The following is a 54,268-nucleotide window of genomic DNA, read 5'->3' as shown; positions in this document are numbered from 1 at the left end:
CATCTGGTCCCATGGACTTGTGAGTGTCCAAGTGGCTCAGCAGGTCCCAAACTAATTCCTTGTGGATTTCCAGGGGCATTACACTGCTCCCTGTCCCCGTCACCCAGCTCAGGAGGCCACTCATCCTGAACTCCTGCCTTGCTGTTAAAAATTGAGGCAAAGAAGGTGTTCAGGACCTCAGCCTTTTCCTCATCGTCAATCACAGTGTTTCCCTCCAGGTCCAATAAGGAGTGCAGGTTCTTCTTGCCCTTCTTTTTAGTGTTAATATATTTGTAAAAATGCTTTTTATTATCTTTGACAGAGGTGGCCAGCTTCAGTTCCAGCTGGGCCTTTGCCTCTCTAATTTTTTTCCTACATAATCTAACAACATCCTTAAACATATCAGGAGAAGCCTCCCTCTCCTTCCAAAGGTGATACAGCCTCTTTTTTCCCCTTAGATCCTCCAGGAGCTGCTTGCTCATCCAGGCCGGTCGCCTTCCCCGAATGCTCATCTTTCGGCACATGGGAACTGCCAGTTCCTGTGCCTTCAAGAGCTCCTCTTTGAAGTAGGTCCAACCATGCTGGACCCATTGGTTCTTGAGGGCTGCTACCCATTTGCCTCTTTCAGCTAACTCACTTTTTTTCAAACTGATGAAGAACAAAGTCCAATACTTCTTCCTCTTTCACCACCCTTAATAAGAGCAATCTGTATTTCCTTGAAATAACTTAATTTGCTAAATACACTGAACAATATCCCCATCCCAGGCACAGCTTCTTCCCTTAACCAAATAACTGTTTTTTGGCAGCCTCCTCTAAAAATCTGCTCTCTTTCCCAAATGTCTTTCTCTATGTTTCCTGTACATGTGAGGAAGCACAGCAAGAGAGCCGCTCAGGACCGGCACTAGGACCAGCATGCTTGAGCTGAGGCAAGCTGAGAGGTGCTCTATTTTGGTTTCATTTTGCAGCTTTTCAGGGTGGCAGTGAGGCAGGGTAGTCTTCCCACATGCCTGGTCGAGAGGGTGACATCAGCCACGGCAAATTTAAACGAGGGAGAGCAAAGCCGCAAAACCGCCATTTGGCAAGAGAGTCTTCTGGTTGGATTGCAGGTAGCAGTACATGAGGGGTCAGCTGACAGAATGCAGAAGCCTCTGTGGTAGCTTGGGCAAAATAGTCAGGTGAAATACATGTATATTTAAAAACAAACAATAAAATCCCCCAAACTCAATTTCACCTGCCTGAAGTGATCCAGCCATGGTAACAACTCAACCAAAGGCTACTAGAAAAATGGTAGGTACCCAGACAGAGCCAGTGCCCAGGGTGCTAGCTGCAGAAAGTGCTGGCACTTGGAATGGAGGGTGAAGGAGACAACACCTGTGTAAGGTGTGACCAGGTGAATTATCTTCTCAATCTGGTGGCTGAGCTATCAAGACTCAGGACTATAAGGGAATGTGAAAGGGAGGTGGATATGTGGGAGCAGGCTTTACAGACATCCCCCAGTTGAGGGAGGCGACTCTGGAAACAGGACGGAATGGGTACAGGTCCCTGTTAGGAGAAGCATGGGGAATCCATCCCAGCACTCTTCACCTCTCCCCTTGCCCTTGCACAGTAAGTATGAGGCCCTGCAGGTTGAGGGCAACGTGGATGAGAAGGCAGAAAAGAAACCTTCTAAGGGGATGCCTAAAGCAAATTATTCCCCACCAATCATCAGGACTAGTGCCATAAAGAAAAAGAGGAGGGTAATTGCTGTTGGTGACTCTCTACTGAGGGGAACAGAGGCCTACCTGGGGCCTGGGTAAGGGATATCTCCAGGAGACTACCCAAGCCAAGCCAGCCCTCTGGCTATTACCCATTGCTGGTAATCCAAGCTGGAAGTGACGAGATTGATAAGAAGGGCACCAGGACAATCAAAAAGGAATTCAAGGCCCTCAGACAATTGATTGATGGAGCAGGAGCTCAAGTTCCCTCAGTGGCAGGGCTGTACACTGAAAGGAATAGGAGAGCCCATGCCATCAACAATTGGCTCAAAGGATGGTGACAGCAGTGGAATTTTGGGTTCTTTGATCAAGGAACAATTTTTACCACACCTGCCCTGCTGGACCTAGATGGGGTGAATCGATCTAGAAAGGGCAAGAGGGCTCTAGCACTAGACTTGGCAGGGCTCATTGGAAGGGCTTTAAACTAGGTCTGAAGGGGGTGGGTGATGAAACCAGTCTCTCCAGAGAGGAGAGAGAAGAACATAAACTAGAGTTGGTTGAGAAATCAGCAGCCCAGCTGAAGTGAATGTACACCAGTGCACGCAGTATGGGTAACAAACAAGAGGAACTGGAAGTCTTGGTTCACCAGGAAACCTATGATATAGTTGCCATTACAGAAACATGGTGGGACGATTCATACAATTAGAGTACTGCACTGGGTAGTTACAAGCTCTTTAGGCAAGACAGGTGAGGGAGAAGAAGAGGAGGGGTGGCCCTGCATATTAGGAAATCTCTTGATGTCACAGAACTTTAGGTAGAGGATGAAAGGATTGAGTGCCTGTGGGTTAAAATCAGAGGGAGGGCTAACAGAACTGACATCCTGGTTGGAGCCTGTTATAGACCACCCAACCAGGATGAAGAGGTTGATGAATTATTTAATAAGCAGCTGGAGGCTGTCTCAAGATCATCAGATCTTGTCCTTGTGGGTGACTTGAACCTGCCAGACATCTGCTGGGAACTTAATTCAGCAGAGAGGAGGCAGTCCAGAAGGTTCCTAGAGTGTATGCAGGACAGCTTCCTGATGCAGCTGTTAAGTGAGCCTACCAGGGGTCAGGCTCTGCTTGACCTGCTGTTCTCCAATAGAGAAGGGCTGGTGGGAGATGTGATGGTAGGAGTCTGTCTAGGGTGCAGCAACCATGAGATAATGGAGTTTTCAATATGCAGGGAAATCAGGAGGAGCACCAACAGAACCCTTACTTTGGACTTCAGCTTATTTAAGCAACTGATTCAGAGAGTATCCTGGGTAGCAGCTCTAAAGAACAAAGGGGTCCAGGATGGTTGGACCTACTTCAAACAGGAGCCCTTGAAGGCACAGGAACAGGCTGTGCCCATGTGCTGAAAGATGAGCCACAGGGGGAGGTGACCGGCCTGGATGAGCAGGCAGCTCTTGAAAGAATTAAGGGGAAAAAAAGAGGGTGTATCACCTTTGGAAAGGGGGGGAGGCAACTTGTGATGTGTTTAAGGATGTTGTTAGATCATGCAGGAGAAAAATTAAAGAGTCAAAAGCCCAGTTAGAACTTAAGATGGCCACTTCTGTGAAAGACAATACAAAGCATTTTTATTACTATATTAATGCTAAAAAGAGGGGCAAGAAGAACCCCCACTCTTTATTAGACTGGGAGGGGAATATTGTAACTAGATGAGGAAGTAGATGAGGAAAAGGCTGAGGTACTAAACACCTGCTCTGCCTCCATTTTCAACAGTAAGGCAGGAGGATCTCAGGATAACTGGCCTCCTGAACTGTAAATGGGGTCAGGGAGCAGTATAATCCCCCTGAAATCCATGAGGAAGTAATTAGGGACTTGCTGAGCCACTTGGATACTCACAAGTCCATGGGACCAGTTGGGATCCATCCTAGGGTGCTGAGAGAGCTGACAGATGAGCTGGCCAAGCCACTATCCATCATTTTTCAACACTCCTGGCACACTGGAGAGGTCCCAGATGATTGGAAACTGGCCAACATGATGCCCAACCACAAGAAGGGCTGGATGGAGGAACCTGCAAACTCCAGGCCTGTCAGCCTGACCGTAGTGCCAGGCAAGATTATGGAGCAGATTATCTTGGGGGCAATCACAGCACACCTGCAGGATGGCCAAGGGATCAGGCCCAGCCAGCATGGATTTAGGAAGGGCAGGTCCTGCCTGACCAACTTGATCTCCTATGATCAGGTGACCATCTGGTGGATGTGGGGAGGCCTGTGGATGTAGTCTACCTGGACTTCAGCAAGTCCCCCACAGCAAACTGCTGGCTAAGCTGTCATCTCATGGCTTGGACCGCAATACTCTGTGCTGGGTTAGGAACTGACTGGAGGGCCAAGCCCAGGGAGTGGTGGTGAATGGTTCCACATGCAGGTGGCAGCCAGTCACTAGTGGTGTCCCCCAGGGATCTGGATGAGGAGATTGAGTCCTCTATTAGTAAGTTTGCAAATGACACCAAGTTGGAGCAGGTGTTGATCTGTTAGAGGGTAGAAAGGCTCTGCAGAGGGACCTCGACAGGCTGAACAGATGGACAGATTCCAACAGGATGGCATTTAACAAGTCCAAATGCTGGGTGCTACCCATTGGCCACAACAATCCCATGCAGTGCTAGTGGCTGGAGAGCAGCCACGCAGAAAGGGTCCTGGGGGTACTGTTTGACAGCTGGCTGAACGTGGGCCAGCAGTGTGCCCAGGTGGCCAAGAAGGCCAATGGCATCCTGGCCTTTATCAGGAAGAGTGTGGCCAGCAGGAGCAGGGAAGTCATTGTGCCCCTGTACTCAGCACTGGTGTGGTGGGTTGAAATTTCCCATTCACATTAACTAAGCACGACTAACTCAGTTGGAAGCAAATGGAAGCTGTATTTACAAGCAAAAACTACACTCTACAATGGAATGCAATGAATATGTACAAAATATACAGTATTTACAATATTATACAGATATTTAGAATTAGTAAATAGCATGGAAACCTCCCTGTATCCCCTCTGGGTTTCCAGAGAAGCAGGGAAGCTCAAAATCTGCAGCTTAATTTTAAAGGCATAGCCTAAAACTGCCACAACTGATCACCTTGAGTACTGTGTCCAGTTCTGGGCCCCTCAATTTAAGAAGGATATTGAGACACTTGAACGTGTCCAGAGAAGGGCAACAAGGCTGGTGAGAGGTCTCAAGCACAAGCTTTATGAGAACTTCCTCATCTTAATTCCATGATTTTTGGAAACTGTTCCAATTTATTGCAACTTCATTGCATCGTTGACAGATTTTCTTGCTCTTTTAAAAGATTCTGAATTTCTACCTTTTTATATATATATATATATAGTATTTCATTTAGTCAGTATTAGCTAACTTCCCACAAGAGTGACTTGTAGTGACTTTTTAGTCAAAGTAGTGAGTTTCTTCCAGCAGGTAGCAGGACACTATCTAATTTAAGCATGTGTAGCTTAATACCATAGGTGCAATTGAGTGGAAGCTTGTTATATTGCTCTCCTCTGAAGTCAGGCCTCCTGAATTATTGCCAGCTCATGCTGAAAGTGTTTTCCAAACCAGGTAACATTTGCCAGGTGACTAAATTAAGAAACTATCAAGTAGACTAAGAAAGCAAATAAAAACAAACAGGGGAACCACAAACTTTCTTGGCTATCTGCATTTGGAACGATTCCCAAAGTCATCTCCATGTTTTCTTCAGCTAGGAACTGCCAGGACATGCCTACAAGCTGGTTGGAACTGGGAGCTGATTTTCTTAACCATCTGTATGCCCTGGCACTATCCCTTGAGATACAACCTGCCATTTACAGCAAAGCTCTTCTGACAAATTTCTCTGAACATTGGCATTTCAGCTGAATACAAACGCACTTCTGGAGACATGGAGGCATCCTGTATCCCACAGTCATGACAATTTTTAACAATGGTATTAATTTATGACTCCCTAGTTTGTGAACTGTCATCTCAGACAGCATTAGCTTGTGATTTACCTCTGCTTTGGAGAGCCCAGGCTGGCCACCTGGCCTGCTCTTCGTTAGTATCAACTTATCCATGGAGCAAACATCTCTCTTTTGAGAAATTTGTTAATTAAGAGCTGCCTTCATAAGATTCCAAGAACATAAATTTTGTACATTGCAGGCTTCAACAGTGATTTTAGGACCAGTTCAGTGCTAACAAGAAATACAGTTTATTGATAGCTTTAGACAGAAAGTAATTATGATAATTTGGAGATTGTCCTGATTACATCTTGCAGGATCCTAGTTTTGCTGACAACAAAAAGAGAAGTTTTAAGGGGCCTGTAAGAACTGAGAGGTGATAAAGTCAGGTGTTCTTCCTTAAAAGGATTAGAATCTCTTCTCAGTGTTATAAAGCAGAATTATGTGCAATGAAAATCTTTGTGTGTTCCTTGGAAGGAAATTCATGCATATGCAACCAGGCAGGGCAGGAATGACTTGTCTTCAGACAAGTATGGCTTATGGTACCTAAAGGAGAACAAGTTACTAATGTATACCTGACCATAGAATAGAATAGAATAGAATAGAATAGAATAGAATAGAATAGAATAGAATAGAATAGAATAGAATAGAATAGAATAGAATAGAATAGAATACACCAGACCACATTGGAAGAAACCTTCAAGATCATTGCGTCCAACCTATCATCCAACACCACCCAACCAACTAAACCATGCGACCAAGCACCCTGTCAAGTCTCCTCCTGAACACCTCCAATGACGGCACTTCCACCACCTCCTTGGGCAGCCCATTCCAATGGGCAATCACTCTCTCTGTGTAAAACTTCCTCCTGACCTCCAGCCTGAACCTCCCCTGGTGCAGCCTGAGACTGTGTCCTCTTGTTCTGGTGCTGGTTGCCTGGGAGAAGAGACCAGCCTCCACCTGTCTACAACCTCCCTTCAGGTAGTTGTAGAGAGCAATAAGGTCACCCTGAGTCTCCTCTTCTCCAGGCTAAGCAACCCCAGCTCCCTCAGCCTCTCCTCATGGGGCTTGTGTTCCAAACCCCTCACCAACTTTGTTGCCCTTCTCTGGACACGCTCCAGCAAGTCAACATCCTTCCTAAACTGAGGGGCCCAGAACTGGACACAGTACTCGAGGTGTGGCCTAACCAGTGCAGTGTACAGGGGCAGAATGACCTCTCTGCTCCTGCTGGCCACACTGTTCCTGATGCAGGCCAGGATGCCATTGGCCCTCCTGGCTTCCTGGGCACACTGCAGGCTCATGTTCAGCCTATCATCAACTAGCACCCCCAGGTCCCTCTCTGCCTGGCCGCTCTCCAGCCACTCTGACCCCAGCCTGTAGCTCTGCAAGGGGTTGTTGTGGCCAATGTGCAGAACCTGGCACTTGGATGTGTTAAATCTCATGCCATTGGATTCTGCCCATCTGTCCAGCCTGTCGAGGTCTCTCTACCCTCCATAAGAACACCCTGCAATATACTGTAGAAACCACAACCCTTCTGCATCTTTTCTCCTGCCATGGCAGCAAAACAAAAAAAAAGAAAAAAAAGGATGTTTTGAAGTTGTCAAAATTCATCAGGACAATTGATGGCAAAGCCAGCAATCTTAAATATTTTCCATGAAACCATGAAGAACTAAACATTTGCTCCCTCAAAACCCTTTCTTTACTTTCAGACCCTCTCCACCCATAAGTACACTAAGATTGTGCATAAGCAAGAATATTTTTATTGTATAAAAATAATCACAGTCAGGGATTTGCAGAAAAAAATAGCAGGAAAAATAGAGAAGCCCACTTTGACAGAAGCCCACCCATATCCAACTCCTTTTCTATGATTTCCAGATGGCACCCATATTATCACTTGCTATGGAACTTATGTTGATGGCGTCCTAAATGTGTCCATCAATCGTCTTGCTGTGCTTGATGCTGATGTGGGTTTGTCCTAGTTAGGATTCTTGATGCTGTAAAAAAGATCCTCTCTGAGGTTTTCCTAGGAACCTTTACTTTGGAACAAGTCAGTCTGTATATTAGTCGCTCTAGCAGGTTTCCATGAGCCCTCACCAAAAAGTATGAGGTCTGCACTGAAAGCATATATTTCTGGGTTGTCATGAATTTATGAAGGGGGTTGTTTGTTGCTTAGACATTCGTTACTCCTTGCCTATACAGATAAGTGAAACTATGTTCTTGCTGTTCTTCTTGTAATACTTCTCTATGCATTCAGGTGTTTTGGAATGCACATAGCAACACACTTTGATTTCTTTTATTGAAGAACAGATTTCTTTTGCACTGACCAGTATTTTTTAACAGATCAGGGCATTCAGAATAATTAACCCAAAGAAATCCTGCGACTCATTACAGTTACCCTCCTCATAACTAGAAGTGCAGAAATAACACTGCAGTTAGGGTGATGTGCATCACATCTCTAACTCTGAAAAAGTTGTTAGTGGCAGGTGCCACACTCTGTGAATAGAGCTTACATCTAAGTCCTACCAGTACATAAGCTGTCATGCAGATCTCAGTTCCTGAGCCCATATGGAGACAGTCCATAAGTAGAAGTGCACCACTGAATCATGCATGTCAGTCCTAGGAAGAAGTAGTTCATTGTTGTATTGCTAGGCTTCTTATAGTGTGGTGTTCTATAGTGTGGTGCTCTTTTCCCAGAAGACTGGAAGCTGGCCAACGTGATACCCATCCACAAGAAGGGCCAGAAGGAGGAACCAGGGAATGACAGGTCTGTCAGCCTGACCTCAGTGCCAGGCAAGATCATGGAACAGGTCATCTTGAGTGCAATCACACAGCACTTACAGGATGGCCAAGGGACCAGGCCTAGCCAGCATGGATTTAGGAAGGGCAGGTCCTGCCTGACCAACCTAATCTCCTTCTATGATCAGGTGAGCTGCCTGGTGGATGTAGGGAAGGCTGTGGATGTAGTCTACCTGGACTTCAGTAAGGCCTTTGACACCATCCCCCACAGCAAACTCCTGGCCAAGCTGTCAGCCCATGGCTTGGACAGCAGCACTCTGAGCTGGGTTAGGAACTGGCTGGAGGGCTGAGCCCAGACAGTGGTGGTGAATGGTGCCACATGCAGGTGGCAGCCAGTCACTAGTGGTGTCCCCCAGGGATCAGTGCTGGGCCCCATGCTCTTTAATATCTTTATTGATGATCTGGATGAGGGCACTGAGTCCATCATCAGTAAATTTGCAGAGGACTCCAAGCTGGGGGCAGGAGTTGATCTGCTGGAGGGTAGAGAGGCTTTGCAGAGGGACCTTGACAGGCTGGACAGATGGGCAGAGTCCAACGGCATGGAATTTAACATATCCAAGTGCCGAGTGCTGCACATTTGCCACAGCAACCCCATGCAATACTAGAGGCTGGGCTCAGAGTGGCTGGAGAGCAGCCAGGCAGAGAGGGACCTGGGGGTGCTGGTTGATGGTAGGCTGAACATGAGCCTGCAGTGTGCCCAGGCAGCCAAGAGGGCCAATGGCATCCTGGCCTGCATCAAGAACAGTGTGGCCAGCAGGAGCAGGGAGGTCATTCTGCCCCTGTACACTGCACTGGTTAGGCCACACCTCGAGTACTGTGTCCAGTTCTGGGCCCCTCAGTTTAAGAAGGATGTTGACTTGCTGGAGCGTGTCCAGAGAAGGGCAACAAAGTTGGTGAGGGGCTTGGAACACAAGCCCTATGAGGAGAGGCTGAGGGAGCTGGGGTTGCTTAGCCTGGAGAAGAGGAGGCTCATGGCAGACCTTATTGCTGTCTACAGCTACCTGAAGGGTGGTTGCAGACAGGAAGATGTTGGTCTCTTCTCCCAGGCAGCCAGCACCAGAACAAGAAGACACAGTCTCAAGCTGCACCAGGGGAGGTTCAGACTGGATGTTAGGAAGAAATTCTTCATAGAGAGAGTGATTGCCTATTGGAATGTGCTGCCTGGGGTGGTGGTGGAGTCACCATCATTGGAGGTGTTTAGGAGTAGACTTGATGGGGTTCTTGGTTGCATGGTTTAGTTGATTAGGTGGCGTTGGATGATAGGTTGGATGTGATGATCTTGAAGGTCTCTTCCAACCTGGTCTATTCTATTCTATTCTATTCTATTCTATTGTATTCTATTCTATTCTATTCTATTCTATTCTATTCTATTCTATTCTATTCTATTCTATTCTATTCTATTCTATTCTATTCTATTCTATTCTAATTTTTTATTGCAGCTGGAGTGTGGTGTAGACACATCTGTGTCAGCTAGGTGTAGAAATTTATTTGAACCTGATAGGGTCACACTATTCACTTGGGTTTAGAGCCATGAGAAAGTGTTCAATTCCAAAAGCAATGCAGCTACTTTCGTACTGTCTTGTACCCAAAGTAGTAGGACTTGCCTGAAACTAGTGTGTATGTCTCTGCAGCTCTCATATACAAGACCAGTAGAAAGTGGCAAGCAGACTATACACTTTCCAGCCACTCCTGGTGGCCTGCTTTGCTGCTCTGTACAGAGCTCAGGATATTCATTGGGGATTGCTTCTGTCTTCACCTGTTTTGCATTCACAAAGCCTACTTTAGTCTTTTTTCTTCTGCTGCTTCCTGCTAAGCTGTCTTGCTATTGCTGTTATCCTCCTCACTTTATAAGTAGTTCTCTCATGTTTTTACATGTTTTGCTATTTGAAGACACTGTTATGAAACTGAAGCATCTCTTCAGCTGTAGCTGAATCATCGTTGCTGTCTTTTACTGGTTGACTATTGGACAGGTGTCTATAGACCCCATTCATTTAGATGAGCCTCCGGTTACATGCTAGTGTCATGACTCTGTTTGGTAGCCAATAGGGCATGTACATTTGCCTATAAATGTTAGTTTTTCCTGAAATGTCTTTTTGTATCACACTCTGGAGAGTTTCATGGCATTTTATGTATCTGTAAGCAGAGTTCCATGAGCCAACAGCATGTTCACACAGCAAAATCTGACTTAATCATTTGATTAGACTCAGAATGAGTCCACACATGCCCAAGATTTTAAATAAGCCACCATTGTTATTTTGCATTAAAATTGCTACCTAGGCAGTAGATGTCATCCCTAAAGACCTCAAGGAACACATATTGCAGCAAGTTGTAACAAGAACCTTCAGCTTTTCTGTTTCAAAATCATTTTAAATACTGTATGATTGCTATATTTCCTGATCTAGAAAGAATTCTAGCAGTTCTTTCACTAAGGGGTTCTCCCTGAGTCAATGCTTGCCCTGCTTCCAGCAGCACCCAGACACTGCTGCTAGATTTTGTGATCTCTAGAATAGAATAGAATAGACCAGGTTGGAAGAGACCTTCAAGCTCATCACGTCCAACCCTTCAACCAATCCAACCCACCTAAACAACTAAACCATGGCACCAAGCACCCCATCAAGTCTCCTCCTGAAAACCTCCAATGACGGCGACTCCATCGCCTCCCCAGGCAGCCCATTCCAATGGGCAATCACTCTCTCTGTATAGAACTTCTTCCTAACATCCAACCTAAACCTCCCCTGGCACAGCCTGAGACTGTGTCCTCTTGTTCTGGTACTGGCTGCCTGGGAGAAGAGACCAGGCAGCAGATGCCTGTCTACAGCCTCCCTTCAGGTAGTTGTAGAGTTGTCACAGAAAGTTTTGAAGTGGACAACAGTGATTTTTGTTCTGACAAATAATTTGCTTGAACTGGGCCACCTGCTAATAATAATTTTAAGGATATTAAAATGTTAAGGATATAAAATGTTAAGGATATCAAAACATTAAGGATGTTAAAATGTTAAGGTTATAAAAATATATGTCTATTTTACCAGACACATTACCACTTTCTCCCATTAATCTCAATTTGTTTAGTTTGATTTTCATTACTATTGTGATCTACAGGACTTTTCAGGACCTGATTTTCTTTGGCCATCACATCCTTCAGATTAAGATGATCTCTTGTTGAGTATTTCTTTCAACAGCAAGATTTTTCTATGTAATAGGAAATCCTCTGACCATAGAGGTGTTGGGTGAGGAGAAAAATGTTAAGTCTTCTCTAGGAATACAGCTACCTGGGATTTACCATTTGGGAATGACCTGCTCAAAACTCCAATTTTATCTGTTAACAACTCCTCCCTCCAAGCTACCTGGGGTTTATCACTTGGGAATGACCTACTAAAAACCCAGTATTATCTGTACCCAAATGCTCCCTCCTTGACTGTGTCTTTATAGGAGTGCTGTGATAGGTAACAGTGGGTAAACTCTGGTTAGTCTCACAACTCGTATGGAATGTCATATAAGTAGCTGGATAAACATTCTCTTTCCACTGTTCCCCAATTTTACACTTGTGTTATCTCAGTCACAGATCATCTGGATGAAGATTTGTATTTCCCAGATCACCTAGATAAAAGGACTAGTAAAACCTTCACAATGTATACAATTCATGCTTGCTTAGCATCTCCAAAGGGATGAACTTGCTAAGCTCAGCAAAAAGTATAAGACAGCTGTACTGTAAAGCATAAAGCAAATGCTAATTTGTCTGTAAAAGTGCAGTAATTATTTAATGTAGATACTCCTTTTCTTCTATAGTGATGTTCTACCTGCATAAATTGTGGGACTATGTTGCATGCAGGCATCAGCTTCATCCCCAGGATTGCAAAATGTTTCTGTGGTATATAAGTGTGGAGTTTAGTGCAGCTTAGTTGATTTTAAAAGGAAAGATCACGAAGCATCTTCATCTCCAGCACAGTTCTCTGTACTAAAAACAATGTACAGAATTCTGCTTTTTTTAACATACAAATAATCAGACAAATTGACATTGTTTCCAATACCAAGCTCAGTCTCATCAGGTATTCCACAACTCTCTCTTCTCAAGATCATATGTGTATTTAGACTACTATGAGAACTGCCTGCCTTTTTTTCTCATCTGGGCTATCTCTCATCATCTGGACTACTCCAGATGCCACTGGATCAAAACAGTCCTTAGAAAGCCCATGATAGTTCCTGAGAAACTTCTGAGCAGCTGTCATTTTTCTTTTTCTCTCATTTTTATTGTTTTTTTAAGGCAGGAATATAATCAGTGTTTTGGGTAAGAAGTTTTGCCTTAATCTCTGCTGCCAGATCACATTAAGCAACCCGTAGATTTCTTGCAATTCTCTCAAATGAAAAATTAATTCCCCTCTCCCCCCATCATTTCAACTTGTTTAATCCATTTTATAATCATACCAAATTACCAGTTTTTCCACACTTGATCCTACTATATAGCAATTATGTCATTTGCTATATATTCATTAGAAATTCTCAGCTCAAGGACAAATTCCTCATACTTCATTTATTCTTGACTGTAATCCCCACACTGTGTCTTCCATGTCTGGAATCGTTGAAACACCACCACCACCACTGGACCCTCAACTACATGCTGCAGTTCCATTACTCAGCTTAATAAAAAGAAATACCTTAACAATACTAATGTTGTCACAGCTTGGAATGGGAAACCTCTACAGCCCAACAGACATGGCATCGCTCTTTCCAGCACAGCACCTGAAATGATTTTCTGTACAACCAGAGCTGCTTCAGCAGGATACTTGTACTAGATGACCTGCAGATGTACCTTCCAACCTGAAGCATTCTGTGAATCTGTACCCATCGTAACCTCTATTCACCCTCTCTATCTCCTAGCACTTATCTGTGCTCACTAGGCATTTGCCATATCACCAAAAGTTTTCCTTTCACTGCAGCACAACATGCCAGGACATGCATCATGGCAATAAACGTCCAATCTGTCACCTGAGAAAAAAATAGTTCCAGAGAGCATCTCAGCTACTGTACATTGCATAGCTCTGTGATCCTAAGTTTGTCTAACTCAGCTATGTGGTCCCAATTCTCTGCTGTCTTGTGTCTCCTGCAGCCATCTGCAGCTGTGCAAAGGGCAATGAAATACTACCAGGTCCTATCGACATGAAAGGCCTTCAGAGTTTTCCAAGGGGTGCTTTTTGGAAAACACCTCTTTATACCTCTCCAGGAGAGCCACCATAATTTTCAATTATTTCCAGACATTATGCTAAGGTGAATCTTTTACTCACTCACCTAGAAATAGATCTTGATTAGTCTTGACCTAGGACCATGTCCAGATGGCTTTTCAATATCTTCAAGGATGGAGACTCCACCACCTCCCTGGGCATCAGGGAAAAAGTGCTTCCTGATGTTCAGAAAGAGCCTCTTGTGTTTCAGTTTTTGCCTGTTGTCTTTAGTCCTGGGAACCACTAAGTGGAGCCTGACTCCACCTTCTTTACTCCATCAGGTACATACAGCCATTGATAAGAACTTTCTGACTCATCTCTTCTCCAAGCTAAACAGTATGAGTTTTCTCAGCCTTTCCAGAAAATATGCTCTTGTCCCTTAATCATCTTTGTGGTCCTTTATTTGACTCTGTGCACTATGTCCATGCATTGCTTATACTGGGGAGCTAAGCACAGGACTTAGCATTTCAGGTGTATCCTCACCCATGCTGAGTTCAGTAGTATGATAGCTTCCCTTGACTTGCTGGAAACACTTGCAGCCAAGGATACCATTTGCCTTCTTTGCAGCAAGGACACATTTTGTAGCTCATGTTCAACTTGGTGTCTATCAGGACTCTCCCAGGGCCTTTTCTGCAAAACTGCTTTCCAGCTGGGCAGCACTCAGGACATTCCTGTGCCTGGGGTTGCTCCTCCCAAGGTGCAGAACTTTGCCCTTTTTGAATTTCATGAGGTTCCTGTCAGCCCATTTCATCAGGCTGTTGCCGTCTTTCTGCATGGCATCATGACTCTTTGGTGTATCTCTTCCCCACTTTGTGGCATCAACAAACTTGCTGAGGGTACACATCCCCATCATCCAGGCCATTAATGAAGATATTGAACAGGACTGGACCCAGGATTGATCCCTGGGGTACACTGCTGGCTGCTGGGCTTCAAGGAGGCTTCGTGCCACTAATACTATGCTTTGCCTGGCTATTCAGCCAGTTTCAAATCTACCTCACTGTCTGCTCGTCCAGCCCACAATTCAGTAGCTTTCCTTTGAGAATCTTATGGGAGACAATCTTGAAAGTCTTACTGAAGTCCAGGTAGACAATACCCACTGCTCTCCCCTCCTCTACCAAGAGGATATGTGCCTTAACACACTTCAGATGTGAAAAGTTAGATGCTCCACTGTTTCATAGATTGAAGAGTTTTGCAAAGACAGCTTGTATGAGCATATCCCTTTGTAAACAAGAGAAATCTGCATTTAAATCTGAGAAGATTTAGGTGCTTTTGAAAGCCCAGATAGAAGTTGGTTATTTTTATCTTGTGTGAGGGAAAAAGCTGTAATCACATTCTTGTTTCTCTCAAGTGATTGCACATCAGCGCGGCTGACAAAACCATGCTGCTGCACCATTACACAAGTTGTAACATTTCTGCAAATAGGAGCAGAATAACAGCATGCTTCCAGAAGGATCTAAGATGGGTGGAAACTTATGCCAGTGCACTTAAAAGAAAAACAAGACTGTTCTGTAACAGCAAAATATTTTTAGTTGGAAAGGGTACAGTGAAAGAAGAAAGCATCTACTTTTTTAAAGAAAAAAATAAAAGGAAAAAGCTGTATATGGTAAGAAAAGTTTGATGGGTTTAATGGATGGGAAAAGACAAGAAAGCAGAACTAGAATATAAATGGCTATGACTGGCTCCACAAACTGCAACACCTACTAGCACGTGTGAAGGCCATGATGAATTCCCACAGAGGATTAAAAGAACAGCTCCACAGTCTAGTCCACAAACAGGTAAGAAAACCTGGGGCCCAGGGCAACCCCATTTTTTAGGAACTATATTACTGAAGAAAAACACATTAAATCCAAGTAAATGTCAGAGTAAAAAGTAATTTTTTCAGCAAAGAGGCTTTCCATAGATACAGTTTCACTAAGCTACAGCCTTGATTGTTGACATGTAACAGTTCAGTAAGTCTAGAGACATCTCAATATTTCAACAATTTGCTGCTGGCAGTGAGATGGTGACTTGGGATACAACATAATTTCTCCATTCTTTGGCTGAGTCTCCCATGAAACCAAACAACACAAAGTATTACAGCATTGTCACTATTGTCCTGATGGGGTGGTTCACATAAACTTAAGCTGAACCTCACAGTCTGTTACCCTCTGAACACATCATTTAATCCGTACCAAACTATGTAAATATCACACCTTTTGCTTCTGCTTTGCTTCTTAAAGTTTTTTGGAAGCCTCTTTCCCAGCTCTTCTTGTTCTCATTTTTTTCCATGTGCTAGTTGGCTCCCTTAAAGTCTCCAGTAAGCCCAGGATCTGCTTTCTTTTTCTTTAGCCATCACATATATATGTTTGGGGGTGGGAGGTTTTTTGGTTCATTTATATAGAAAACTTTATAATTCTGTAAAACTTCAGCATTATGCATACCTGAAGGATGACTGCTAGCCCACCCTGACCTCCAAGATCTGTAAGGAAAAAATTACAGCCAGAATTTTATGTAATATTCTACTTTGTAGTAAAAAATAAGGCTTTAGGTGCATCAGAATTGTTCACATTGTACAATCTGAAGCTGGTGATAATGGTATAATTAGAAAACTGGCAGTATGTAGTATGTTTAAAAAGACAAATAACACTCTTGAGTGTCAGTATAACTGCACATTAAATCCTGACTTTTAAGCAGGACTTGAATACAAAAGCAAATTCCTCAAATTATCCCTACTGTCCTACTGTATTATTTTCATTTTCTCATCTTGGTACCCTTACCAATTTCTTTATTTGCATTCCTCTATCCTCCTTTTCCTCCACAACTGCACCAAATCTTTATTGGTCTTGCACAAAAATCTGTCGGATCTGCAATTAATGATACTCTTAACTAAAGCCTTGAAATTCCTATTTAAACATACATTCAACTCTCAGGAAGCACAAAACATTATAAATTGGAGACTTAAAGTAAGTTTCAGCAGTTTTTCAAATCTGTCCTGTATTATGTCCTGTTGTGAAACTCCACCACATCAAAAATTGAGAGTAAGAAGTTATGGTGCACTTCAAAAACTATTGCAGCAGAAAGTTATCAGATGAACTCCTTCCTGTTAAGTATAAAGATCAGGTACATCATCTTCCTTTTTAGAGTATTTTTTTGTAACTTCTGATGTAACTTCATGAGTTTATAAAGTTCTCTGGTATTCAGTCAGCTGGATTGATTTTTGCACAACCATAAAAGGCAGTCTTGCTCTTTACTGATATCACAACATAATTCACATTAATTTCATACATCCTAAAATAAAAGTGGCATGCATGAGGTCAGAACATCATGTAGCTGGCTTGTATAATGGTCCACTGCACCCTGACATGTTTTACCTTATTCATTCCTCCTCCTGCCCCAGAGTCCTGTTTAATATCAATTATGGTTGAGAAGCAGGGAAGAGTGTCTGCTCAGAGAAGTTACTCTAAAGGACACAGTTCAGCAAAAGACTTGCATTGTGATTTGCCCTCTAATATGTGACTGAACAGGGCATTTGTATGACATTATAGAGAGGGACACATCTTCTAAATATCACCTAATCCTATGAGCAAGGGATATCTTAGTTGAAATACATCTAGAACATAGCAGTGTAACCTGGAATGACAGCTACCACATGAAAATCAAGTAATAGAAACCATTAAGTTTGCTAGCATTAAATCTTATTTTTAAAAAAGTTTAATTCTACTTTTAGAGAGGAGCTTCTCTCCCTGTCCAGTGCTCCATCTCCCACCCCAAATCAACTACCAAGCCTTGCTACTGTCAACTGTCTAAATAAAAAAATATAGAAATGAGGCTTATGATGAAGAAAAAAATATATTTGTAGCCTTAAAGGCTTTTATGACTGAGGTAGCACAGCCCTTGTATCATGTTTTGAAAACCTGTCACACATTTCTGAGTCACCAGCTGTGGAAAGTGTACTTTCACTACCGTTGGAGGCCTTAGATTATATAGTTCTTCCATTACTTCTCAACACCTCCAGAGGAATGGATCAGTGACTTGATCCAGGCTAAAACTCCTGGCAATACATAGACAAGCCTATTTTTAACCTGGATCAATTCTCTGATTCAGGTCACTGCTGCTTCACAAGCAGCACAGGTGAGGGTATGGTATGAGGAGAAATGCACTTGTATGGGGTAAGATGGGAAGCAGGAAACCTTTCAGCCAGCACTGCCATTGAAGCACCTACTTGAAATCACCAATGATTTCTTGGTACTCAGCTTGCCACAAGGCAGCTGTTAATATCTGGAATCCTTCTCACTTAGAAAATAGCTTTTTTTTTTTTCTGATGGAGTGCTGAAATGGGTGGCTGCCATGATCCTCACACACATGCTCCTTTCATCCTGCAAAGCCTGTCACTTCCTTACTGAACAGCAATCAGGATGATAGCACAGATATGCTTAAATACACAGAAGTTAAGTGATAAACACAGTTGTATCGTATGAAGAATACTGGATGCTTTAATATTTAATAATTTTATTTAAATGCCAGTCATAATATTCCAACTATTAATTCACAGTATTCACAGTATCACCAAGGTTGGAAGAGACCTCGAGGATCATCAAGTCCAGCCTGTCACCACAGACCCATGACTAGACCATGGCACCAAGTGCCATGTCCAATCCCCTCTTGAACACCTCCAGGGATGGTGACTCCACCACCTCCCTGGGCAGCCCATGAAAATGACTAATGACTCTCTCAGTGAAGAACTTTCTCCTCACCTTGAGCCTAAACTTCCCCTGGCACAGCTTGAGACTGTGTCCCCTTGTTCTGGTGCTGGTTGCCTGGGAGAAGAGACCAACCCCTTCCTGGCTACAACCACCTTTCAGGTAGTTGTAGAGGGCAATGAGGTCACCCCTGAGCAGAAGGGACCTCAAGGATCACCTAGTCCAACTTTTCGGGGTAAGAATATAGTTTAAATTAGATGGCCCAGCACCCTGTCAAGCCCTTTATTTAGGCAGCTATTAATAACTAATTACTCATCCCGGGTTATCACGCTTTATGGGTGCCCTTCCGAAGACAAGTGACAGAAAGACGCTGCAGAAGTGGGGTTGGAGAATTAGTGCCACTCCAGGCAACGCATACCCCCAGCCCAGCTTCAAATCCCCTCCCAGCCCCAAGACAAGACATGACCAGCATCCCCAACTCCACGCCACTCCCCGACACCCCCCATGCCGCCCCCCCCCACCCCCCCGCATGCGCCGTAGCCAGTGCCGCCTTCCCCCTCTCGAAATCCCCGCGGGGGGCAAACTATCGCGAGAAGTCGCACGGAAGCATCGCGAGAAGTGCTCCTGACAGCGCGGCTGTAGCGGCGGGAGGCTCCGTGGCGCCCCGCGGAGGTGTTGCTCGATTCTCACATTTCTCCTCCGCCGCCGCGGCGGCCATGGCGGTACCCCTGGCCTCGCCGGGCCACCGCAGCCGCTTCGAGCAGGAGCAGGATCGGGCTGTCCGCGCGCTGGTGCGCAGCGTGACCGGCTTGCCCGAGGAGGAGCTGGGCGGCGGCCCGTTCCAGACGGCCGTGAATTTCGCTTGGTCCAACATCAGGTCAGCGCCCGCTACCCCCGCCCCGGGGAGAAACTCTGCGGCAGTGGCGGCCCCACGCTGTCCGTCAGCGAAGAGGCTGGGGACGTGCGAGCGGGTCTCTGTCCCGCCGGAGCCCACCAGCGTGGTCTGAGGGCCTGTGCTGTGGTGTGACTCGCCCGGCAGCCGCTGCCACCTGCTCTGCTTCATATAAGGAGGGTTCCTTGTGGCTACTGGGGTGTGGTACAGGGCCATGGCCTGCCGTACCCTCTGGGCATGGTGTCAGGGGAAGCGTTGGGAGCCGTTTGCGAGTCTCTGTCAGAGGGACAGTGGCTGTTAACTCTGTCAGGTTTAAATCTCTGTCTTCTAGGGCTTTTCTTCTGCTCTGGCAAAAGGTACCTTTCGAGATCTGAAATTTGTTTGTTGGAGGGAATGAAGTAGTCCTTCTGTGAAAATAGGCAATAAAGAAAACTTCACCAAACTTAAGATAAAGCTGCTGGCCAAGAACACCGTGCTGCTTGAAAGAAAGGTTACCAAGCCTGCAGGAGATAATGTTTGACATTATTTGAGTTTGTCACAAACATGGTCTTTATTAACCTGGAATGCATATTATATCTCCCTTTAATCCTGTTAACTCCCATCTAAACTGTTCTTACCAAAGTTGTACACACTTCTTTTTCACTTATCACATTTACCATCTCAGTGTCTGCTGACAATTTTAACGATCTATGTCCAGTTTCCCATATTGTCAGTAACCACTGCCTCATTGGAGTTATGAGTACATGCCTAACTTCATGCAGCAAATACCTAATCCATATAAAGTCAATGCTTCTTATATTATTTTATTATTTATTATTTTATTATTTTATTTATTTATTTATTATTGCAGATGTTAGTCAATTAGAGGGTAGAAAGGCTCTGCAGAGGGACCTCGACCGACTGGACAGATGGGCAGAGTCCAATGGGATGGCTTTCAACAAGTCCAAGTGCCGAGTGCTGCACTTTGGCTACGGCAATCCCATGCAGAGCTATAGGCTGGGGTCGGAGTGGCTGGAGAGCTCCCAGACAGAGAGGGACCTGGGTGTGCTGATCGACAGCCACCTGAATATGAGCCAGCAGTGTGCTCAGGTGGCCAGGAGGGCCAATAGCATTCTGGCCTGCATTAGGAATAGTGTGGCCACCAGGAGCAGGGAGGTCATAGTGCCCCTGTACTCTGCTCTGGTTAGGCCGCACCTTGAGTACTGTGTCCAGTTCTGGGCTCCTCAGTTTAAGAAGGACATTGAGACACTTGAGCGTGTCCAGAGAAGGGCAACAAGGCTGGTGAGAGGCCTTGAACACAAGCCCTATGAGGAGAGGCTGAGGGAGCTGGGATTGTTTAGCCTGGAGAAGAGGAGGCTCAGGGGTGACCTTATTGCTGTCTACAACTACCTGAAGGGTGGTTGTAGCCAGGAGGGAGTTGGCCTCTTCTCCCAGGCAACCAGCACCAGAACAAGGGGACACAGTCTCAAGCTGCGCCAGGGGAGGTTCAGACTCGAGGTGAGGAGGAAGTTCTTCACCGAGCGAGTCATTCGGCATTGGAATGGGTTGCCCAGGGAGGTGGTTGAGTCATCGACCCTGGAGGCGTTCAAGGGGAGATTGGACGTGGCACTTGGTGCCATGGTCTAGTCATGGGGTCTGCGGTGTCAGGTTGGACTCGATGATCCTCGAGGTCCTTTCCAACCTAGGTGATACTGTGATACTGTGATTTTATACTGTTTAAATCAAATTCTTGAGTTGAGCTATATCATAATTGCATTGCATCAAGTCTGGTTGTGAATCCTAACTACTAATAGGTTCAAATAAGATTATTTTAATAACCAAATACCCACTGACCAACAGTAAAGGTGGGTCTGAGGTGTGGGAGACCTAGGTATGAACCAGCGTTTTGAAAAGCTTAGTTTATTGTTGAGTTCTGAGGAAGCTTGTTATATTCGTTGGGAGTGCAAGAATATGGAGTTAGTAATTGCTGTCTCCCTATTCCATGTAATGCATAATAGGATTGCATTTACTGGCTTTGCAGCTCCATAAAAATAGATGCTTTTAGTAGTCCTTATTCTGAGTCTGCAGGTTCATAATGGTAGCAAGGTTTCTTGAGCCAGGTAAATATAAGCTGTCTTCCATCTCTTCCCTCTGTTTTGGTCACCCAGTTGTTTGTGTAGCTGTGTACTGTTTTAGACTGGGGAATTGTTGGCTTGGAAAGAAATTGGAGTGATGCACAACAGACAGAGCTGAAAACAGAACCTCTGTTTAGTTCCAAGTTTTTGAAACTTGTGGTTTGTGTTAGTAGATCTGGTGGTGTTTCTGTGCTGTAGTTCTGAATTAATCTGTTTCTTTCCATACATCTTCCATTCATGATGTTTCTAACTGGCCGAAAAAAATGTTACTTTTTATGCATGTATGTGCTAATGTTAGGGTCATTAACTAAAGCTTTAAGTAGTAGACTAAAGGAATTTCACTAATATCTTCCCTCCAGCTTAGTTGTTCTTGTCATAGAATTATTAAGGTTGGAAAAGGCATTTAAGTCCAACCATAACCCAACTTCCATGACCACTAAACTATATCCTGAAGTGCCACATCTACACACTTCTTGAATACCTTCAGGGATGGTGACTCCACCTGGGCAGCCTGTTCCATGCCTCACCACTCTTACAGTAAAGAAATTTTCCCTCATATCCAATCTAAACCTAAGAGGAAGTTCTTTACTATGAGGGTAGTGAAATAATGGGACAGGTTGCCGAAAGAGCTGGTGGAGGAGGGCCTTACCCTGGAGATGTTCAAGGTCAGGCTTGATGGGGCTCTGAGCAGCCTGATCTAGTTAGAGATGTCCCTCCTCACTGCAGGAGGGTTGGACAAGATAACTTTTGAGGGTCCCTTGCAACCCAATGCATACTATGATTCTTGATTTGATTTTCATATTGCTGTCTTTCCAGTCTGTTTTTCTAAATCTTCCAGTTCTTGTACCTTGCCATTTTCCATTTGGACTAATGATTCCCCATGTAAGCTAATCACAGGATCACAGTATCACCAAGGTTGGAAGAGACCTCAAAGATCATCAAGTCCAACCTGTCACCACAGACCTCATGACTAGACCATGGCACCAAGTGCCACATCCAATCCCCTCTTGAACACCTCCAGGGATGGTGACCCCACCACCTCCCTGGGCAGCACATTCCAATGGCGAATGACTCTCTCAGTGAAGAACTTTCTCCTCACCTCTTGCCTAAACTTCCCCTGGCACAGCTTGAGACTGTGTCCTCTTGTTCTGGTGCTGGTTGCCTGGGAGAAGAGACCAACCCCTTCCTGGCTACAACCACCTTTCAGGTAGTTGCAGAGGGCAATGAGGTCTCCCCTCAGCCGCCTCTTCTCCAGGCTAAGCAATCCCAGCTCCCTCAGCCTCTCCTCAGAAGGCTTGGGCTCCTGGGAGACAACAAAGTTCCCTATGAGTTGGGTCTGGCCGACATATGGGGCCCACTGTTCCCCTCAGGAGGGAATCACCAATAACAATTACCCTCCTCTTTTTTTTGAGGGAGCAGGTCCTGATGCTGCTTAACCTTAGGCTGCTATGCCTTAGGCTGTTTAACCTTAGGCTGTTTAGCCTCAGGGAGAACCCCAGATGGTGTGTCCTCCGGCATCAGGATCACCTCACCCTCGATCTCCAGTGCCCTGTACCTGTTTTCCAAGAGCAGCGGGGAAGGTGAGGGGAGGCAAGGAGGTTTTACTTTGTGTCTTTTCAGAGGAACCTGCGTCCATTCCCCTCTTCTTTTTGAATAACCAGCCTCTGCTGGGGGAGTCTGCAGAGCCTGCTTACTCTGGTTCATCTCTTTCCTCCTCTGGATCATCTCTTTCCTCCTCTCGTTCATCTCTTTCCTACATTCCCTTACATCTCTAAGACTAGCAACCTCGTCCTTCAGTCTGGCCACCAGGTTAAGCAGATAGTCAATCTGCTCACACCTTATGCAAGAGTTGCCCCCTCTACCCTGCATCTCAAGTGCCAGGCTACAGCATTCTCTGCAGCCAGATGTCTGGACACCTGCCTCTTGCTTATGACACCTACCTACCTGCTTATATTCCCCCTCAGTCTGAGTTGAGACTGATTCTTTAAAGGAGTTATTGCAATGAGTTACCAGCATGCCTAGCCCTGCCCACGGGACCTACTGGACAAAGTTTTAGAAAAAGTGCAGCGGCGCGCACGTCCGAGCGAGAACACGGGCTGAAACGGAAGCTGCCCCCGGCTTTTAAAAGTGCTGCGGCCGGTAATGTAGGGAGCCCGAGCAATCCCGAGCAGCAACCACGTGGAGAAACAGCAGCACCGAATCCAGCCGAGTGCCGAGGTGCTGCATGGGTCCCGCCGTTCCCATAGATTGAAAATAAAGCAGTTAGTCCTTCTCCGAGGCTCCTGGTCACGGTGTGTTCCCCAGAGAGCACAGGGGCTGAAAAAAATAATGTACCTCATGTATGTTTGAGTCAGCTTTATTTTCTTCTTTAGTTAAGCTTCCTTTGAAAACATACACTAATACAGATTTCCTGCACAGGTTTCACCGTTTTCTTGATGTGAACAGTCAAAAAGTGGAGAGGACAATAGAAGGGTAGGTTTTGTGCTTATGGGTTGATAATGGGTTAGTTAACTTTATTGGAAGCATTTTTCTGATACTATTTTTGTTATTAGAATACATGAAAAATTGATAGTTCATTCTGACCTTGGAAAAGCTGCAAGCTGGAAAAGACTGACAGAAAAATTTCTGAACTTGCCACTCCCTAGTGTTGAAGAAACAAAGGTATGCATGGTGCAATTTCCTTACTCTTTGTTTTCCCAGCACTTTTATGTTTGTACTGACAATAGGAACTAGTGTTGGAAATTCAGGTGACTGAAATGGGGTTTCCAGTTGCAGTTCAGGTTGTGAATTTTCAGGGTTGTCTGCTTTAGTTTTTCCATTTAATTTAGAAATGTGGTTATTACCTTGCCAGGGCTTCCCCATCACATTGCAGAGCAGATGATTATACAAAGGTTGTAGTTAGAATCTATCTGAATCTAGCTAGATTCCTGTCTGTTCTTGAAACAACAGTGAACTGAGAAGTTCTTGCTCTTTGCCATTTTTTTTACCTAAAATTCTGCCCATTGGGACATTTTGATTTTAATATTTCCGTTGGGACATTTTAATATTTCCAAATGGTGTGCTCCTGCCTATGGTGGGTTGAAATTTTCCCCCAGCATTAACTTTCAGCCAGACCAACTCAGTTAGAAGCAAATGAAACTGTATTTACAAGTAAAAACTGCACTCCACAATGGTATGCAATGAATATGTATAAAATATACAGTATTTACAATATTATACAGATATTTACAATTAGCAAACAATACAAAACCCTCCTTGGTCCAAAAGACCAGGAAAGCTGTCCAACTGCCCCCCCCACCCCCCATCCCTGAGAGAGAGAAGCAGAGAGAGAAGCAGCAGGTTAGACTTATCCAAGGCCAGCCAAAAGGATGTTGTCTCTCCCAAGCGAAGCAAAACAGCCAGAGATCAGAAGAGAATAGAAAAAGGAATGGGAAGAATTGTTACGGTATAGCTCCTCTTATCCCAGACATTTATCCAATGAATTTGCTTTCCTTTTTACACCCAATAGTGATTTATTTATATTTTTCTAATTTTCTGCTCAAAATCTGTAACTAAATTTTAAAGGCATAGCCTAAAACCACCACACTGCCCTTTAGCTTCTTTATTGAGACTGCGTATATGATACACTGTATGAAATCAGTTCAGGGTAAGGACTGGATGGGTATAGCAAAAGTTGTATTACTGAGACACTTAACAGTCTGGTAGCTTAAGGATGAATTTGATCTTTGAAAACAAAGTTCCTGCTACTGGGAAATAAAAGTTTGTGAGTTAAGAGGTCATGTTCTATATACTGATACTATTTAACAGATCTGTGTGTCTGATTTTACTTTGCACTATTTTAGGTTTCCTCTCATTTGTGGGGAAAACCCTGGAACCCTCGCTAGCTTAAACACGCTTGTTCTCTCTGGATTTTAAGTACCTTTAATTCTGTTTGTTTTTAGAGTCCTATAAAATAAAAAAAATAAACAACAGAAGCCCAAGCAAAGATTTAATATTTGAATGTTTCAAGTGTCCTAAGACTTGAAAGAACCTTTTATTTTTCTTATGAAAATTCAGTTGGGCTATAGCTGGAGATAGATAATATCTCATATTTGAGGTGTTAAACTGCATTTCATTTTTAGCAGTGGCAAGTAACAGGCAAGACTGAGTATTTGTCAGTTTTATGACTGGTAGATAAAGCGCTAGCACCAAATGTGTGATTCTGTTAACAACCTACTGGTGTTCTTTGACAAACTCCTGTAGAGTAAGCAATGTTCAGTAGGGACATATTACGTTCCATCTATACTAGATGAGTATGATTGTGCTTTGTCAGAAATTGGGCATTTATTATTTGTTTAAAAATAAGAGTGGATCTGATTCCCTGACAGCTTTGGGAACACTTTGTGTGTGTATGTCAAAGTATATAGGATGTAGATAGCAGAATCTCATCTACTGAAGATCTTTGGAAAGTTAAAATCAGGCCAAAGAAAACCCTTATTTTGGTAAGAAATGGTTGGGTTGTAAGCAGATATTAGGGAATAGACCATAACACAAATCTCTGCAGCAGAGTAGTGTTGGTGCAGTATTCTAACCGGATGGAAGGAAGGCCTCTGTTTCACAACTGTATTAGTGTATTAGTATTGGAGTTAAAGGTGCATTCTTAATGCTTTTAGTTGATTTTCAGGTAAGGGAAGATAATATGAACATAGTCTTAATGTCAAAAATCTTCATGTAATCACAGAATTGTCAGGATTGTAAGGGACCCCAAGGATCACGTAGTTCCAACCCCCTTGCCATGGGCAGGGACACCTTCCACTAGATCAGGTTGCCCAGAGCACATCCAGCCTGGCCTTACAAACATCCAGGGATGGGGCTTCCACCATCTCCCTGGGCACCCTGTTCCAGTGTCTCACCACCCTCATGGTGAAGAACTTCCTAACGTCTAATCTAAATCTCCCCTCCTTTAGCTTGGATCCATTCCCCCTAGTCCTGTCACTACCCAAGCCACTAAAAAGTCCCTCACCAACTTTCTTGTAGGTCCCCTTCAGATATTGGAAAGCCACGATAAGGTCTCCTCAGAGCCTTCTTTTCTCCAGACTGAACAATCTCAACTCTTTCAGCCTGTCCTCATAGCAGATGTGCTTTAGCCCTCTGATCATCCTTGTGGCCCTTCTCTGGACACATTTCAGCATGTCCATATCTTCTAATAGGGATTCCAGAACTGTACACAGTACTCCAGGGAGGGTCTCATGAGAATGGTGTTGAGGAGGAGAATCACCTCCCTCAACCTGCTGGCCACACTTTTCTTGATGCAGCCCAGTGTATGGTTGGCTTTCTGGGCTGCAAGTGTACACTGGTGGCTCATGTTGAACTTCTCATCCACTAGCACCCCCAAGTCTTTTTCTTCAGGGCTGCTCTCAAGCCAGTCATCACTGCCCAGCCTATATAAGTGCCTGAAATTGCCCTACCTAGATGTAGGACCCTGCACTTGGTCTTGTTGAACCTCATGAGTTTGGCTTGTGCCCTCCTCTCCAGCCTGTCAAGGTCCCTCTGGATGCCATCCCTTCCCTCCAGTGTGTCTGCTTCACCACACAGCTTGGTGTCATTGGCAAACTTGCTGAGGGTGCACTCAGTGCCACTCAATTTAATTTCATTTCAGCCTCTATTTGAAATAATCTTCTGTATGAATAAAAGAATGAAGACGTGGTTTCCTGTGGGCCCATTACCTGTGTCATTTTGCTGAATGTAGCTGTCCATTACCCCTTGTCCTGTAGCAAGTTTGTACTTTTATAGTACCAGAGTTCCTCTGATTTTTTCTCAATATTCACAGATTGTCAGATCAGTAAGAGGCATTTTATAGTAAGGCTACTTTTGAAGTATTTGTATATTGCTTGGCTAATTAGGAGGCAAAGGAGAGCCAGTAATGTTCAATGTTGCAGATGTTCCTTTTGTAGTTCAGGACCAGGAAATGAAAACTGGTGTGGAGAATGCCTGCAGATAGGCTGAGTTTGTTCCTAACTAAAACATTTTTAGGCTGCTTATTGACTTGTCTTTTTTAATGTGTTTTAAAGACAGATGCACACTATTCCATACTGTCTCTTCTGTTGTGTTTGTCTGATTCTCCATCCAACACCACCTATGTGGAAAAACCAAGAGACAAAGAAGTAGGTAAGTTTACAAGATGTAATGAAAGATGGAATCTGAAAAGGACATTTTCACTCTCCATTTTATTACCTCATTCATACTGAAGTGCTTTATTGATTGCCTTTTTATGATTTATAGCATGCAAATCTTTCCTACCCCTATTTATGTTATCTCTCCTAATTAATTTTTCCAGCCACCCTTGTACCTTGAGAAATCTTTTTGCCTTGTACCACTGTTACTTGCAAGCATTCTCTGCCGATTCAGCAGTGCTTACATGCTTAAAAACAGATGAGTTTGTGTCCTCAGACTGTCTTGTACCTCCATAGGAGGTGTGTTGAAACAGCTGTGGTGATGTAAATTCTTGTGTTCCCTCTGTAGTCAAGGAAAGGGAGATACCTTTAAAGGTTTCCAGAGGGCAATCCCAGCTACCTGCTTTCTAGTGTAGGACTATTATGCTCAGTGCCTAAAAATGAGGCTTACGCTTAAGTTTGAGTGGATACCATCCCCCATTTGTTTACAGTGTTGTATCATAGAGTGAAAGAAGAATATTTCAGACTAACTAAAGAAAATCTTGCATCTTAAGATTCCTTTTTGAATGATCTCTGCACATTCCCTCGGCGGTGTTTTGAATGCACTTTCAGCCCATTCCAGGAATGTGAATATGAAGAGGTTATCTCAAACAACACTAATTACAGTTGAGTAAGCTTCATGTTTAAGATATAATATATTGTAAGTGTGATTTTTATTTTAAAAGTATTACATAACACATCATGGATATGTGTTGTCTTTTTCAGAGTATGACAGTTCTTGCTTTATGTTGTATGCAGTCCGAGATCCTTGTGCATATGTAAATTGTACATTTAGAATGTTTCCACCCAGCTAAATGGAACTAGTCACAATAAGTGATGTTGCATGTTTTACTGGGATTGGTGTTTAGGGTAATGTAACATTGCACAGGTAAATGTGCTGATGGTACACTATGTTGCATATTTTGAGTGTATACGCAACAAAATTGAGAATTAATGAATAAGGAATATATGTGGTTGATATGTCACCATTTACATGTCTGAAAATGTGTAGCCTTGTTAAAGGAACAGTGGTGTAACCTTAAGTGGAAGGGAGTGCTCTTTGGTTTAGATCTAGGGTAACAACATGGTTTTAGCTTTGGAAATGTTTTTAGAGGAAAAGAAAATCACAGTCATATAATACTTACAATTTTTACATTTATACCTCTCTTAGAAAAGGAAGAAGAATTTGATTGGGGAAAGTATTTGATGGAAGGAGAAGAAATTTACTTTGGCCCTGGTGTAGAAACACCAGTAAGTAACTTCTTAAAGTAAAAAAACCCAACTGTATAAACTGGTTTGGAGTATGTTGGAGACCTGATTGGTATGGTCTGTGTGATTCAGCTCTGTTGCTTCTTACTTCATAGCAAGTAATGTATTCAGACTCAGGTAGAGTTACAGTAAAACAAATTTCTTCTTCATGATGTTTTGACTTAATCCTTTAATTAAACTGGTTCCTTTCGCTGATCGCTTCCTACTCCTAATCAGAACTTCTTGTAATTGTGATCTCCAGTTTTCTCATTTTTCTGGCTATTAATGTTATGTATAACTTAAACCCATCTCTGTTGGATGGTTTAGTTAGTCTTAGTGCCCTGAATTTACTTTATAGTGACAGAAAGAACAAAACAGTTTATGTTGTACTTCTCTGGTCAAATAGGAAGTGAGTATAGATCTATCTGTTATGTTATACTGAAATGCACTGGGCTTTGTTGCGCTTCATAGGATTGGTCTGAAGAAAGTGAAGAGGAGGAAGATACTCAGCCTTTAAGCAGGGAGGACTCTGGTATTCAAGTGGACAGAACGCCTTTAGAAGACCAAGATCCAAATAAGAAAGCAGTACCTAATGTTTCCTGGAAAGGTTAGAATAAGCTTAATTCTTATGGTGTGTTCATACATACTCAAATTCAGCAAGCTAATGCAGCTTAACTTATTATTTGTTAATGAGGTATTATGTTTTAGACTTGTAGTTTTAAGGTGCACTACTGTTTTATATTTTTAACAGTAAAGCAGTATGGAAGCTTTGATCTGATGTCTGCTGATGCTGATGGAGAAGTCTGTCCTTGTAGAAATGTACATGGATATTCCAATGTAGCATGTAGTTTTATAAATATAATGCATTATTATTAAGTTTCAAAATGATGACACAATTTGCTTGACGACAGAAACATTTGACTTGGTTCTGTGTTGAAAGCATAAAAAAAAAAACCCAAACAATTTTATGTAATTAAAATACTAGTGGCTTAGACTTGAATATTAACTTTTGCATACAATGTTGTTGTGTGCAAGATACCTTGTATAAGAAGATTGCATAATAATCATATGTTGTATAAGTAGTAGCTCTCTAACTGAGATTAGATACAATTTTCATGGTAACCACACTTAAAGAAAAAAATCCACATTTTTATGTCATGTACTAAATGCATAGTCAAAAGGAACATAGTGACAATGTTGGTGATATTTGACAGTTTGTCTAAGTCAGCTTGGTTTTGTCTATAACATTTGAGAATTACTGGAGACCAAAGCAGACTTTCTGAAGAAAAACTGAAAACTACCTAAATCTCCCAAGTTAATTTTTTAGTATTTTTGTAATTTTGAGGAGATGAAACATTTCTAAGAAGATTAGTTTGTGCACAGTGGATGCGAATGCAGTGAAGTGTAAATAGTTGTGAGTTGTAACTTACATGGAAAGATTGGTGATGCAGCAGCTGAGAGGACAGGCTCATTAATAACTTTTTCCTGGGTGATCCATGATGCTGCAGCTGAGCGGATAGGCTTATTAATAGCTTTCCCCTGGGTTTTGTAAGCGTTTCCTGAATAAATAAAAACACCCCACTGACTGCCATGTGTTTTCACAGTTGGCGAAGCTGATGCTCGCAGCTGGCTGGAGCAGCATGTCGTTCCTCAGTACTGGACAGGAAGAGCTCCTCGTTTCTCTCATAGTTTGCACTTGCATTCCAACCTGGCTGCAGTCTGGTAAGAAAACAGTGTCACTTATGTATTTTATACTGGCATGTAAACCTAAATAATCACTTTATTAAGCATCCTCACTGTAGAAGCATAAAGATACTATAGTTATTACTGATTTAATTAAAAACAGAATTTAAAGGCTATGAATTAATAAGATAAACAAGCTATTTTTTTCTGTTCATACATTTATTTTATTTTTATTGTATTTGTCTATCAGAGAGAGATATTTCATTTTTCAAAGAAGCAAATTTTATTGTTGAATTTTGTTTGCTACGACTCTTACAAAAGTCTCTGAGGAACTAATAGAAGTGGGTTGTAAATGGTCCTGGAAACTAGAAGTTCCCTAAAGCCTAACTTTTTATTTGGTTTTGGTGCCTCTCTTAAAAATTTACTCTTAAACACAGATTTTGTGTGGGAAAGGAACATAAAGTACATTATCATGTTCCACTGTGATTTTAGAAAGAAAATTAGAAGGAAGTTCAATTAAGAAAAAAAACCCAACCCTGAATCTTCCCTCTGTCCCAAATTCTGATGAATCAGTATTGCATTAATACAGATCATTAGATTTGTCTTCAGTTCCTTAATTTGATAAATTTCTTCATCAAGGTGTTAAATTTATTTTAGTGTTGATTGGTTTTCTAGCCAATTATGAATGAAAATTTACAGTGAATGTTAGGAAAACAGTAACATAAAGCAGTGCTGTTGCAACATGTTACATATATGTATGATAAACAACCAGTCTTACTTCATTTGAGTTTTTAAATTTTGAATGTGATTACCTAAGTTTTGCCACTGATGATACTAATGAGTCAAAATGCTGCAGGTACCATTAATTATTCTGTACTTTGCTAAAATGTTAAAAATACTGTGGAAGCATCCTGGCCTGCATTAGGAATAGTGTGGCCAGCAGGAGCAGGGAGGTCATAGTGCCCCTGTACTCTGCTCTGGTTAGGCCGCACCTTGAGTCCTGTGTCCAGTTCTGGGCCCCTCAGTTTAAGATGGACATCGAAACACTTGAGCGTGTCCAGAGAAGGGCAACAAGGCTGGTGATAGGCCTTGAACACAAGCCCTATGAGGAGAGGCTGAGGGAGCTGGGATTGTTTAGCCTGGAGAAGAGGAGGCTCAGGGGTGACCTCATTGCCCTCTACAGCTACCTGAAGGGTGGTTGTAGCCAGGAGGGGGTTGGCCTCTTCTCCCAGGCAACCAGCACCAGAACAAGGGGACACAGTCTCAAGCTGCGCCAGGGGAGGTTCAGACTCGAGGTGAGGAGGAAGTTCTTCACCGAGCGAGTCATCCGGCATTGGAACGGGTTGCCCAGGGAGGTGGTTGAGTCATCGACCCTGGAGGCATTCAAGGGGAGATTGGACGTGGCACTTGGTGCCATGGTGTAGTCATGGGGTCTGTGTTGATAGGTTGGACTCGATGATCCCCGAGGTCCTTTCCAACCTAAGTGATACTGTGATACTGTGATACTGTTTACAAAGCATTGCATAACTTGGCATCATAGGGGAAGGTTGTGAAAGTTTTAATTTCTTAAGTAAACTTGGGTTAAAGTGAATTTCTTGTATGGGTTAGGGAAATGAATATTTTACTTTTTAGCATGGTATTTTTACAGTGACTCTATACATTTTCACATCACTGTATGTGAAATAATGAAATAATCAAGGATCAAGAATTTAAAAAAAACCACGAACCAACCCAAACCAAGAAAAACCCCAAACAATAAAACCCAGAACAATCCAGACTCACTGCTTCAAGTATTTGAATGCTTTCCATAGTATTTTGCTTAACAATATGAAAACAAGCTCTGCTTTTGCTTGTATACATAAAATGCCCCCATGAACATTGAATTTACCCAGATATAATTAGAATAAAACTGCACCTTAAGATGATCGCTTCACTTTGACTTTCAGACAATTCAGTTGTTATTTCAGTCATTAAATTGTTTCAATTTCCTTTCCAATAAGGGACCACCATTTGTATAGCAGTGATGCTTTATATGTGCCAGAAGAGAGAACACTAGTCACTGAAACTCAGGTTATCCGGGAAACTCTTTGGTAAGAGCAACATCAAAAAGCTTGCATTTTAACTCTTAGTATTTCTGTCAAGGAAATGAGAGATTTATCTTTGAAGTTGTGTCTGAAGAAAGAATTACTACTAAGGTTTTAGTTTACACTATCACTGGCAATAGAGATACTGCTTACGTGTGTTAACCACTCAGACTCACAAAGAAGAAAGTAGGGAGCTGCTTCTGTTATGTATTGGTTCCTTAAGTCTGTTAAGAGGAACCAGCTTGTTCTTAGCCTGCTCTTTAATACAGTGTCCAATTTTAGGAAATATATTTGAATCGTGCCATAGTTGGAAATACTGCAGCCTGAAAGGAATCATAGGTGATACTTACTTGATGCCAGTGTTTTATTGTTCTTGTTCTAGCAACAACTTACACTACAAATAGCATTGTAGTTGATCTGTGGTTCCTTTTTATTTGAAGAAAAGAAGCTTGTAGGCAAGGGAGAGTTAATTGTTTAATTATGAGTCCTTTAAGGGGGGAAGTTACTACTCTCTTTGTTTCTTTTCAAGGCTACTTTCAGGAGTGAAAAAGCTTTTTATATTTCAGCTGAATGACGGAAAAGTGACTGTGCGGAATGATATTATTGTAACTCATTTAACCCATGTAAGTTGTTTCTGAATCTCAGCTGAGTATATCTATCATTAGAAAGATGTAATTTTGAGGAATAGGAAGTTAAGCTACTTGTGGAAAAATCCCACTTCCACAATTGTGTTTTCACTAAATTAACAAAATCTGACAATAAAACTGAGTGGGCTGCTCCCATATCTGAGAATGCGGTGAAGTGATAGAGGTGGCAGAATTTTATTACTTTAATTCATATAAAGATTTCATTATTTAATTTTGGGGTTTGTGGCATAGAATTTTTCATTCAACGATTCTACGAAGTGTTTTCACTTTTCCAGAATTGCCTGAGATCTGTGTTGGAGCAGATAGCGGCATATGGTCAAGTTGTGTTTAGACTACAGAAGTTTATTGATGAAGTGATGGGTCACAGCCCGGAAAGCATAACACATGGAACAGTTTCCACTCCAAAGAAAACTACCGAAGCCCCATTCAGAACCTACCAAGCTTTTATGTGGGCCTTGTATAAATATTTCATTAGCTTTAAAGAAGAACTTACTGAAATTGAAAAATGCATAATCAACAAAGGTAAAGTGCAAGGGACATTTTACAAGAGGGGGGCACAGAAGGGAATTTTTGTAAGAGGGAAACATGAAAAACATCATGGAGATGCATTTCGAAACTGTGAAAGATGCCATGATGCATTTTAAAGCCTCATTAGTAATGCTGACAAAATCTGATTTTCTGGTGGCTGTGGTGGGTTGAAGTTTCCCCTCCAACATTAACCTTTGCCAGACCAGCTCAGTTAGAAGCAAATGAAGCTGTATTTACAAGCAAAATGTCCACTCTACAATGGAATGCAATTAATATGTACAAAATATATACTATTTACAATATAATAGAGATATTTACAGTTAATAAATAGCACAAGGACCCCCCTGGCCAAGGACCAGGGGAAGCTACTGGCTTCTCCCCACCTGCCTCTCCCCTTCCCCCGCTGTACAAAAGGGACAAGAGAAAGGAGCAGAGAAGTTAGGCTTAGCCAAGGTCAGCCAAGGCATGCACATTATCTTTTCTGAGCGAAGCACAAACAGCTGAGATCAGAAGTGAAAAGGGCGGAATTGTTATGGTACAGCTTGTCTTATTCCAGATATTTACCCAATGCACTTGTTTAGAATAATCGTTTGTTTTCCTTTTTACACCCAATAGTGATTTATTTATATTTTTCTAATTTTCTGCTCAAAATCTGTAACTCAGTTTTAAAGGCATAACCTAAAACCACCACACCTTTGTTTTTTTTTTTCCAGATAAAACAGTCACACTTTCAATAGTAATAGATAAGTTGGCTCCCCGACTGGCACAGTTGAAGGTACTTCACAAAGTTTTCAGCACAGGAGTAGCAGAAGTGCCACCTGACACTAGAAATGTTGTACGCGCATCTCATCTGCTTAATACTCTCTACAAGGCAATTCTTGAGTATGACAGTGTTGGAGAAGCATCTGAGCAAATGGTAGGAAAAACATTCCTTTCTTAATAGAACAGCATGCTAGAAAATTTAGTAACTTAAATTTTTAATGTGGCAAGGTATATTAGCCTTCAGCTACAGAGGGTTGAGGGCAAGTCTTATAGTCATAATGTATTACCGTTTTCTGACATCAGCCCACTCAACCTAGACAAAATCAGGTTTATGAAGAGATCAGCAGCAATGTGTTTTCAGGATTGAGAGGAGGAACTGTGAAGAATCAGAGGCTGGGAAGCTGTTCGGAAAGAGAGACCTTTGGAATAACTTTCCCTTTTATTTTCTTCAGCGTTTGGGTTTCTTACAGTAACTTGGTGATTATACTACTGAAAATGTAGTAGATGGCATAATGTCCTTTGTTTCCCATTTTGTAGGTTACAATACCAGAGAATGTTTTATGATGTAATGGGTTGAGGCAAACCCCCTCCCCACCACGTGCAGAAATAACGACTCAAACTACGACATATGACTATCCCCCTAACTGTTTTAAGAGATGTTACAGTGAAAATGAAAACAGCTGTTTGGGTCTAATTTTGATGACAAAAGTAACAAGACAAAGCATGCACAAGAAGGCATTAAAATACTAAGGCTGTAATGTTAAATTTAACATTTTATCTTCAAAAATCCTTAAGTGTAGCTAAGTGTCTTTTACAGATTATAATTAAACAATTCAGAGGTTAAGTTTTGCTATAGTGTTTCTAATGCTTACTATAAAAACATCCAGCCAGTTGTTTTGTTTTTTTTTTCCCTTTTAAATATAGGTGTCCCTTCTGTTCTCTCTGTGGGTTGAAACTGTGAGGCCATACTTACAGACAGTGGATGAGTGGATAGTCCATGGTAACTTGTTTGATCCTGCAAAAGAATTCATTATTCAGAGGTAGGAATGCTGATACTAGACACACACAATGCTGTGCCAGTATGAACACAAAACCTCCTGTAGAGCCTAGGAAGTAATGGGTGACAGTCACAGTAGGTTCTTCACATTTTTTATTTTACTGAAGTAGAATTAATTTCTAAACTCATGCTTTTGTAACTTGTCTCAAACTTCCTATTAATACAGTTAAGGAGCCCTGCCAGTTACTGCTCTGGAAAACAATTTTTTTATTTTGTTTGTTTTGTTTGGCATCAATAATAATCAGCAGTCTGACTCTTAGTGTCTTGACTTTTTTAAAAGCAATTAACCCTTTTACAAAACCAAGACATTTGCAAAAATTAAAAAAATTTACATTTTCATCCTGCTACTAATCCTGTAGTTGTTACAAATCAAATGCTATTTTGAAATAAAATAGTCATTGCTTCCAACTTGTAGTACAAGTTAATATGATGTCTTGAATTACATGCACATACTCTAAGTGTTATTTGATCTGTTATATTTTATTTCTATCTGTATGCTACTTTTTCCTGGTCCCTTTTTTGAGAGCTCAAAGTGTAAAGTGAATGTAGAAATTAGAATTTTGGCCTGCAGTTACAAAGCTGTTTCCCTATATCTGCCAAACTTAAGTGAACCTCTATGTATTAAAGCAGGCCACAGTGAGCAAGAGGGGAACAGCTCTAATACTACTCTAGTAAATGCTTTGGTCTTTGACATCCTTGACTTTTCTTTCTGTGGTTCTGTAGTTGTGCTGTCAGTGCTACCAACAGGTATGATTTTAACTTTTATGTATATTTGTACTTCATCTTAATTATCTGGTTTAGGCTGTTTTCCATCTGACTTCAGAAACCAAACTGTATTTATGATGTGGACAACACAAAAATGCAAAGAGAACTAAGAATTTAGTTTGATCTACTCTAGAATTTTTCATGTTTCTCAGTAGTATTTGCATCATTGTGGGTTTTAAATAAATCTGCAAGTCAATCACTAACCATTTTGTTATTAGGGATGCATGTCACTGTGAATAGAGTTAACTTTCAGGACAAAGTTAATAGTTACTCTGTTTGCCTTGGTTTGGGGATTTTTTTGTTTGTACAATTGTTTTATCTCCTGTGAGCTATAGCTATCATCCATTTTAGAGGTGTTTTGATAGTTTATGATAGGACAAGGGGTAATGGATGCAAACTACAGCACAGGAAGTTCCACCTCAATGTGAGGAAAAACTACTTTACTGTAAGTGTCACAGAACCCTCCAACAGGCTCCCCAGAGAACTTGTGGAGTCTCCTCTGGAGGCTTTCAAGACCTGTCTGGATGCATTCCTGTATGCTAGATTATATGGTCCTGCTCTGGCAGAGGGCTTGGACTCAAAAGATCTCCAGAAGTCCCTTCCAGTCTCTAACACCATGTGAATGACCTTAGTTTGTATAGTTTTGAAAGTACTTCTTGGCTATTCTGAGAGAAAGGCAAAGTGTAGAGCAAAGATGATAGGCATCTTTTAGCAATGAAGCTTTGTCTTTTGACAAAGGAAACACTCCTCCTAATTTTTTTTTTGCAGAAACAAAAATGTTCCAGTGAATCACAGAGACTTTTGGTATGCTACCTACACATTATACAGTGTGTCAGAGAAGACAGAGAATGAGGAGAAGATGAGTGATAATGCCAGTGCCAGTTCTGGCAGCGATCAGGCCCCTTCAAGCAGGCAACACACTATGGTCTCATTCCTGAAACCTGTGCTAAAGCAAATCATCATGGCTGGAAAATCCATGCAGTTGTTGAAGAATCTTCAATGCAAAGATGGCTCTTTACAGCAGGCTGCATCAAGAGGTGAGATGTCAGTTTGCAGACCCTTGTGCCTTAGCATATTTAACAGCATGGGTGCACTTTTATAATAGTGTTTCCCTGGTGTCCGAATGCCAGTGTCATGACTTGTAACTTCAGATCTGACTGAAAACTCTTCCAATGCAAACACGTGAGAAGAGCAAAGTGAATGAAAATTCAATGTTCCCTTTGCTTTTTGTGGCTTTACATTTTTCTTAAGCTTGTTTTCATGTACCTGCAAAATATATTTTTTTGTTTGTTGTGAAATAAAGGAAAACAGCGTGTATGTTCTAATAGTAAACTTTTATTTTAGCAAATAGTTGTTATTCTTTACTAAGCGGTTGAATAATTATGAGTTAGCATGTGGAACTTTCTATACCTTAAAAAGAAAGATTAATAATCTGATGAAATATATTTTGATATTTAGAATCTTTATCTTGAATGGTTGTAAAACATAGTACAGCAGTGTAGCCAATCTCCTTGAGGAAGCAAAAATAAAGTAGAGATGGTTACGTTATTTGGGAGACCGTCTAGGTTTATTTCCTCCTTCGGTGTGAGAATATAATTCATTCTAGTTAATACTGAAGGAGTGTTTCAGGTGCTAAGTACAAATTGCCTTTACACCTAAAGGAGGAAATTTTCCACCAGTCTCATAAATACTTTGTATTTCAGACACCCATTCAGGAATCCACTTGAGCATATGCCTGTCTTAGGCATAGAACTAGTCCTGATGTCTCAGCAATGCTTATTTAAATATGTATTCAAGTGTTTTTCTGAACAGTGGCCTAAATTTCTTTTTTTCCCCCCTTTTTTATTTTTTTTTTTTTTTCCCAAGTTAGCAAGTAAATTTTGGACTATGGAGCGCTTCTAGTTCAGATGATGATTTCTCTTAGAACAAAATCTTACTGTGGAATGTGTTGCCTGATTTAGATGCTGAACGAAAGAGTTTGTATACGCTCTTCTTGGAATCGGTGCAGTCCCGCCTGCGGCATGGGGAAGAGTCTGTTCCAGACATTATTACAGAACAGCAGGCCACAAAGCAGAGCCTGATAAAGATGCAGTCTATAGCAGAAAGGCATTTGGAACTGGATGATGTCCATGACCCACTGCTGGCTATTAATTTTGCCAGGTAAATGAATGATCTTCCTGTTGTCTTGTTAAGAGCAGTGTTCTATCTGGTGACATTGTGTAGAAATTACTGCTGCTGAAAGCAAGCACAGAATAAAGAGGAGTACCAACAGTCAGTGACAGAAGCTAAATTAGCACTATCTCTGTGCTTAGTTAAAGAAAAAACTTAAAATCACTGAAGAATCTGAGTAGCAGGTGTGAGTAACATCAGTTAGCACAGAAAGTGGGAGAAGTTTTCATCATAACAGACTTTTAGCAAGTGTTTTCATAGTGAATACTGTTGTAAAATCTAAACTGCTGAATGAGTTTGTTTGGAATTTGTACACAATACCTTTGATTTGCAGAAAGCATATTGTTTGAAGAATGTGGCTTCAGTGCTCTACTTAAATAATTTAACTTTTAAAAGCCTTCTAAAAATTCATGTTAATTGTATAAAAATTCTTCATTATTCATGATGAGGGAAGTCATGTAGCAATTATAAATGTAATGGAAACTAACAGAAAAGACACTCTGAAAATCTTACTTAATTTGTGATTGCAAACAAGAAAATAGCTATATATGTTCTGCCTAAACACTACTTGATGATTTATATGTTTTCTTTCCAGTCCTAGGAGGACTTTGTTTTAAAGAAATCATAATTAAAAGTAGATAAGACTCTATTACTTCCCTTGTTGATTTGGGCTATTTTATGTGTCAAAATTGATAGAGGAATTTAAAGTCTGACTCATACAGTCTGTCACAGCAATAATTGTTTAGAGCCAGGCATCCTCTTAAAATGGCTTCAGCTAGCAAGTACCTTATTACAAGTTAGTATAATAATTTGCTCCTTTCCGTGACAAAATAGTTAAACATAGATTGAAAATACTCTTTTCCCATGATGTAATATATCAGATAATATATAGGGGACCCCATATTTGAGGTGCCTCAAACCAGTTTCCTCTGTGTGTGTGACATTGAGGGTTTTTTTTTTTTGTTTGATTGGTGCACTTGGTTTCTTTAATTACCTCTTTCTCTTCTGGGACGTTCATTGGGCTGCTGTATGTGCACAGTGTAGTTTTTTTAAGTTTCGATGGTAATGAGTTTGTTTATTAAGCTGTATAGTGTTGGAACTTGATGATGCTTTTTCAGAATTATTCCTTGAGCAATTATGTTATTAGAGTATGCCTGCTTGTACAAAAACAATATGAAGGATCACTTAATAGACTGGATATGTATTATAGTTATGAACCAGCTTTTATTATTGCTGCACCACTTATTTTGGAGAAGAGGATCCAATTTTGATTAAAATTTTTGAAGGTATGACAGGTTTCTTTAATATATTGTATAAATTATGAACCTCCTGTAAGTAGTTTGCTTTATTTTGAAGGTTATATTTGGAACAGAGTGACTTTCACGAGAAGTTTACTGGTGGAGATGTTTGTGTGGATAGATCCTCAGAATCCGTGACCTGCCAGACTTTTGAACTGACATTGAGGTCTTGCCTTTATCCACATATAGATAAGCAATACTTGGAATGCTGTGGTAATCTAATGCAAACTTTAAAGAAGGATTATAGGTAAGAAAGTTTTCCCTTGAACACTAATTTAAATTGCCAATGGTATGTCATAGGCTAAAAGCAGGAATGTTATGTTGTGTTTCTACTATAAATTAATAATCAATACAATAAAATCATTATGGAGGTAAAGGGGGACCTAACAGAGAGGTGCTGATTGACAGCTGCCTAAACATGAGCCAGCAGTGTGCCCAGGTGCCCAAGAAGGCCAATGGCATCCTGGCCTGCATTAGGAATAGTGTGGCCAGCAGGAGCAGGGAAGTCATTGTGCCCCTGTACTCTGCACTGATTAGGCCACACCTTGAGTACTGTGTCCAGTTCTGGGCTCCTCAGTTTAAGAAGGACATCAAGACACTTGAACGTGTCCAGAGAAGGGCAACAAGGCTGGTGAGAGGCCTTGAACACAAGCCCTATGAGGAGAGGCTGAGGGAGCTGGGATTATTTAGCCTGGAGAAGAGGAGACTGAGGGGTGACCTTATTGCTGTCTACAACTACCTGAAAGGTGGTTGTAGCCAGGAAAGGGGTTGGTCTTTTCTCCCAGGCAACAGAACAAGGGGACACAGTCTCAAGCTGCGCCAGGGGAAGTTTAGGCTGGAGGTGAGGAGAAAGTTCTTCACTGAGAGAGAGTCATTAGTCATTGGAATGGGCTGCCCAGGGAGGTGGTGGAGTCACCATCCCTGGAGGTGTTCAAGAGGAGATTGGTCGTGGCACTTGGTGCCATGGTCTAGTCATGGGGTCTGTGGTGACAGGTTGGACTCGATGATCCTCGAGGTCTCTTCCAACCTTGCTGATACTGTGATCCTGTGATAGAATCTGGGGTGAAAACTTGTTCTGTCTTAACAGCAAAGCTATCATTTGTTTTCAGTGGATGTTCAATAGGGAAATTATTTTAAATAGTACTTTTAATAGTACGATCATTTGAAAGTGAAGACAAATTTTAAGAACACAGAATGTATTTGGTTGATATGAGATTCATTTATGATACCATAAAATATGTTTTTGAAAATGACCTGGCCTGTAAGACAGCTGAATACCATGACCATTTTTGTTGAAGTTAGTGGGTATGTTCAAGCTTACATGGAAAAACTTGCTTGTTTATTTTGTTTTATTTGAATGTATGTGAAAGCTGTCTTGAGAAGTAAACAAAAAAACTACTGTGGACTTCATCAAGTTTCTGTTCGATACTGTATTCTCATAATTAAGAGAATTAGGATTTTTGTTTCTGTAACAGTTCTGTTTGATTTCACTTGTATGATTAAGACTGAGAAAATGTGATATATTTTATCCTTTTCAGACTTGTAGAATATTTGCAGGCAATGAGAAACTTTTTCTTACTTGAAGCTGGAGATACCATGTATGACTTCTATACGTCTATTTTTGACAAAATTAGAGAAAAGGAAGCTTGGCAGAATGTTTCTTTCTTAAATGTTCAGCTTCAAGAAGCAGTTGGGCAACGCTATCCAGAGGACAGTTCAAGGTAAAGTAGGGAATCCATCAAAATATGGTTTAGTTATGTTTCTTTCACACTTACCTATACTAATGTACTTAACTTGCGTCGTGCAATACTAATTCCTGTGTACTTATTACTGTAATCTGTTTTAATGAAGTTCTGAGCTGTTGTCATCTCTTCTGCCCAAGCCCACCAGATTAAATCAGTTAGTATTTAGCAGTAAGGAGTTTAAATAAGGTTGAACTAGCCACTAATTTGAAACAGATCATCAACAATTAAATTGCTTGTTTCTTTGCATAGGTTGTCTATATCATTTGAAGCTGTTGATGCAGCAAAGAAGAAACTCCCTGTCCACACCTTAGATGGCCTGACATTGAGTTACAAGGTAGTGAGTTAATGTTGCTGTAGTCCTTACTCTAGGACTGTTTTGAAATATTTTATTAAAGTGACTTTTTTTTTTTTGTCCTGACTATCCTCTCCTTAGGTTCCCTGGCCTGTGGATATAGTTATAAGCTTAGAGTGCCAAAAAATCTACAACCAAGTTTTTCTGCTCTTACTGCAAATAAAGTGGGCCAAGTATAGTCTAGATGTTCTACGATTTGATGGTAAGAAACTTTCTTAATGGACGATACTCAAAAAACTTGTTCTGTGGTCTAAGGATATAAATAGTCTGCTGCTTTCTGCAGTAAGTTCTATAAACCAGTCAGAAATTTGATTCACTCTCTAAAATATATTCATCTCTATTAGCTTTGCAAATTAGATACATTAAGCAGGGCATGTTTTTCAGTTCTTTTCAGCCTTAGGGACAACACTGTTTATTCATGGATACCCTTTGTCTCTGACTCAGGTGTAGTTAGTTAAACTGGAAATTATTACTTCAGACCTTGACGTTCAAAGGGTCTGTTTGGCACACCCTAATATTTTGTTTTGTGTACAGTTCAAGTTTTCGTGAGTAATACCTTGCAAACAAGAGAACAGGATTGAAGCCGTAAAATAGATAGTTTTGAATAAATAATATAAGCTACAATTTAAATATTTGGAGATTTTGGAAAGAGATCTCTTAGCTCTTCCTTCATCCGGTTAATGCTAATATTCTTCCTGTCCCATATAAAGTGGAATCACACTGCATGTTGTAGAAAAATAAACCAGAAAGTTGATGGGTTCATTGGTGTTTTATAAAACAGTTAAGTAACTCTTCCTAAAAGTATATAGGTTTCTGTTGTTTAAACTGAGTATGGCTATGTGCTTATGCCTTTTTCACTTTGTGGAGATAGTAGATGGCCGCACCCAAAGAGTGGCTGTCAATGGCTCCATGTCCCAGTGGAGGCCAGTGAACAAGCGGAGTCCTTCAAGGATCAGTCCTGGGACCTGACTTGTTCAACATCTTTGTGGGTGACATGGACAGTGGCATTGAGTGCACCCTCAGCAAGTTTGCTGATGACACCAAGCTGTGTGGTGCAGCAGACACGCTGGAGGGAAGGGAGGCCATCCAGAGGGACCTTGACAGGCTGGAGAGGTGGGCACAAGCCAACCTCATGAAGTTCAATAAGAGCAAGTGCAGGGTCCTGCATCTGGGTCGAGGCAATCCCAGGCACAAATCCAGGCTGGGCAGTGACTGGCTGGAAAGCAGCCCTGAGGAGAGAGACTTGGGGCGTGCTGGTGGACGAGAAGCGCAACATGAGCTCTCAGTGTGCACTTGCAGCCCGCAAAGCCAATCAGATCCTGGGCTGCATCAGAAGTGTGGCTAGCAGGTCGAGGGAGGTGATCCTCCCCCTCTACTCAGCCCTGGTGAGACCCCACCTGGAGTACTGTGTCCAGTTCTGGAGCCCCTATTACAAGAGGGATGTGGAGGTGCTGGAACGTGTCCAGAGAAGGGCCACAAGGATGATCAGAGGGCTGGAGCACCTCTCCTGTGAGGACAGACTGAAGGAGTTGGGGCTGTTCAGTCTGCAGAAGAGAAGGCTCCCAGGTGACCTAATAGTGGCCTTCCAGTATCTGAAGGGGGCCTACAGGAAGGCTGGGGAAGGACTTCTCAGGATCTCAGGTAGTGATAGGACTAGGGGGAATGGAATGAAGCTGGAGGTGGAGAGATTCAGGCTGGATGTGAGGAGGAGGTTCTTCCCCATGAGAGTGGTGAAACCCTGGAATGTGTTGTCCAGGGAGGTGGTCAAGGCCCCGTCCCTGGGGGTGTTTAAGACCAGTCTGGATGAGGCTCTGTCCAGCCTGATCTAGTGTGGGGTGTCCCTGCCCATGGCAGGGGGGTTGGAACTAGATGATCCTTGTGGTCCCTTCCAACCCTGAATGATACTGTGATACTATACAAGTTAAAAATAAATGTAGATTTTAATATTTTTTAAAAATCCTTTTTACATACTCTTTAGCTCTTAATCAGCACTTTCTATTCAAGTATTTATCAAATTGCATTGTGCATATACTGCCAAACAATTCAGTATCTTTGTTGCTATATTTTAATAACACACTTGAATTGCAAGAAGAAATCTTGTGTGCAGAGTAATACGATACAGCAGATTTCATTAAGTAACATTCTAGCCACTGTTTGTCTTTGGAAGCACTTTGATATGATACTGTTGCCTTTTATTTTTAGAACTAGTCTGTGCTGCAGAAAATCCACAGGTTAAGGATGGACCTTCACTAGAACAAGGAACACTTCCTCTATTTGGACCACAAACCGAAAGTATAAAACAACAAATACATCGCATGTTCCTCTTAAGAGTGAAGCTTATGCATTTTGTTAACAGCCTGCACAACTACATCATGACAAGGGTTTGTCTTATAACAAAATTTCATTTATAGTAAGAATTCATAACTGGAGATGAAGTATTCATTTTAATTAAAAAAAAAAAGAGGCAAAAGCTTATTCTAATGTCCATCCTGCAAAACGATTTTGAGCTTAAACACATTTAATTTCTGACTTGCCAGTTCTAAATCAATAATTCTAAAAATGCATTAGAAGTTTGACGTACAACTACCTGAAAGGTGGTTGTAGCCGGGAAGGGGTTGGCCTCTTCTCCCGGGCAACCAGCACCAGAACAAGGGGACACAGTCTCAAGCTGCACCAGGGGAGGTTTAGACTGGAGGTGAGGAGGAAGTTCTTCACCAAGCGAGTCATTCGTCATTGGAACAGGTTGCCCAGGGAGGTGGTTGAGTCATCGACCCTGGAGGCGTTCAAGAGGAGATTGGACGTGGCACTTGGTGCCATGGTCTAGTCATGGGGTCTGTGTGGATAGGTTGGACTCGATGATCCTCAAGGTCCTTTCCAACCTAAGTGATACTGTGATACTGTGATGATTGACCTTTGGATATTATTAGTTCTTTTTGACTGTCTCTCCCAGTACTAGACGACTGAAGCACAGCCATGTATAAATAGTTTTCTGTGAGCTGTTACTCTCTTGGAAGCTGTTATATTTATAAAAGTGTTACTACAGACATTTTAGTTAAAGGGATCCTTCTCAAGAAACTCTTCAATACACAGATCCAAAAGTGTATACACGGCTTTTAAATATAAAGTCAATATCTGCAGTTTTGAATCTACTCTGCCCATTGTTTCTGTCTGTAATAAAACTAATATACTCCAAATCAGCTCCTCCAGGGATAGTCTGTCTGCCCTTGACCAGTTACAATATTCCTTTGTATATGATGAATGCCATTGTGCAGTTACGAGAAGAGCTTGAATTTTTTGCTACATTGATGTTCAGAGGGTGAGACTAAAATTTGAAAGGGATGAATGAATGAATCAGGCAATTCTAGGCTCTTAGAAGAAATAATATTGGAAGAGAATCTTAAGCACTGTGTGCAACATGGAGTTTAATAACTATGGTCTCCTCTGTAAGATTCTTCACAGTACAGGCTTGGAGTTTCAACATCAGGTAGAAGAAGCTAAAGATTTGGATCAGTTGATAAAGATTCATTACAGATATCTATCTACAATCCATGACCGTTGCCTCCTGAGAGAAAAGGTGGGTAAGGAAAAATTGGCCTATTTAATGTACAGAGCTTACCAGGACAAGAAAATAGTTCAGCAATGTACAGATACTCTTGAGGAAATGGTAGTTTTCCAGAGCCAACATTGAGATCTGGTTTCCTTTACAAGTGTGTCATGGATTGAGTTGAACCTCTTGCTGTTATTCATACCACGCTGCAGTCATGCCAGCTTCAAAAATGAAAGTGCTAACCGGAGCAAAGTAGCTTGAAGTTCATATTGCAGCATAGGAGGCTTCCTGTTCCAGTTGCTGCTTCTGGGTTCTGGTTTGCTTGGGTGTAGTCTCTTTTCTGCAGGCATGGTGGCAGGAGTGGGAGTTGGGCAGCTGCTAGTTTTGATTTTCTGGCTTACGCTGTTTTGTTTTTCCTGTATTTCACTGTGCTGCTTCTGCAAAATAGGCTAAGCTAAGGTAATCATCTATTGTATTATTAGATTAATTAGATTATTAGCAAAGGTAATTACGCATTGTGCTTATGGTATCTTATCATACATTAAACTCTTACCTCTTTTTCTCAGCCCTGAGTTTTTGTGTGTTATTCTTCCCCTCAATTGTGTTGGGAGAGCAAGCAGGTTAGCCCTTGCACTAAACCATTACAAAGTCTCAGCTCAATCAAGGAGAGAAGATATTAAATTCTTTATGGCATGGGGTACCTTTGTATTGATTATTATGGTTAACGATTAATTTCTGACCATTATTTGTTTTATTTTAATTGTTTTTCTAGGTGAGCTTCGTGAAAGAAGCTATAATGAAAGTGTTAAATTTAGTACTGATGTTTGCAGACCGTTGGCAGGCTGGTTTGGGGGCTTGGAAGTAAGTACACCTACCTAAAATTCTATCTGATCTTAATTTTACAGCTCAGAATATGATTTTGAGATTATTTTCTGTAAATTACAGGACTTTGCTCAGTGTTTAACAGCAGACACCAGAAGCTAATTGGTACTTCTTAGCAAAAATGAAATTTGTTTTAGATAGAAATTAGCAATTTTCATGGACTTGTGTAAGCATATGTTCCATGTCCTGATTAAAAAGGTAGCTGGTGTATACCTTCTAAGTGTTTGAAAAGATTGTAGAGCAGAGCAGCAAAAAGGGTTTACTTTTCATATATGTTCATAGTGATAAACTCGTGGGATTCCACTTGTCACGATGGGACAAGTGTGGCTCAGTTGGTACCACATAAAACCCTTAATAGGAAGGTTGTGAGTTCAAGCCTGCAGTGGGCAGTATTGTCTTCCCTACTCTAGTCCTGAGGTCTGTGGTGACAGGTTGGACTCTATGATCTTTGAGGTCTCTTCCAACCTTAGTGATACTGAATACTGAATAAAATGAGAGGTCTACAGGTTTGGTTTATGATCATGTTCATGATGATGATTTAAAATTGTAGGCAGGTAGCAGCTGACATTCATTAACTGGTTTATGAAAATTCAGGTTATTTAGCTTGGTCTTTATTGTAGAAGGCAATAAATGTTTGTTTTTCTTAAAAATAATCTTTAAAACCTTGTTTTTCTGGTCTGCACCGTCCTTAGAAGAGATTAAAAATAAATTCTGACATTTATTTGTTAGAATAGAATGGGACAGTTTGGTTGGAAGGGACCTACAGTGATCATCTAGTCAAACTGCCTGACTGTTTCAGAGCTGACCAAAACGTTAACTCATTTTATTAGAGCTGTTGTCCAAATGTCTGTTGACAGGCTTGGGGCATCAACCACTTCTCTAGGAAGCCTGTGTCAGGGTTTGACCACCCTCTTGGTAAAGAAATGTTTCCTAATGCCTAAAGGAAGGGAATGATAGGGACCAGGAATGGCTGTCTTGAAATACAAAGCTATGTAGGAATAATAGTTGTCAGTTGGAAACACACAGGTCTTTCTTGTTACTGCAGATATTTCTAAGATGATGGGGAAATGATTAACACATTGTAATAGTGTTCAGATATTCCAGTCAAAATTGCCTTTGGTTTTTAGGAGTGTTATATACAGACATAACTGAAATCTTGTAAGTTCAAGTCAGAATGCAATGGAAAGAATACTTGTGTCATTTATCATGAAGTTTTGGTCATATTTTCAAGATAACATTATGGATAGTCTGTTAAGCATTCATTCCTCTGTTTAACTTGTAGGATGGAATCCATAGAGAAGATGGAATCTGATTTTAAGAACTGCCACATGTTCCTTGTAACTGTTCTCAACAAAGCTGTCCGTCGAGGTTCTTTTCCTCACTGTAAGTACATGAGACTGTTCACATACCCACACTTACCAGGGCACAAGCTTTACTAGGAATGTATTTACATTTTAATCTGCTCTAATGCTTGTCAGTACATCTTTGAGAGCCTTATTTTGTGAGGTATTTCACAGAAGGACATGGCAACTTGCTTCTTAATCAGTTAACTTCACTATTATTTTTTGTTAGAGTATTTGTACCATGCTTCTTTGATGATACCTGTCTTCAGTCTACCTGTTTTCTTGACAAGAGGATAGGGATGTCAAGCAGGCAACAAGCAGTTTTCTAAACAAATGGATGAAACTTAAGTTTGGGAGAGCATAGAAGACCATTCTATTTGTGGATGACAGCAGTGCTTGAACAGAAAATTTTAGTATTGTGGTGCTTCAGCTGCAACTGCACTGAGGTCTTGGCTCTGTCCATCTACTGGAAGTTCCTTTCTCAGTTGCAGAAGCAGCAGAAGACAATGTCTGTGATTCTACTTTCTGCCTGTTCATTAGCTTGTATTGCTGATCAGTGCCAAGGGGCAGCTGCTGAATGGGGTTAGCTGGGATGTAGATGTATGTTCTAACATGTTTCTGAAAGAGGTAATGCCTGGCATTGCTGCTACTCAGTCTAAAAGAACTTTCTGCAAGCAGCTTCTGTGAGAATGGCTTTACTGCAGATAACCCCTCACGTCTGACTTTGGTTTGTTTCAGTTTGGTTTGGTTTTTTTATAGAATCACAGAATTGTTAGGGTTGGAAGGGACCTCAAGGATCATCTAGTTCCAACCATCCTGCCATGGGCAGGGACACCTCACACTAGATCAGGTAGCTCAGAGCCACATCCAGCCTGACCTTAAAAACCTCCAGGGATGAGGCTTCCACCACCTCCCTGGGCGCCCTGTTCCAGTGTCTCACCACCCTCATGGGGAAGAATTTCTTCGTAACATCCAATCTGAATCTACCCATTTCTATTTTTACTCCATTCCTTCTAGTCCTGTAACTACCTGACATCCTAAAAAGTCCCTCACCAGCTTTCTTGTAGGCCCTCTTAAGATATTGGAAGCCCACAATAAAGTCTCCTCGGAGCCTTGTCCTCTCCAGACTGAACAGCCCCAACTCTCTTAATCTGTCCTCATAGGTGAGGTGATCCAGCTTTCTGATCATCCTTGTGGCCCTTCTCTGGACACACTCCAGCACGTCCAGATTCTTCTTGTAATACATTGTGATTGACATTCTGGGCTGCAGTTTTACACTGGTGGCTCATGTTGAGCTTCTCATGCACCAGCACCCCCAAGTCCTTTTCTTCAGGGCTGCTCTCAAGCCAGTCACTGCCTAGCCTATATAGGTGCTTGGGATTGCCCCAACCCAGATGCCGAACCTTGCACTTGGTCTTGTTGAACTTCATGAGGTTGGCTTGAGCTTGGGTGGTGTGGCAATGCCAGCAACGAGCAGTGTGAGCAATCTGGCATTGCCACAGGGTGGTGGTGTTTTTTTAGTTGCATGAATGTGTTTGGGTTTGTTTGTTTATTTTGTGGTGGGGTTTTTCTCTTTTCTTCTTCTTCTTCTTCTTTCCAGCAGTTAGTATTTCACAATAAGGAGCTAATTTCTTCCTAATTCTTACTACCTGAAATATCCAATGGACAACTGCAATGAAACTGGTGCAATTTTGTCTGTCAGAGATTCATCTATGGTCTTAAATCCTAAACTGTTACCATTTATAAAATAAACTATTATCTTCCTTTTAAACTACAAAATTGAATATTGCAATAAATAGTTGCAGATTGCTGCAGATGCAAATATTAACTACTTCTTTATGGTTTTGTTGACAGTGGAATCTTTAGCTTTGTCACTGATGGCTGGCATGGAACAAAGTTAACACCTGAGTTCACTGGAAGGAGCATTTATGTTGAAACTCCCTTGCCAAAACACTGCAAGCATTTTACACTCCAGTTTGAAATGTGTATAGCTAAGCGATGCTGATAGTTTGGAGCTGTGTAAAATATTTTTCAATGTAAATAATGTACAGGTATCAAAATGTATTGGTTTTATTGGCAGTATTTTTCTCTGTATGTATATGCCTCAACATCAAAACCCATGTACAGTGTGAAGTTCATCCTGTGTAAACGATCTTACTTGAAAATGCGTAAAACTTATTTCATGCTGTAAAAAGCCCAGTTTTTTATTTAGATACTAATAACTGCTAATTTACTTTTTCCAGTATGATGTTCAGTTCTTAATCAAAATGTGAGTTAATTTTGGACTGTTTTTCCTTTGGAAAAAAAAAGGCCAAGAAGTACTCATCTTATTTTCTTAATGATTCTTAAGACTCTTTGGGGCCAGTTATGACTGTTACAGTAAGCTAATGTAAAAAAATACAAAATTAACTTCTCAGTATGAATTATTGCAGTCCATAAAATTCCAGTGATTTTCATGTTAAACAATCAAATTCCTACTAATTTTAGTAGTAGCTCTTGTCAGTTAAAGTAGGATCAAGATCATGGTTTATAATATTTAAGCTGTTGACTTCTTGAGATATTTCAAAGCTGGTCAAATGAGGCTTGACCTTTCTTCTAAGCCTTTTGCAAACAAACCTTACATCTCATAACTAATGTCTTGTAAAGCGGTAGATTGTAATACAGGGGGATATGTTTCTGGAGAAGTAAATGTGAAATGTGTTATACACAAGATGACTTGCCTTGTCTTTTCCTCAATAAAATTTCTCTGTAGTTCTGGCATCAGACTTTAAAGGAGAAAACCCATCACATACATTTACCTATTTGTTTAGTTGAACAAATAAAAGGTTCAATAAGTGGATTTTGACTGTGGTGTGTGTTTCTGCTGCAATCCATTTGGTGACTCAAAGTTTGGGGGCTCTGCACACAAGGTAAACAATTTACATTACTATCAACTGTGAGACTGTGTGGTTTACATTGTAGAACTGATTTTTTTCAGCTATGAACTAATAGTTATTTTATATGAAAATGAATATTGTGGTTCTAATTAGAACAGGAAATATCAAAAAGTCCTGCCAAGTTGCAGCCATAAAATGTTTTCAGGAAAAGGAAACTTCTTTTTTTTAAATGTTTTTGTTAAAGTATGACATTGGGAAACTGCTTCATTGATGATCTGGATGAGGGCATTGAGTCAGTCATCAGCAAGTTTGCAGATGACACCAAGTTAGGGGCAGATGTTAGTCAGTTAGAGGGTAGAAGGGCTCTGCATAGGGACCTCGACCAACTAGACAGATGGGCGGAGTGAAGGTGGGTGATAACTGCATGCCATTTTTCAGCCAGCTTCCAATACTGGTTGCTCTTCTGCTGTCACAAAAGCACAGTGGAAAACCTAGCTCTGGCAGTGTTGGTCAGTTCTAGGCATGGATTCCAATGAATGAGTCTATCTCCCGGCATTCCTTTCTCATTCTTTAGGACCACAAAAAAAAAAAAAGTCTGTTCTTCTAGTGGGCATCCCTTGTGATGTCACCAGGATCTTTTCAGCAGTCCCTGGCAGTAGTTTGAATGGCTGTTTACCTGTTTGGGAAAAAAAAAAAAAAAAGAAAAAAAAAAAAGAAGAAAAAGAAAGAAAAAGAAGGCTTCTAGGGAGGGTTGTGAAGGTTGGAGTATTTTAGCTATTTATTCACACACGTTTCCTTGCAATGTTTTCTGATTTGTTTACAGAGCAGTGTTGTTACTTGCATTTTGTCTGGATCCATTCCTTCTGAAGGTTTTTGACTCTGTGTCCAGATTCTCATTTTTGTCAGTTACCTCTGAATTGATGTGAATCTTAACTTTGTGATACTCTTCCTCTTTGACAGAGGAGCCCTAGAATTTGAGTCTGCTTTAATCACACATCTGGACTTTCAAGTCCAGAGATGTCAGAATCACAAGGCCTAGTTTATTGCATGTGTGTATTTAAGGGAGTTCTATCATAGTATATTGTTTTGTATTGTCAAGATAAGGGAAAGCATAAAAAATGCCCAGCAAACTGTAGAAGCTGAACTTTCCAAGCTTCTAAGGGAGTATCTTCTAACTTAAAACTATATTAAAAAAAAAAAAAAAGTCCACTAGATGGCAGATTTCAAAATTTCAAGTTAATTTTTTTCATTAGTTGATCTCTTCCCAAGCTCATTGCTGTGGCTTTCCTAAGGCCAAAAGCCTAATCTGTACTTAAATGAGAAAAGCCATGTATTTTCCTCTAGATACGTTTGATCTAAAAAGCATAAAATAAGAAATAATTATTTTATAGTTAAAACAATTCTTGATTCTGGAGGAGAGGTTTCAATGAATTATTGAAAGAAAAGAAACATAATCTGTTTTAGAGTCATAGTCAGGTTATTCTGATCCTAGAGAACGTGAAAATAGAAAGTAAATATTTGTAACCTGGTTTCAGCCATATTCTTCTATACAACTACCTTAAGGGAGGTTGTAGACAGGCCGGGGCTGGTCTCTTCTCCCAGGCAACCAGCACCAGAACAAGAGGACACAGTCTCAAGCTGTGCCAGGGGAGGATCAGACTGGATGTTATGAAGAAATTCTACACAGAGAGAGTGATTGCCCATTGGAATGGGCTGCCCAGGGTGGTGGTGGAGTCACCATCATTGGAGGTGTTCAGGAGGAGACTTGATGGGGTGCTTGGTGCCATGGTTTAGTTGATTAGGTGGTATTAGATAATGGGTTGGACGTGATGATCTTGAAACTCTCTTCCAGCCTGGTTTATTCTATGCTATGCTATGCTATGCTATGCTATGCTATGCTATGGCACAGAAAGATCTGCTTGAGTGTTTGAAACATGAGAATAAGTACTTATCTGATGTACAGGGAGAAAAGAATGGCTTTAAAAAGCAGCACTGATATGGGTGGAACAGCAAGTGTGGATTTGGGTGCTGAGAATTAAAGATTAGATGGTATTAGAAAATGGTAATGTTCATGGTAAAATGTCTGATGTTTAAAATTCTCAGGAGAAGAACACACTGCATTATTGGATGCTGTCACAGCATTTTCTATATACTTCATTTCCACCATTGTTCTCTTTAACTTCAGGGTACACTGATAAGAGTCACAGTGAAGCAGCCGTTATCAACCTGGCTCAATACTTTTCTTCCTTCTTTTCTTTCCTATGGGCTTCTATAGTCTCTAGACCACAATTTACTGCAGATTTGGCAAATCCTGTAAGGATTTCTTTGCTGTTTAGTTTTAATAACCCCTAATTAGCCACTAGGTCCTTGAGGATCTTTGCTTGCATTGAGCTGTTGATATAAAGAAAAGTTAGCAGCCAGTTGTTGATTGCATGGTTTCCATGGTAGCATGGATTAAAGATAGCATCTCTAAATTGCAGGCTATTTAAAAATATATTTTAAAAATCTCTCTGATGGGTTTTTTAAATCTTATTAACTGTAGGCATTAAAAAAAATTCTCACCTTTTCTCCTATACACTTTTTCAGTTGCAGAGAAACCTTTCCTGACTGGTACAGTGAGGGTGACTGAGCACTGGAACAGACTGCCCATAGAGGTTGTGGAGTCTCCTCTGGAGACTTTCAAAACCCACCTGGATGTATTCCTTTGTGGACTACCCTAAGTGATCCTGCTTTGGCAGGGGGTTGGCCTTGATGATCTCTTGAGGTCCCTTCTAACCTCTAATGTACTGTGATACTGTAATCCCTCTGAGTTAGCAACAAAACTTTTGTCTAGCAGTTCAGAAAGCTAGAAAGTAAAACTAAGAAACCCTGCATGCTGAGATCTACTTGAGAGAGGCATTCAGCACTTGGAGGGAAAGTGAAACCAAGGAGCTGCATGTGTCATCATATGCTAATGGGTATTTATTAATGTACAGTATGTTTGCCATTGCCAGCTGTGCTCTTGGCAGCACACATGCTCTCAGGGGTAGGAGTTTTCCTGGAGTTAGAGGTAGGTGTGGGTGACCAGCTCACTCTGCATTTGCATGAGGCCATGTGAAGTAGAGAGCTCCTGGCTGTAGTGATGGTAGGAGTTATGTCTTCACTTAGTTGGTGTAGGCTTCCTACCGTGGGCAGGTTCTCACTTGCTGAGCTGGCTGCTTATTGAGACCTCTGGCATAGTTGCTGCTTCCTGCTTGATCTCTTCTACTTAAACTCTCTGAAGTGCTGTGCCTTTTACATAGGTGCCTGTCTCCTCCTCAGAGCTGACCATTGCCTGTTGTGGCCTCATAAATACCTCTTTGTGTTGGATCATGATAGTTTCCTGTGTTACCTTGCCTCCTTTCTGAGGGTGAAAAGATCTCTGTGGATCCAGCAGGTTAAAAAAAAAAAGTCAGCTAGATATGCTATTGAATTAAAATACCTGAGGAGAAAGGTGCAAAACCAAAGAGTACATCAGCATCCGAGCTATAGAAGACCCCTTGTAGCAGCACCACAAGGTTACTGTTGAAGATATCAGGCTGTGGGGGAATGAACTGTTCTGTGGATTCGTCTGGGCTCCTGTGTGAGATTCTGTCATCTAAAAGAAAGATGTTAAAAATAAAACTAAAATAGCTGGAATTCAGGAAGTAGATTTATGGGTGTCTCTGGCTAGCATAATGCCTTGAATAAAAGCTTTCTCTAGGCTTCAGATGATTGCATTAAGCTTGTAACTTCCATATTATCTGATGTTCA

At 41.5% G+C, this 54,268-nt stretch overlaps 1 protein-coding gene across 3 annotated transcripts; it reads left to right on the top strand.

Moving 5' to 3' along the window:
- Positions 1–18,968: 18,968 nt before the first annotated feature.
- Positions 18,969–50,458, top strand: TUBGCP5 (tubulin gamma complex component 5). Of its 3 annotated transcripts, XM_068140918.1 has the most exons (24): positions 18,969–19,191; positions 23,739–23,792; positions 23,873–23,981; positions 27,371–27,467; positions 28,027–28,137; positions 28,683–28,762; positions 29,231–29,366; positions 30,364–30,481; positions 32,443–32,532; positions 33,056–33,149; positions 33,449–33,695; positions 34,415–34,617; positions 35,388–35,503; positions 37,054–37,322; positions 38,247–38,445; positions 39,811–39,999; positions 41,291–41,473; positions 41,747–41,831; positions 41,931–42,051; positions 44,052–44,230; positions 45,298–45,423; positions 46,169–46,257; positions 47,561–47,661; positions 49,476–50,458. In XM_068140918.1, exons 1-24 carry the CDS (start codon positions 19,031–19,033, stop codon positions 49,520–49,522), a joined length of 3,204 nt encoding a protein of 1,067 aa, XP_067997019.1. In that variant the 5' UTR covers positions 18,969–19,030; the 3' UTR covers positions 49,523–50,458. The 3 variants fall into 3 exon arrangements, with proteins under 3 accessions (XP_067997019.1, XP_067997028.1, XP_067997038.1); XM_068140927.1 differs by lacking the exon at positions 28,027–28,137 and having other exon boundaries at positions 18,970–19,191; XM_068140937.1 differs by lacking the exons at positions 18,969–19,191; positions 23,873–23,981; positions 28,027–28,137 and adding an exon at positions 22,831–22,900.
- Positions 50,459–54,268: the final 3,810 nt, after the last annotated feature.

This window comes from Melanerpes formicivorus, unplaced genomic scaffold, assembly GCF_026170545.1.
Source record: "Melanerpes formicivorus ecotype bairdi unplaced genomic scaffold, bMelFor1.0.p_v2 SCAF_1, whole genome shotgun sequence".
Classification (NCBI taxonomy): domain Eukaryota; kingdom Metazoa; phylum Chordata; class Aves; order Piciformes; family Picidae; genus Melanerpes; species Melanerpes formicivorus.
This window is presented reverse-complemented; position numbering and strand designations above follow the sequence as displayed.

Excerpts from the sequence above, each read along its gene's own strand:
- TUBGCP5 (XM_068140918.1), top strand. The coding sequence starts at position 19,031 with ATGGCGGTACCCCTGGCCTCGCCGGGCCACCGCAGCCGCTTCGAGCAG. Across the intron at positions 30,482-32,442 it reads TCCAACCTGGCTGCAGTCTG|GGACCACCATTTGTATAGCA; the intron begins GTAAGAAAACAG and ends CTTTCCAATAAG. Across the intron at positions 44,231-45,297 it reads ACAACTACATCATGACAAGG|ATTCTTCACAGTACAGGCTT; the intron begins GTTTGTCTTATA and ends CTCCTCTGTAAG.